Source organism: Lactuca virosa, chromosome 6 (genome assembly GCF_052849685.1).
Source record: "Lactuca virosa cultivar CGN04683 chromosome 6, Lactuca_virosa_CGN04683_v6, whole genome shotgun sequence".
In the NCBI taxonomy this organism is placed as follows: Eukaryota; Viridiplantae; Streptophyta; class Magnoliopsida; order Asterales; family Asteraceae; genus Lactuca; species Lactuca virosa.
Window position 1 is genome coordinate 270,863,321 of NC_136431.1, and position 72,089 is coordinate 270,935,409.

A 72,089-nucleotide genomic window follows, 5' to 3' on the forward strand; every position below is an offset into this window, starting at 1 on the left:
ACCCCAATTGTATGTATTGTCCACGGTACCATTATTTACCAAATTTTCAATAGCTTCACTTTCATTGCACAAATTTTCGATTAAAATATTTAAGCGTACAATTTCACTCTGAGCTAAATCTCTCTGGTTCAAAGCTATCTCTAATTGTGTTTCACTCAACATTCTTGCATCTTTCTCTAACTCTAGGTCCTTTTCTAACATAGCCATTTTGAGTCTTTTGTTGTCCAGTCGTCCTCTCACATGGAACATCTCTTGGGATGCAATGTTCTTCTCATCTAAGGCTTTGTTATAGTCTGTAAGGACGGGAGCACAAGTGTCATTAAGATCATCTATGTAGGGTTGACAGTCATGCATGCTATAGTTTAGAGTTTGGATCATGCGTTTTACCTATTCGACGATGCTTAGAGTTCCATCCTTTGCCATGTAGCAGTAGTTCATTTCCAGCTTTGTAGACTCATCATCATCCGTAGTTGCCAGCATGCAGATTTTCCCTTTTCCTTTGACATTGCTGATGGCTTCATCTTCGTCTCCGGATGACCAAACTTGATGGTCTCTTTTGACATGGGCCACATATGCCCTTGCCTTTTTCTTATCTTCCAACTCTTGAGCCATTCTAAGGTAGAATGCTCTGTCTTTTACTACATTGGCCTTACAATCTCTTGCAAAATGATTCTCTTTGTTGCATTTGTGACAAATCACAACATCAGTCTTGTCTTCAGAGGTAGTACCAGAGTCAGTGGTTTGAGTGGATTGCGGTGCTTCCTTCAGTTGATTATTTTGAGATTGCGGTGGTGGATGAGAACTTTTGGGATATCGAGGATGGTTATTCTGGTGACTGAAGTTACGGTTGAATGGAGGTTTGTTGAACTGTTGATTCTTGCGGAAGGAAGGAGGTGGTAGACGGTTGAAATGTTGGCTAACCAGAGCAATAGCCTTCTGAAATTCTTCTTCATCGTCATACTCTGAGTCAGTTTCGTATGACTGCGGTGGAGTGTCATACGAGGGAGAGTAAGATTGATTATGTGGAGCTTATGCTATGAGAGCAAGTGGTCCTCCGAAGTCAGCATAGTCTTTGAGTACGGTGGATTCTTGTGCTTGCAGTTCACCATAGAGCTTGTAGAGTGACAAAGAATGAATCTTTCTATCGCCTTGGACTATCATCTTAGCCGTAGTCCAATGTCTTCCCAAACCATTAAGAAACTGAAGATTTGTTTCATGGTTACTGCGGATGGTGCCCGCATTGGATAACTTGGTGACTATCAGGTTGAATCTTTTGAAGGAGTCTTCCAAGCTTTCGCCAGTATAAGCTTTGAAGTTGTTGAACTCATTGAGTGCGGTAGTAAGCTTCTTGTCTTGTGCTTGTTTTGAGCCTTCGTACAAATTCTTGAGAACTTCCCATATCTCTTTTGCTGATTTGCAATTTATGATAATATCGAAGTTGTCAGGAGCAACTCCACAGGAGATTTCATAAAAAGCAACAGCATCATTTTCCATTTTATCGAGATCATCCTTGGTGGGACGGTTCATGACTGGTTGACCTCCTCCTAGTCTGGTTGTAGTACCGTCGGTTTGGACTGGTGTAAGGACTGGGACATGTGGTCCTTCTTCTACGGATCGCCATACATCTCTACCAAGTCTCCTTAAGTATCTTTCCATTCTTTGGGACCAGTGATGATATTCATTTGCTACCAGTATTGGGGCTCGATTAGAACCACCAACACTGTTGGAAACATTCAGAGATAACGATTGTGCCATATTTTTGGAGTTTTTTTGTTTTAAGAAACGAGCTTCAGTGGTATAGAAGGCCCTTTGAAAATCAGAGTTCGGTTTTCAAAAAAGCAACCACTATGGCTCTGATACCAATTGTTGAGAGAAAAACTTTGAGACACACTTGAACAAACGTTAGAACAAGTATATTGCGGAATAGTTAATCTCGAAGGATCTAAAAGCTCAACAATAATATAAGTTAAAGTTAGATAGTTAGAGAGTTAATTGCGGAAAAGTAAAGAAATGGAAATGACAACAATTGTTATATCAAGTATACACATAAGTTGTTTCATAACTAGGAATGCATTCAAGCCAAGTTAATAAGTGAGATCAAACTTAGTGATTAAGTCACAAGAGACTTGCTCATAAGAGAGATTGTAATCAGTTATATTCTAGTAAGATTTGAGAGTAAGAAGAGATGAGTAATTAGATAGAGAGATAGAAAAGATAAATTCAGAGATGTGTATTCAGAATAATAGATCGTTGTGAATACAAGAGAATGAGCTCTATTTATAGAGACTCAAGGAGTTACATTAGATTCAATCTCTATGAGTAGCCATGCAAGGCATACTGGACAATAGAGAGTATTACAGAAAGACAAATAAACTAAGTAAAGTAGAATGACTGCGGTTGGCTCTGATGACTTCGGATGCTGAAGAGGGAGCTTGACTGCGGTAGCTTGTTGGCTGCGGTAGCTGAAGTTCAAGAGGGTCACTTTTCATGATTCAACACATATTTTGTTTTGGGAACAAATTCTACAACCCTTTTAATCAAAGGATTACTCTGAAATTATTTTAAAAAGCATAAATTAAATCGGTCTTTTCTGGCCGTGATTTTGGGGATGTCACAGTTGGTATCAGAGCATTAGTTTAAGCGAACTAGGAATTTGTAGGATTTCTAGACTTAAATTTAGAATGCTAAGTGAAGATTGTGAGATGTGTGTCTGTTATATTTAAGACATGAGCACTAGTTTATTTTAGGAAAGATGCCTAAAATGCTTTTATGTGCTAAATTTTATATGTTTGCTATATATGATATTATTTGTTCGGATCTACGGTTTGTTGCCAACCGGATTTGAAAACCTTATGTGTTTAGGATTCTAAGCGTAGGATTACGGTATTAGAACTAGCATGTAAACGTTTTGGAATGATTTGGATAATTTAATTATCTATCGGGAATAAGGATCTAAATTCACCTTATTCGGTGTATAGATCAACAATGGCAAGAACAAGAAGCGGAGTTGGAAATGTGAACGAAAACAGGAATCAACCACCTGTAATCGAGCAAATACCTGTTGCGGCAGCAGCACCTGAGCCAATGACAATAGCTGATGTACAATTGATGATTCAGACGATGTTGGATCGTCAGATGGAAGAAACTAGACGTCTGCTTCAGCAGAATCGTGAAGAACCTTCGATGTCGATTGTACAGCCCGAATTAAGTGAAGGGCAGTCGGAAGGAGGAAACTTCAGTGGGATTATTGGTCAAGCCAACCCACCGTTGGTTAGATATAACAAACAGGATGGAGGAAACGACGGACATGGATGCAAGTATAAAGATTTCATGGCATCCAAACCACCATGTCTATTCGGAAGCCCGACGCCGGTAGAAGTTATAAACTAGATCTCCGAAATGGAGACAATGTTTGAAAGTTACGAATGCAGCAACAGGCAGAAGACCGCTCTTACGATCCCTTTGATAAAATCAGGAGTATTGAGTTGGCTGAAGCTATTAGCTGACTCGATGCCCAAGGGAGAAGCTAGCAAGATGTCCTGGGAAGACTTTGTGGAACAACTGAAACTGCAATACTGCTCAGAGCAGGACCTTCTGGAAATCAATAATGAGTTTCAGAATTTGAAGAAGGGAAAAATGAGCGTTTCTGAATATGCTGCAAGTTTCACAGAAAAGATGAAGCTTATCCCATACCTAGTTCCAACAGAACTCTCAAAGGTCAACAAGTTTGCCCGTGGATTACCAGCGGACTTTGGTCCAATGGTTAAGCAAGTAACCACATTGAAAGCCGCCATCTGGGCTGCTAAGAATGTTGAGACTCATATCAGGGAGAAGGGTCTGGAGAGGTCAGAGGTTGGTGAGAAGAGGAAGTTCGATCGACCTTCAGGGTCCTATAAGAAAAATAAATTCTCGAAATCCGGTTCGAGAGGAGGTAGAGGAGGCGAAGCGAAATGGTGCGACAAATGCAAGAAGAAGCATCATGGGAAATGTGACGGGGAAGTCACCTGCTTCAAATGTGGAAAGCCAGGGCACTATGAAAACGAATGCACCCTTACCAAGAAAGTCTGCTATGGGTGTGGTGAGGAGGGGCAAATCTCGAGGGATTGTCCGAAAAAGAAGGAGGCAGTCCAAAGAATGAGAGTCGGCTTCCTTAAGTCAGCAAAACCCAACATTCCACCAAGCCAAAGGCAAGAGCCTTTCAGATGACACTGGAAGCTGCTAAAGAAGAAGCTGATGTCGCTTCAGGTACCTTTCTCGTAAACGAATTGCCTGCCCAAATTTTGTTTGACTCAGGAGCCAACTACTCCTTTATTTCGCATGAATTTGGTAGAAAACTAGCATTGCCTGTTGATAGACTAGATAATGCTTTATTAGTCGAAGTTGCTAGTGGCAAGTTTATACCTGTTAGCCATCATATGAAAAACGTCTTAATTGATTTGAATGGGAATAAGTTCCACGAGGAATTATTGCCTATTGAGTTAAATGGTTTCGACATCGTGCTGGGAATGGATTGGCTTAGCGCCAATGATGCTGAAATACTGTGCAAGAAGAAGATTGTAATAGTAAACCCGCCAGGGAAAGAGTCATTTATGGTGTATGGGGACAAACGCAGAGTGAATTCTGGGATTATTTCTCTAATGAAAGCCAGAAAGTGTTTGGCCAAAGGATGTACATCATATTTGGCATTCGTGATTGATGCAAAGAAGGAGAAAAAGGAGATGCAGAGCATTCCTGTCGTGTGTGATTATCCGGAAGTATTTCCCGAGGATCTTCCTGGATTACCGCCTGATCGACAAGTAGAATTCCATATTGACTTGTTACCAGGAACGACGCCAATAGCAAAAGCACCTTACCGACTAGCGCCAACGGAGATGAAGGAGCTGATGATGCAACTTCAGGAGTTATTGGACAAAGGTTTCATTAGACCTAGTTCATCACCCTGGGGAGCTCCGGTGTTATTCGTAAAGAAAAAGGACGAGAGTATGAGGATGTGCATTGATTACAGAGAGCTGAATAAGGCAACGATAAATAATAGATATCCACTGCCAAGGATTGATGACATGTTCGATCAGCTACAAGGTTCAAGCTATTTCTCGAAGATCAATCTTAGGTCAGGATATCATCAGCTGAAGGTGAGAGATCAGGATATCGAGAAGACTGCATTCAGAACACGATATGGACACTACGAGTTTTTGGTTATGTCGTTTGGACTAACCAATGCTCCAACAACATTCATGGATTTAATGAACAGGGTTTGTAATCCGTTCCTTGATAAATCTGTGATATTGTTCATAGATGACATTCTGATTTATTCGAAAAGCCAAGAGGAGCATGGAAGACACTTGCGAGAAGTGTTGGAAGTCTTAAAGAAGGAGAAGTTGTATGCTAAGTTCTCCAAATGTGATTTTTGGATTTGAGAAGTCCAAATCTTAGGTCACATGGTCAACCAAGAAGGGATAATGGTTGATCCAGCAAAGATTAAAGCTGTGATGATGTGGGAACAACCGAAAAGTCCCACAGAGATCCGAAGCTTTTTGGGTTTAGTTGGATATTACCGAAGGTTTATCCAAGGCTTTTCTTCGATCGCTACTCCATTAACAGCTTTGACTCACAAAGGAGCTACTTATGCTTGGAGTGATAAGCACAAAGAAGCATTCGAGTTGCTAAAGAAGAAGCTATGTGAAGCACCGATTCTTTCTCTACCCGATGGAGTTGAAGACTTCGCTGTCTATAGCGATGCGTCTGGTGTTGGGTTGGGTTGTGTTTTGACCCAAAGAGAAAAGGTGATAGCATATGCGTCTCGACAACTGAAAGAGCATGAAAAGAACTACCCCACTCATGATTTGGAGTTGGCAGCGGTAGTATTTGCTCTAAAGATATGGAGGCATTACCTCTATGGCACGAGGTGCAAACTTTTCACTGATCATAAGAGTCTCCAATATCTCTTTAATCAGAAGGAATTAAATATGAGGCAACGACGCTGGCTGGAGTTACTCAAGGACTACGACTGTGAGATACTTTACCACCCCGGTAAAGCAAATGTTGTTGTTGATGCTCTCAGTCGGAAAGTCAATCTTGAAAGAAAAAGGCCAAGAGCGTTGAGAATAGAAATTGTCTCGAGAATTGTGGAGAGTATAAAGAAAGCTCAAGAAGAAGCTTCAGAAAAGAATGACCGAAAGGAGGAACGTTTGGGCAAAACGTTAATGTTCGGTACAAACAGTCACGGACTGAAGGTATTCCAAGATCGGATTTAGATACCTAAGTCAGGAGGAGTAAGAGATCTTCTGATGGAAGAAGCTCACAAAACCATGTACTCGATACAACCTGGTAGCACTAAAATGTATAGGGACCTAAAACCCTATTACTGGTGGCCGACGATGAAGCTCGATATTGCAAAGTATGTGGCCGAGTGTGTGACATGTGCTAGAGTTAAGGCACAACATCAGAAACCATATGGGAGTTTAGAACCTTTACCTGTACCGATGGGTAAGTGGGAAGACATTGCCATGGATTTTATCACTAAACTGCCCAGAACAAAGAATGGTCACGACATGATTTGGGTGGTCGTTGATCTCTTCACTAAGAGTGCGCACTTCATAGCAGCCAATGAGAAATGGTCTATGGATAAGCTTGCGAATTCTTACGTGAAGGAAATTGTAAGGCTTCACGGTGTGCCATTAACGATTGTATCAGATCGTGACAGTCGTTTCACCGCAAGGTTTTGGAGAAGTCTACAAGAGGAATTGGGTACCAAGTTGTGTTTGAGTACAGCTTACCATCCACAGACTGATGGGTAGAGCGAACGAACGATACAAACGCTTGAAGATATGTTGAGAGCATATACCCTAGAATTCCAAGGTAACTGGGATGAACATTTACCTTTGGTAGAATTTTCCTACAATAATAGTTTCCACTCGAGCATAAAGATGGCACCTTATCAAGCTTTGTACGGACAGAAGTGTCGTACGCCGTCTTGTTGGCTTGAGGCTAGGGAAAAGCAGTTTATGGGGCCTGAGATAGTCCATCAAACTGCTGAAAAGTTGAAAATAATTAGGGAGAGAATGTTAGCAGCTCAGGATCGTCAAAAGAGCTATGCTGACAGCAAGCGAAGACCGATGACTTTTGAAGTTGGAGATTCGGTTTTGCTTAAAGTCTCACCGTGGAAGGGACTTATAAGGTTTGGAAAAAGGGGAAAGTTAAGTCCAAGGTTTATTGGACCGTTTAAAGTTCTCCAGAAGATTGGGAACCAAGCTTACAAGCTCGAATTACCCGAAGAACTGAATGGAATTCATAACACTTTCCATGTGTGTTATTTGAGGAAGTTCACGTGAGGAGTTCCCGATATAATTCCAATTTCTGAGTTAAGAATTGATGAGAACAAAAGGTTAATTGAAGAACCAGAGGCAATCGTTGACCGAAAGACTAAGAAGTTACGACGTAAGATGGTCGAATTAGTGTTTGTCCGTTGGAAACATACGAATGGGCCAAATCTCACCTGGGAAACGGAGAGTGACATGATGAATCGCTATCCGCATTTGTTTGTTGATGTGTGATTCTGGGGACGGAATCATCCTAAGGGGGAGAGAATTGTAACGCCCGTGTTTCTAGTCTAGGCATTAATGATGATGTAATAGTCTAGGTTAACCTTTGTAACTCGTTTTGAAATAATAAGAATGTATTATTTGAGTATTATGTGTTTATTGCTTAATTGTGTGATTTAAATGGATTAAGGATAAAAATAAGCGTAATAATAAAATATTAGATAAGCTCGATATCTATGAAGGAAGTTGTAGTGGTCGTGACAAGGTTTCCGAATATATAAAGAATGTCGAAATCCGAGTTATAACAAAGAAGTTATGACCTATTGAAGTTTCGCGACAGAACCGGTATGACACTGCGTGACGTAAATTGTGAATTTACGATAGAGCGATATTTAACCTTAGTGATCTAAACAAAAGTGGTAGAATACGTTAAACAGAGAGCGTCCATAAAAAGAACGTCTAAATCTGACTTCGTATGAGGAAGTTATGATTTTTCGAAGTTTCGACTTAGCGGTATGCAGCCCAAAGTTCGAATATGAGATCGAGTGATTTCTAGCCGAAACAATCTAAACGAGAATCGAAGATATCGTCGATAGTAGTCCAACGGTAAAAAGACAGACGAAAACGGACGTCGGATGAAGGAGTTGTGAATTCCTAACGGAGTTTTCCTGTCCCGACCTACTAAAAATAATATAATAAAAGTTAAAATCAAAATTAACCGACGGAGTCTAAACGAGAGTTGTAGAGCATAATCTCACCTACGCGTGCATATAAAGAACGTCAAAAACGGAGCTCGTATGCAAAAGATATGAATTTCTGAAGTTCGGGGCACAAACCCCGACACTGTGTCAGAATTCACGACGTGAACATAGTGTTCACGACGTGAACTCAGAAGTGACGCCTTCCAGAGCAAGTGGACTGATGACGAACGCAATGACCTATGCCGGACTGAACTCACGATATGAATTTTGAGATTCACAACGTGAATCCAGAAAAATGGCCCTATAAATAGAAACCGAAGGGCGGCCGGCCATGGTTGCTAATTCCTTCACTCTCTCACTCCTGATACCATCTCCAGCTGTCTTGAAGTACCCCCGAAGCCCCGGTATCATCCCGACACTCGAAGCGAGTCCCGAACCACCGAAGATCCCGAGAAGAAAAGAGTTTTAAGCCGAAGCTCTGCCCGCGAGAAGCCCGGTGTGTGAAGATATCCCGGTTTCACCGAAGAATACTGCTTTAAGAGCCGTAGTGCTGTCCGATAATCTTCTTATCAAGTGAGTGTGTAGTTGCTTTCTTCTAACACATAGATATGAATTATTCTCTATAAAATACGTGCTATGTGTTTGTATATTATCTGTTATCTGGAATGAGTATTGAATGGATATATTATACAGGTTTTAAAGTTGTATAAGTATGTGTATATATATATATATATATATATATATATATATATATATATATATATATATATATATATATATATATATGTTATCTACAAAACTGTTGGGTATAACATGGGTAGATAGTTGATGTGTGATGAAATAAATTGATGAGAGGCCTCGATGTTGTTGTTGATCTAGTCATCTAGCGGAGTATGGATGACGACCACATACTCTTTCTAGACTGTCCAATGGAACGCTGGTAGGTTCATAACCTGTAGGTGTTGTGAACAATGTGTTCACCAGTGTACTCTATCCCCCTCATGGTTGCCTTTAGGACATCTATTGTTGAGGAAACCCCTTTGCAGTAATGTCCAACCCGATGAAAAATCCTGGACTAGGTCCCTTGTGTGGGGTCCGTTTTGTATATAGAGTATACTGTTTGGAAATCTCACTTTAAACACCTCACAAAATGTAGCCTAGACATCATTCCCGTAAGTTGATTAATCAGTATTTTGACTTGGAATCACTGATAAAACCTATTTATATATTCATAATAACGACAATGAATATAAATATAAGTTACACTTGAAGTATAATAAGTGCAACTTAACTTACAAGAATTTTAGCGAAAACCGGGAAGTTACTGTGACATCCCCAAATTCACGGCCAGAAAAGACCGATTTAATTTGTTTTTTAAAATAATTTCAGAGTAATCCTTTGATTATAAGGGTTGCAGAATTTGTTCCCAAAACAAAATATGATAAGATAAAATTTATCAAAGCATTTCTAAAAGAAATGTATTTTTTATAGATAACAAAACTCGGGATGTCATGTTCCGATACAGACCAAAAGCATAAACGGCACATTATAAGCCTTACAACAGCTATTTACAACTACAGGCCTATAAACAAAATAACTTGATGATTCCTCCATCCTATGCTCTCGCGCCACTACCTGTAATACAAATAAAACTTAGTGGGTCAAGCTTGGGAGTCTGGTGAGCATATAGGGTTTTCAACCCACAATAAATAATTATATTTAATTTCACCAACCAACAATAACCCGATTACCCATTCCCGTTATGCTCACTTTACGTCCTTAACACAACAACTATCCCTGCGATATGATCTTACCTGGTTATCCCTTACTTGATAGATCTTGATGTAGACATTGAGATTAATAAGGAATCTAGACTATCATTAGTCACTAGGAATATAAGACTAAGACTTAGTGATGTGTATACCTATGTCATATCAAAGGAAAAGCTCAGGTGTTTGGTGAACCGCTGCCAAAATCGCAAGTCATCTACTTGTAACAAGTGAGTGCATAATTACTTTCATCTTACACGTAGATATGAAGCATTTAGATAATTAAATGCTATATGTGCTTATTATCTGTGATTAAGATACTTTGTGTTAGATGAAACAATATGAGATGATTTTTATTTAACCGTATATGTATTTTCATACGTATAATATATTGGGTAGTGAAGGGGTGATGAGACATGAAAATTATGATGAGAGGCCTCGACTTTTAAAATACTATTGTACTACCGATGTAGTCATCTACTAAAGTATTGAGGATGGTCACAGACTATTCTAGACAAGTCTGGTGAAACATGGACATGCTTGCAACTTGTATGTGTTCATAAACTATACACATAAAAGTTTACAACCTGTACGTATTAATCAATCATACATGGACAAGTCTTCGACATGTAGATGTTAGATGGACCATACATGGGCAGATCTTCAACCTGTAGGTGATAAATGAACCAAATTCGGGCAGATCTACGACATGCATATATTGATGAAATATACATGTAGGTACTATATTCACCCCATGGTTGTCTTATATTGCTATGGAATCCTCAAAGCGGTATTGTCTACTAAGTGATCTTTAAGGAAAGGACTCAACTTTTGGAGTCAACGTTGTAGCTAGTGCAGAGCCGTCTCAGAAAATCGATGGTTGAGAGCCGGAAAAAACAGGGAGAACACATTGGGGGAAGTTGATATTCCTTAATCGTGAGACTGTATAAGGAGAGAGAGAGAGAGAGAGAGAGAGAGAGAGATAGATAATGAGTTTGAATGGAAATGAGTCCTTCGCATTAGAGATAAAAAGTGAATAGAGATTTGTGTATAGATGCGAAATAAGAGGCGGGAATGCTAGAAGAAGGTGTCAAAAGAGATGTATTACATCATTGTACTTTCATTTTCCTTTTCTTATTTAGACATTCTACATTGAAAACTTGGCCATTTATAACATTGTACTTTTAATTATTTTTTATTATCGTACAATGTAAGAACTACCCAAATTACCATTCGTGGGTCGTGCTTAGTATAACCTCTAGAAGTACCGAGTGTGTGTGTGTGTCTATATATATATATATATATATATATATATATATATATATATATATATATATATATGTGTGTGTGTGTGTGTGTGTGAATGTTCAAATGAGAATAATTATGAAACTGAAAACGCGAGAACACTTTTCAATCACATGTGAATAGGTTTCTTCTCGCGTTCTCGATTTCATAATTGTTCTCATTTGAAACTATATATATATATATATATATATATATATATATATATATATATATATGTTGGGATGCAAAGCCAATCCCACACCGGTCAAAAGAGAAACTATATGCTAGCATATAAGGCAAAGGATAATCCCTTCTATCACCAATTGATTTTAGAAAGTTGAACCTCATTGTTCTTCTATGTTGGCATGGTTGGGCTAGTAGCGATCCTAACAAGTGATATGAGAGCTACAGTCAAAACCCGTATGATGTGGTCGGCGCAGATGGCGCAATCTCCAGTAATTCCCGCTCCAACAAAGTTGATCCTGAAGCCTTGTATCGAAAGTCTTCATGATGGCCCAGGTTAGGTGAGCGTGTCCTGAGAGTATCGGCGGTATGAAAAAGGATTGGATCTAATGAACAGTCGTTGAAGGGGAGGCCAAGGGCGAAACTTGGGTTTAAGGGGAGGATTGTTCGGACGCAAACCCAATCGTACGTCGGTAAAAAGAGAAACTATATGCTAGCATATAAGGCAATGGGTAATCTATTCTATCACCAATTGGTTTTAGAAAATGGAACCTCGTTGTTCTTCTATTTGGCATGGTTGGTATAGTAGTGATCTTAATAACATATATATATATATATATATATATATATATATATATATATATATATATATATATATATATATATATATATATATATATATATATATAGAGGTAAGTTCAATTGCGAAAATAAAAAAGGTTGAGAATGGGGGAATCATTCTCAGCCACTCATTTAATCTAAGCATAAAAGATACGGTGGCAAACTTGTAAATATGATAATAACCTTCAATCTCAAATACGTAACATCGATTTCTTTGTTGAATACTCCGAATTTGAATTTCCCAGATTCGCAAACGAACTCAGTTGGAATCGGAATTTCTTTGTTGTTCATGAAATTGGAATTGAAGTTCTGGACTCGCAGTCACAGTCGACATTGAAGGACTCAGAATCGGTACTTACAGGTTCCTAATCAGATTTTCAGAAATCAAAATCAAAATGTGAAATCGATCAGACATAGGATGTCGCATCTGAAGTCGAAAGCTTTTGAAATTGGAACATATATTCTAATCAGAATAGTTCGCGTCTTGATTATTAGTATTACAAAGAAATCTGGAATCGGGATTTCAAGGTTTCAAAATTGAAATCGGATTTTTTTTTGGAATGAAATGAAAATCGGAATTGCATGCTTCAAAGTCGAAATCGGAAGTATATGATGATTTGGAATTGATAACTTGAATTGGAAGTATCATGTTTTTAACATTTTTAAAAAAGTTAACTTGTATGCACTCCAACTGTTTGATGAAATGCATAAACTAAATTACCACGTTATATTCACATATGAATATGTTTTCCGACCTGAATCAGTATATGATTATTAAAAAAAACAAATATGCAAGTCTGTATGTTATTCATATGTGAATAACGTATAAAAATTATATATATTTGTAAAAACACATTGTAATATTCATATGTGAATATACTGTGTAATATTCATAAGTGAATATATCATATTATATTCACAAGTGAATATACTATGTAAAATTCACATGTGATATACCATGTAATACTATGTAATATTCACATATGAAAATATCATATAATATTCATAAGTGAATATACCATCTAATATTCACAAGTGAATATACTATGTAATATTCACAATTGAATGCATCGTCTAATATTTAAATATGAATAGACTATGTTTATTATATGTTATATTAATATATGAATGATATTTAAATTATAAAAAATTAATCATATTTTTTATTCATAAGTGATAATGTTTTTTTTTCGAAAAAAAAAACATTGTTTTGAGGTCCTAAAAGCAAGTTTGTAATTCATATGTGAATAACATATAAGAATTATACCTGCATGTGAACATATGTAATATTCACAAATGAATATATATGTAATAATCAAATGTGAATATATATGTATTATTCACAAATGAATAAAACTGTCAATAAAACCGATGACTACAAAATATATAATATTAAAGATAAAAAAAGTATTTGATAAGAATATATATTTATTCACATACAACTAATCTTTTTAGGTTAATAAAATAATTATATAAGCATATATATTTTTATTAATGTTATATTCATTTGTGAATAAATGATAACTTTTTTTTTCGGAAAATTATAAAAATAGAAAAACGTCATTTTGAGGCCCTAAACAGTCCCGAATGGCCGAAAAACACCGTACGTCACGGCGAAGCTGTGAGTTTTGTAAATCGCACCATTTTACATCAAATATGCGAATTTCGTCCAATTCCGAGACTAAACTTCATTGCGGCAAATTGTTTTGATGATGTCACTAAATTTTCATACCTACTAGTGATGACATCATCATGACATGCTATTTATTCATATATGAATAAAGTTTAGAAATCATTACGACATATTTACTGATGATGTTACTAACTTCAATCACACTAGTAAAAACATCATTGTAATCTGTTATTTTTATTTATGTGAATAAACTATACATGTTGATTTATTTATTTTGTGAATACAACCTTTATATATAAAAATAAATAATACACTATAAGAATTGGTTTGTGAATAGTTTTTTTGTATATTGTAACAATATTATTTTACATGTAAAATCAACATTATACTAAGACAAACAACATTGTATTGGTTAATGAATATCATTTGCATTTGAATTTAACACGATCAAAATGAAGAATATATTAGATTGTATAACATTTACACGTGAATATAAAAACATATTGTTTTCGTCAATGATATCTTCTCAATTACGTCAACCAATCGTCAACCACAGGGATATGAACCAACAAATGTTATTCTTTTATTGAGTTATAACGATGCTTGAAAAACATATGAATACACATAAAAAATGTTAAAAATATACTTTTAGTTCATAATAATAGCGATTTATCACATTCTAATTATCATATGGTATATTCACACATGAATACAATCATATGTGAATATTATATGATATATGTTGTTTATATTGTATATTTACATGTGATATTACATGGTATATTCACAAATGAATATTACATAGTATATTCACATATGAATATTATATGGTAGATTCAAATGTGAATAGTATATGGTATATTTACTTGTGAATATTACACATTCTAGTCACATCTAAATATTGCATGGTATATTCATTCATGAATATTACACAGTATATTCACATATGAATAATATATAGTATATACACTTGTGAATATGATACAATATATTCATATCTAAATATTAAATGATGCATTCACTTGTGAATATTACATAATATTTTCACTTGTAAGTATTAGATGATATATTCACTTATGAATATTAGATGGTATATTCATATGTGAATACTACACAGTTTATTCACATATGAATATTACACAAGATATTAACATATGAATATTACAAGGTATATTCACAAATATATATAATTTTTATATGTTATTCACATATGAATAACATATAAAATTGTATATTTGTTTTGTGTTTTAATAATCATATACTGATTAAGGTGCGAAAACATATTCATATGTGAATATAACGTGGTAATTTAGTTTATGCATTTCATCAAACAGTTGGAGTGCATACAAGTAACTTTTTTTAAAAATGCTAAAAACATGATACTTTGACTACTTAAAACTTACAAAATACTAGATTGATAGAGAATTATATGAAATTTTTCAAAAAAAAAAAATGATTTGACGTTTTTCTAACCTTAATTTAGAAGTTTTGTTTGATGATCGATGTTGAATGAATGATATGAAGTGAAATTGTTGTTGATTATCGATGATGTTGATCTAATGACACTGGGAGTATAATTAATCGTAAATGCTGAAGATATGCTCGAATTCAAGCATAATTGAAGGTTGGATTGAAAGAACCAAAAACGATTTTTTTTGTCTAATATTGAATGATGTTGATGAACGTGTTTTTGACGAAGATGGATGATTGATTAACACTGGATGATGTTGATCGATGATTTAATTGAAGAAATCTAGATGATCGTTGAAGGTTGAAGAAGAAATTTGGATGATGAACGATCGAGTAGTAATGAATTTGAATTGTTATCAAATTATCCACAATTATGTATCTGTGATTGAATGATATCATATCATATTTACAATTTTGCCACCTTGTATTTTATGTTAAGATGCTAATTAAATGATTGGCTGAGAATGATTCCCCCATTCTCAACCTTTTTTTTTCTCAATTGAACCCTCCTCTATATATATATATATATATATATATATATATATATATATATATATATATATATATATATATATATATATATATATATATATATATATATATATATATATATATATATATCATGGTAAATCTTAACGACATAATGTACACATTTCTTTTAGTTTCTTGACAACATAATGATTTCCTCGACAAGGTTGTTCACGTTCAAGGTCGATGGACCATTGGGAGCGGTTGCCAGAAGAGCCTTTTCCTTCCACTCCATGGCTTTATTCCTCATCATGTGACCTCTGTCTCCCATCAACTCCTGTACAAGCTTACTAACTTCATCCCTTTTCACATCTTTCGCCATCTCCATCCCAACCTCCCATACCTTGCATATATACCTACAATTAGTCAGTTGGTCCCACAAATAAGGCCAACATATCATTGGTACACCAGCGGACAAGCTCTCGATGGTGGAACCCCAACCACCATGAGTCAAGAACCCTCCAACCGAAGGGTGGTCCAGCACCTTTTCCTGTGGACACCAGCTTGCTATAAAACCTCTCTTTTTAATAACCTCCTCAAACTCAGGAGGCAAAACTGCGGATTCTCCAACAACCAAATCCGATCTAATTATCCAAAGGAAATAATGGTTGCTATTAGCAAGTCCCCACCCAAATTCCATAAGATCTTGTAAAGACATTACTGTTGAACTCCCGTAGTTCACATAAATCACAGAGTTTAATTCCTTGGATTCGAGCCATTGCAAACACTCTGGTTCTTCTTTCCATAAGCTGTATCCATTGAAATTCGACAGTTTAGCTTGTCTTTCCTTTGCCGGAATCTGATTAAGAAGTAACTGAACTGGACCAACCGTGTAAACATGAGGAATCATGGACGAAAGAGCATCGACAAGACTAGTCTCCAATGTGTCAAACGTGTGAATAATATTGTATGAGACTTTGTGGGCATTTTGTGTAGCTTCCATAGAAAACGTAAACAGTTTGTCTGTAGGGTCTGTTGTCCGGATATTGGTCGGTAAATGCTTAAGCTGGATTTTTTTCATTCCCGGGATCCAATTAACAACGGTTTCTAAAAATCCATTTGTCAGGTAACTTTCATCTGTTTGCATGAATGACAGCTGTTATTACATGTTTTACATATACATGAGAAGGCCCATATATATCTCAAACACACATAGAAAAACAAACCTTTAAGTGGTGTAAGTCCTTTCTCCATGAGAGATTTGGTCTGGTAAAAACCCATGAAGCCACAAGCTGCAAGCGTCCAGTAGAGCATGACCGGGATTCCCAACTTTTGTGCAGCATCAATGGTGAAAACCGACATGAAGCCATCGGAGATGATAAGAGTTGGAGGAGTTGAGAGTTTGGTTGCAAGATCAAGAAAAGGAGTCAGGAAGTGGGTTTCAACACAATGAAGGAGATGTTCTACACCATCGTCATCTTCAGAACTGCGAGGAATGCTATCAGGAATGGTTGCAAATTGGAAACCATTTGATCCATCGAGGCTGTGGACACCACCAGACTTGAGCAAACGCTTGTGGATGAACTCTGTGTTAATGAAGGTTATTTGGAGTCCCTTGTGGTGAAGAAGCTGCGCTAGTTTGAGCATCGCCTTAACGTGGCTTTGTGCTGGTAGTGGGATAAAGATGACATGAGGCTTCTTCTCAGCTTTGGCCACTGTCTCCATTCTTCAATTCTGTGTCTGTTTTCAAAGTGATTGTGGTGTGTATGTATGGGCTTGTTAGTAGACAGCTAAAAATAGATCTACAAACAAATAACTAATACGATTGATATATTGATTGATGCTGACTGTCTCTCGTCTTTATATATTTAGGATGTAATGTTTGAGTTGTAGTTGCCAATTTGCCATGCCGGCTTTCTATTATAAATTGGCTATGATGACGAAGAAGAAACTAACATTTGATCTATGATCGCAAAAGCCAAAAGGTCGTTTTTGATGATGAAACATAAAATCTCGAAGATAGTTAAGTTTCAATTACTGGTGCGGTCCAAGTTTGGCCAGATATATATTCCAACTTCGATAAATTTCCAAGAATGATATAAAAAACTGAATTATTGTGTTTTACCCTAGAGTTTTTTATGTCACTGTTGGTACTACAAAAAAATGAAATGAAACGTGGTTAAATGGGCAATATACAAGAAAACTATATTTTAGTTGTTATTGCCGTGGTAAACTATAAATTGGAAATATTTTCTAAACCACACAAGTTTGACTATTTGAATATTTGACTATATTTCTATGCCGATTATTTGAGTAATGAAATTTTTTTATCAAAGTTGAATGGGTTTATTAAAATAAATTGATTCACAGAGGCAATGACTAGTCTATAGAAAAACCATATGGTTCCTACCTAAGTTTCACCATGTAGGTTCAAGACAAAACTAAGTTCATCGGACCGGTTCAACTAGAAACTTTTTGACTAAAATCAATTTAAACTTCGAGTAAAGCTAGTTGATGCTCAACAAACCTAATGATGTTTAATTATGAAAGATGCAACATCTAGTTATAATAGAAGACTCTTCACGATTTTTTTTATGAGTGAATGTGAGACTTCTACCAGTCACCAAATATGCTATAATTTGAATTTCTATCATCGTACCTTTTTTTCCTTCCTTTATTTTGCCAAATACTATAAGATTGGTCCTTTAATTTTTTTAAGATGGGTTCTAAATTTTTTGGTATGTAATTTCTAATAAACTTTATAAATTTAAGGCATCCATAATGCATTGAACTTCATAGAGTTCAATAGATTGACATATCATATTTTTACAATCCATATAACTCTATCATTTTTTCCTACAATGCATTGAACCCTATAAAGTTCAATAGAATATTACGAAAAATAATTAATATTATATATTTAAGAATTAAAAACTTTTCTTTTTTCCATTGAACAGTTTAATGGCCATTGAACTCCAAATCCATCGAATGCCAAAGTGACATCTCATAATGGTAGAGTTTCATCCATTGAATGAAACCTAGATTAGTCACCTCATTCAACCTTCCCATTAAACTCACCATTGTGGATGCTCTTAGATGGATCATAGAAGTCACCTTCGGCAAACATAGACTCGCCATTACACAGTTGTGTAAATTAACCAAAATATTAATTGTTTATATGCAATTTGTTTTGATTTACAATATTTCCTATCTTAACCACTTTGACCTCCACGAAACGTTTTTGAGCTTTAACTCTTTGGATCAATAGTTGTGAATTGAGATGTAAGTCTCTTTTAAAATGCAAATTGTCTATCCTATCACTTTATATTTTAGTATATGTTTAACATTTTAATTATAATAATAAGTGTCTTTTAAAAGTTTTCTTTCGTTTATTAATAATAATAAGTGGTTTTAAAACTAATGAACCATAACTATAAATAATAAAATCAAATTATAAAAATCATGGATATGTCATATTATTATGCAAGTCTCTTTTGAAATGCAAATTGTCTATCTTATCAGTTTATTATTTAGTGTATGTTTCACATTTTAATAGTAATATTAAGTGTTTCTTAAAAGTCTTTTTTAAATTATTAATAATAATAAGTGGTTTAAAACCAAAGAATAATAATTTTAAATGATAATAACATCAATTTATAAATTACATAACATTAACAACAAATAAATTGTATTTTAAATGAACATCATTATTGAAATTAGAAAATAATCGCATAAGTAAAAATTTTAATTAATCAATCATAACAATTATTAAAAAAAATATTAAATAGATAATTATATTTAATTTTATTAATGAGGAAGATGGGTTGATGTCAATGAATAATATTGTTCAAAATATTATGTCAAAGTTAATGTCAATAACATAACTATTTTAAACATATATTTTTCAACATTTTAACAATATATTTTTAACCTAGGCTGCGCAACACGTGAGAATTCGTCTAGTATATATATATATATATATATATATATATATATATATATATATATATATATATATATATATATAAGGAGTGGTTCAAATGAGAATCACAAAAGATTAAGAACCGTAAGAACCTCATTTTATAAGTAATATATGTACACAATATTTATTAAACATGTTAAAATCCTAATTTTTTTGTCCTTTTGGTACGAAATGGGGAAAATTGTAATTTTTATAGTCTAATATTTTCGTTCATACATTGATTCTTATTTTAACACAAAAATTATATAAAATACAAAATTTAATACAGTCCATTTATAGTTTAATACATTAAATTCACAATTTAAATACAATCATAATATCACTAATTCACTAATTTAGGGGAGTCAAACTCAAACTCTAACACAACCACCAAGTACCACACGTTAGCACCAACCATCTATGTCAACGTCGCAACAATCATTCCTTTCAAACCAAATATGTATATAAAATCATGCATTGTCAGCTTAAATACTATATTCACAGTTTAATAAACCTATTAATTCACTAATTTAGAGTTTAATTGAACAATTGTAAAAACCAATACATTCTTACATATTCACTCCACAAAAAAATACTCACAAGAAAATTAATACAAATATTCATATTTTAACATAAAATTCATAAAAAAAATCACAACTTAATACAATAAATTCACAGCTTAATACAGTCAATTTATAATTTATTACACAAAATTAACAGCTTAATATATCAGATTCACAGTTTAATACACAAAAAGTATACATTCACATTCATATTCTTTACTTAAAACTTACATTTATACCTTCAGATATGTGGGCTAGTGTTTCTTTCAAATTTTAATTTACATAATATTCACAATTTTTTATATATTGTATTCAAAAATAGAGAAAATAAAATCTACGTATAATGCTTTTTTCATCTCATATTTCAGAAGTAAACATAAAATTCGTAAAAAAAAAATTAAAGCTTAATATACTTAATTCACAGCTTAATACATTTAATTCACAATTTAATACACAAATTCACAGTGATAAAAATAGACAAATCAAACATTCCCAACATCTTCATTTCTTATCTCGTTTAAGGACTAAGAAACCGAAGGTTTTCACGATACTTACACCAGAAAACTCACTACAAAAAACCCTAATCTACTCTCAAGATTATCACTCACCCTAAACTATATCTATCCTACAACACATCTAACAGATGTATATACAAAGTAGAACAGAAATGTTGATTACAATAGATGAAAGAACGAGAGAGATATAGAAACAAAACCCAAACCAATTTTGATCTAAACGACTGAATGAATGATCTTGACAGTCTCTCTCTAACTTTATATCACAACTCACAAGAAATGAACCGGATCTGGGATTTACTTCATCCACAAAAGATCTGCGTGTTTTTATCTGCAAATTCCTTTTACAACCTTACACAATTCTATTTATCATAAGAAACCCTATGTTTTATTATTAAGAAAAATAATAAATATATGATTGTATTTAAAATATTTATTATTTTTAACATCCCCCCTCAATCAAAATATTTATTATTTTTCTTTACTAAAAACATCTATAAGACCCATTTTGTTTAACAAAAAATTGTGTTGTTTAATACTCAATGACTTAGTAAGAATATCAGCATTTTCATCAGAAGAATTTATTTTTATTAATTTTAGTATTCCATTTGAAAATTTTTCTCTAACAAAGTGAAGATCAATTTCAAAATGTTTTGTCATTTCATGAAAAGCAAGATTAAGTGCTAACTTAATTGTTGAGTCATTATCACAAAAAACTGATACATGAATAATATCTTTAACATCCAATTCAAATAAAATCTTTAAAATCCAAATTATTTCACAAGTGATAGAACCAAGAGCTCTATATTCAGATTCAGTAGATGACCTTGATACAGTAGACTGTTTCTTACTTTTCCACGAAACTAAAGAATTATTAAAATATGTCATATAACCTGTTATAGATTTTCTAGTAGTTAAGCACTTAGCCCAATATGCATCAACAAACCCGTTTAATTCAAAGCCATCAGATTTAGTCAAAGCAATACCCTTTCCAGGACTATTTTTCAAATACCTTAACAATCTAAAAGCAACTTTTAAATGAGATTTTCTTGGTTTGTGCATAAATTGGCTAAGAACTTGAACAACATAAGAAATATCAGGTCTTGTAACAGTAAGATATATCAATTTTCCAATAAGCTTTTGAAATTTTGTTTTATTATCCAATAATTCATCCCTTTTATCAAAATCCCCTGAACTTATTACAAAATTAGTTTCAAGAGGTGTATTTACAGGTTTGCACCCAAGCATTCCATATTCATGCAAAAGCTCAAGACAATACTTTCTTTGATTTAAACATAAACCATTCTCAATATTTACAACTTCTATCCCAAGAAAGTATTTAAGAATACCTAAATCCTTAATCAAAAATTGACTTTTCATAAAATCTTTGACCCTTTTGAGTTCTGATTCATGACTTCCAGTTAAGATAATATCATCAACATATACTAATAAAACAGTAATTGAACTTTCAAACTTCCTAACAAATAAAGAATAATCACTAACACTTTGTTGAAAACCAAACATAAACAAAGCAGCACAGAGTTTCTCATTCCATTTTCTAGGGGCTTGTTTAAGACCATATAAGGACTTAGTCAATTTGCAAACCCTAGAATCATTTTCAGAATAATAACCAGGTGGTAAACACATATAAACATCTTCTGAAAGGTCACTATAGAGAAATGCATTATTTATATCCAATTGAGATAATGGCCGGGAATTATTAACAGACAATGAAATAATAATCCGAACAGTTACAATTTTTGCAACTGGAGAAAAAGTTTCTTCAAAATCTATGCCCTCTCTTTGATTATATCCTTTTGTAACTAATCTTGCATTATACCTTTCAACTTCACCATTTGACTTATATTTAATTTTGAACACTGTGACATCCCCAAAATCACGGCCAGAAAAGACCGGTTTAATTTATGCTTTTAAAATGATTTCAGAGTAATCCTTTGATTAAAAGAGTTGCGGAATTTGTTCCCAAAACGAAATATGATAAAATAAGATTTACCAAAGCATTTCATAAAGAAATGTATTTTCATTATATAACAAAACTCGGGATGTCATGTTCCGATAAACAGACCAAAAGCATAAACATTTCAATACAGACCTTACAACAGTTATATAAAACAACAGGTCTATAATCCAAAAATAACTTGACAAGTCATCCAACTTATGCTCTGGCGCCACTACCTGTAATACAAAGAAAACTGAGTGGGTCAGGCTTGGGAGCCTGGTGAGCATATAGGGTTTTCAACCCACAATAAATAATTATATTTAATTCCACCAACCAACAATAACCCAATTACCCATTCCCGTTATTCTCACTTTACGTCCCTAAGACAACTAACATAAGGGACCTAGTCTAAGAATATTTCATCGGGGCGACAACACATGCTTCGGGGGTTCCTCAGCAATATAAGTCAAATAAGGCAACCATGAGGGGGATGGAGTACAACGAATGAACACCCAAGTTCATTAACACCTACAGGTGGCGAGCCTGCTAGCGTTCCACAGGACTGTCTAGAAAAGTCTGTGGTCGTCATCTAAACTCCGCTAGATGACTGAATCAAAAACAACATTGAGGCCTCTCATCTGTTTATCACACATCAATTATCTACCCATGTTCTACCCGACATATTAGTAGATAAAAATATATATTTTTATACATAGTTTAAAACCTGTATAGCATTCTCATTCAATACATATTACAAATAACAGATGAGACACATACACATAATACGTATTTCATAGAGAATAAATCATATCTATGAGATAGATAGAAGAAAGTGAATATACATTCACACATATAATCACCAAATATACACATAACACGTATTTCATATAAAATACTTCATAATTATGTGTTAGAAGAAAGTAACTACACACTCACTTGATCAGAAGATGATCGGACAGCACTACGGCTTGTAGAAGTAGTATTCTTCGGTAGATCTGGAAGATCTTCACACACCGGGCTTCTCGTAGGCAGAGCTTCGGCTCGGAAACTCTTTTCTTCTCGGGATCTTCGGGCTTCGGGACTCGCTTCGGGTCTCGTGATGAACACCGGGGCTTCGGGGGGTTAAAATAGGGCTTAGAGAGATTATCGGGAGTGGGAGAGTAAGAGATGAGCAACCAAACTCGGCTGACCCTTGGTTTCTATTTATAGGCTGAGATTTCAGGGTTCACGTCGTGAGTTTTAAGGTCTCACGTCGTGAGGCTTGATCGTCACTGCATGCGTCATCACAAGTGGGGTCTGACAGAGTGCAGGTGACGTTTTTCCTGAGTTCACGTCGTGAACACAGTGTTCACGTCGTGAGTTCTGACACAGGATCGGATTTCGTGCCCCGAACTTCAGAAATTCATATCTTTCGCATACGAGCTCCGTTTTCGACGTTCTTTATATGCACACGTAGGTGAGATTATGCTCTACAACTCTCGTTTAGACTCCGTCGGCTAATTTTGAATTTATTTTTATTATATTTTTATTATATTATTTTTAGTAGGCCGGGACAGGAAAACTCCGTTAGAAATTCATAACTTTTTCATCCGACGTCCGTTTTCGTCTGTCTTTTTACCGTTGGACTACTATCGACGAGATCTTCGATTCTCGTTTAGATTGTTTCGGCTATAAACCGCTCGATCTCAAATCGAGTAATCGGGCTGCATACCGCTAAGTCGAAACGTCGGAAAATCATAACTTCCTTATACGAAGTCAGATTTGGGCGTTCTTTTTATGCATGCTCTCGGTTTAACGAACTCTACAATTTCCATTTAGATCAGTAAGGCTAGATATCGCTCTATCTTAAATTCATATTTTACGTCATTCAGCGTCGTGCCGGTTCTGTCGCGAAACTTCGACAGGTCATAACTTCTTCGTTATAACTCGGATTTCGGCGTTCTTTATATATTCGGAATCCTTGTTTCAACCACTACAACTTTATGTAAAGATATCGGGTTTATCTCACACTTTAATTTTGACGCTTATTTTATTCTTAATTCAATTAAGCCACACAACTAAGCATAAAACACATAATACTCAAATATTTCATCATTAATACTTCAAAAGAGTTACAAAGGTTAACCTAGACTTATTACATCAACAATAATGCATAGCCTGGAAACGCGGGCGATACAAACACCCATTTACAACTAATTGGTTTTCGATTTTTAGGTAACTTAGTTATTTCCCAAGTGTGATTTCTATGCAATGCTTCCATTTCCTCATTCATCGCCTTAACCCAGTTTGGATCAGACAATGCTTCATTATAAGTTTTTGGTTCAATTGTTTTATTTAGATTAGAAATAAAACACTTAGTTTCTGAACAAAGACAAGAGTAATTAATAGTTCGTTCAATACCATATTTGTATTTCCCTTCAACCACATAATCAGAAAACTTAACTGGCATAAGTGACTCACGCCTAGATCTAGAAGCACCTATAGACTGCTCAATTGAAGGATAAAAATGTGACTGACTACTTTCCTCATACACACTTGAGGAAGAAGGAACTGAAGAACTAGTAGGAGGCACAATTGCCTCGCCACTACGGTTGATAGTCCCACTAGTACTGACATCATCCAGGTTGGTGGCTGCATCAGCACCATCCAACTGGGACTCAATTCTCAGTTCATCAAGATTGATAGAATCATTAAGATATTTATTAGTGTCAAAAACATCACAGGAAAACGGATCACTAGGGCCAAAACTACTTGATATTTTGTCAACAGAAGTTGATTTTAATTTGAACGGAAAGACAGACTCGTAAAATTTCACATCCCTGGATACAAAAGAAGAATTAGTATCCAAGCTAAGAAGCTTATAAGCCTTTTTATCAGAAGAATACCCTAATAAAACACACTTCTCAGCACATTCAGAAAACTTATCATTGATATTCAGTTTAACAGCAAAACATAAACAACCAAAGACTCTTAAATGATCAAAATTAGGAGTCCTTTTAAAAACAAGTTCATAGGGAGACAATCCATTTAAAACATATGAAGGCATTCTATTTATTAAAAAAACAGAAGTCAAAATAGCATCTCCCCAGTATTTAACAGGGACTCCAGATTGAAACAGAAGTGAACGAGCAACATTGAGGATATGCCTATGCTTTCTTTCCACAACTCCATTTTGTTGTGGAGTGTAAGCACAAGAGGTTTGGTGCATAACACCATTTTCAAAACAAAAATAATTCATTTGATTATTAACAAATTCTGTCCCATTATCAGTACGTATTAATTTGATTTTTACACTAAATTGGTTTTGAAGAATGTTAACGAAAGATTTAAAACATCCAAAAACTTCACTTTTTGATTTCAAGAGAAAAACCCAAGTGGCCCTAGTAAAGTCATTCACTATAATCAGAAAATACTTAAAACCTTCAACAGAAGCAAGTCTATAAGGTCCCCCAAACATCTAGGTGAATCAATTCACCAAGTCTAGTTGATTGGTGTTGACTATGTGGAAAAGACTCTCTTGTTTGTTTTGCCTTATGACAAACATCACAAGGTGGAAGAGATTCATTACCAAGTTTTAATTTTTCTTTTAAAGAACTCAAGGCTTGATCAGCTGGATGACCAAGTCTACTGTGCCAAGTAAGTTTAGAAACACAACACTTAGTTTTATTTGTAATAATAGAATTACCTGAGGGGATACAATCAAGGTAATACAGCCCCCCAGATTCTCTACCATTCTTCACCATCTCCTTTGATATTGAATCCTGAATTTTGCAATTATGTTTAGAAAAAACAATTTCACAACCACTATCTTTACATAGCTTATGTACAGACAAAAGATTAACACTAAAATCAGGAACATCAAAGACATCAAATAAAGTGAGATGTGAAGACAACTGGAGGTTTCCTATTTTGTTTATAGGAGTAGAAGATCCATTTGGATGCTTCACAAGAAGATTAAGACCAGACACACCCACTGCATCTCTAAGTTGAGACTCAGAGGATATCATATGTTGATTTTCCCCTGAGTCTACTATCCAACTTTGAGAGTTATCAGAACTAACAAAAGAATTACAACACTGAAAAATAGATGTACCTGCCATATTAGCAGTAGCAGTAACATCTTCACTAGTAGAGTTCTCATTGATGAGACGAAGGAATTTGTTGTACTGTTCACTAGTGAGGTAATGAGAATCACCATTATGAACACACTCAGAAGGTACATTAGTGATGCTGCTGTTAGATCCAACAGAAGAAGAATTCACAGAAAAAGTCTTATTTTGACTATTATTCTCGTTTCTAGGTTTAAAATCCTTTGGATATCCTATCAACTTATAACATCTATCAATAGAATGACCTTTAAGACCACAATTTTTACATTGTAGTCCCTGATTTCTAGATCTACCCTGACCCTGACCCTGTGCCTTTTTAAAGTCATTGACCTTACTATTAAAAACTGAAACCTGTGATTTCAAAGAACTAGAGGAACCAAGAGAACCATTCTTTTGAAGAGATTCTTCTCTAGAAAGAATAGAAAAAGCAGATTTGACATTTGGTAAAGGTTCCATTAAGAAAATATGACTCTTGACTTGATTATAAACATCATCAAGACCACTAAGAAATTGCATTAGTTTCATGAGTTTAGAGTGATCATTAAGCTTTATAGCAGCCTCACACACATATTCAGTTAAGCTAGTTAAACCATCAAAATCTTTCCACAAAGAATCAAGTTTATTATAATAATCTGATAGAGAGGAGCCATTTTATTTTAAAGTATTAATTTGTTGATGGATATTAAAGATTACAGAACCATCAGCTTTATTATAAGTTTCAAAAAGCTCATTCCAGATATCCTCAGCTTTATCAGAATACACATGACTAGCATATATAGTTTCAGATATTGATCCTAAGATCCAATTACACACAACAGCATTAATACGTTCTCATTTGGAAGCTTTAGATTATTCGGTTTTCCCAAGAGTAAGAGTACCATCTACAAACCCTAGTTTACTTCTAGCTTTTAAACCTCTTGTCATAGCACTACGCCACAGGCGATAGTTTTCATTTCCAGTAAGTTTAAACTATATCTATCCTACAACACATCTAACAGATGTATATACAAAGTAGAACAAAAATGTTGATTACAATAGATGAAAGAACGAGAGAGATATAAAAACAAAACCCTAACCAATTTTGATCTAAACGACTGAATGAATGATCTTGACAGTCTCTCTCTAACTTTATATCACAGCTCACATGAAATGAACCAGATTTGGGTTTTACTTGATCCACAAAAGATCCGCGTGTTTTTACCTGCAAATTCTTTTTACAACCTTACACAATTCTGTTTATCATAATAAACCCTGTGTTTTATTATTAAGAAAAATAATAAATATATGATTGTATTTAAAATATTTATTATTTTTAACACACAGTTTAATAGAATATATTTATAGGTTAAAAATTACATCTGATGATGTTTGGAGCGTTGGAGGTTGTATTAGATAGTAGTTCACACACTCATCACAATTCACAACTTAAAAAACCCAAATTCACATTATTTGAGAAAACACTAATATAATAAAAACACGTTTAAACTCACATTAAAACTTATAAAAAGTCATACATATACTGCTTAAAACTTATAAAAAATCATTTAATCACAACTAAAACTTATGAAAAATATCATGCATTCACAACTTAATACTTACAAAAAATCATGCATTCACAACTTAGTACTTAGAAAAAAATCATGCATTCATAGCTTAAAACTCTTTCTTGTTGAAACAGACAGATATGTATAAAATCTATGCATTAATAACTTAATAATTATAAAAAAAAACACGTATTCACAGCTTAAGAAACTAATCTAGACTTTCATTTACAAATTAATAAACCAGTTTAGAAACTTATTTCATATTATTCAAAGTTTAAAAACATACCTTGTTTTCAGTGACGCATTTCATCAAACACCTTCAATGCATCTTATGTCCAGATTTGATCTTGTTCCCTTGCTTCAGATCCATTAGCACTGATGGTAAGCAACAAAAATGGTGGTGCGACGTTAGTTGTGGTAGATGTGGAGTCACATCGACAGTGGTAGCATCAGATCTAAATGTCAGATCTGTTGGCGATGATTTCCGTCAGATCTATTGTTCCAGCGAAGCAAATTGGAGAATTTTTCTTGTATTCCATTAGATATGGACGTTAAAGATCTAGAAACGAACTACATATGGACTTCGGAGTAGAGTGTGACGTTTTTTTGGTGTTCTGATGAAGCACAGTAGCTAGTTTAGGCGGTGGTCGGTGGTGATAAGGTCGACTATCAGATCTAACCAAACCGCACGAGATCTGATATGTTTTGCTTTTTAGAGAGAGAAAGTGAAGTTGAAACAGCTTCTTGACTCCAGATCTGAGACGAGGTGGCGATTGATAGTGACGGAGGAAGGTGGTGGTTATCACCGCTCGCCGGAGCTCATAATCTGGAGGAGAAAATCGAAGATCTGAAGTCGAAAATAGTAGATCTGAAAATGAAAATCGTAGATCCGAAGAGGGGAATCATAGATCTGAAGCTGAAATTGTAGATCTAAAGAGGAAAATCGTAGATCTGAAGTTGAAATTGTAGATCTGGAGCCAACCGGAGCTTGTGGATCTGGTGGCGGTGGTTCGTCGACGGTTCACCGGCAGTAGGAGGCGACAATCAAGGGTAGTGGTTGGTGGCTAACTGGTGGTAATATTTGTGTGTTCTTCAAGTTTGTGATGAGAAAGAAGATAACCATATAAGAATGTATATAGTGTGTGTAGATCTCATATAACAAAAAATGAAAGTTGATTCTTATGTTATATTTTTATAGAGGTTCTTATTTGATCTTTTATATATATATATATATATATATATATATATATATATATATATATATATATATATATATATATATATATATATATATATATATATATATATATATATATATCCTATCTAAAAACAAGATGAAAGTAGATGCTTATGTTATATTTAATGGAGGTTGATCTTTTATATTTATATATATATATATATATATATATATATATATATATATATATATATATATATATATATATATATAAACAATGAGATGATACATCACAACCATGATTGGACCTGTCACATCCGATCCATTTCAAGATCCGACTTTAAATGACCCAAACCCGGCCAAGTGCTTGGGGGGCAAGTACGCAACGGTCAACTTTAAAATAGGGTTTCCAAATAAAAAACCCAATTGCGTTACTTCACTTTCTCTCTGTGCAGATTTCCTCTCGCTTACCGAAGGTATGCATCTCTCGTTTCATCTCTGAATCGATATGATAATAAAATCTGCGTATCTCCATCATGTTACTGTGTTTATATCTGGAGGTTGTTGGATCTGCTTTTGTTGTTACATAAAGATGCGTAACGTTTCTAGGGTTTCAACGAGTGAATGAATATTTGGAATAGGTTTAGTGTTTGAGTTCTCAGATGATTTTAGGTGTACTATTATTTGGCTTTCATTTTAGATAAAATGGTTCTGCGTGTTAATGAGCTATGTGATGTGAATAATTTATGTCTGAACTTTTCTGGAACTTGACGAGAGGAATCACTTAGCCATTTAGAGTATTTTTGTTTAAGTTGCTCTTCGTTTTTATCAATTTGTGGGGCTAATTACTCATCAGCATCTTGTCTCAAACTTATATTTACAATCTTCATCTTTAATATCTCCCCTACACCATGATTGATAGTATTCAGACCACAATATATATGTTGTCATTCGGATTGATTTTGTCTACAGAATGATATCTCTGACATATGTGAACACTGATTCCTATCAATATATCTCTTTTCTTGTGCACACTTATTGTATTACAATGGTTCTTTAGAATCTTTTAATCCATGAGATTATGCCCAAATTTAGGCTTTCTGTAGACTGCTAAATTTTTTGCCAATTGAGAGGATATTCGCTTCCATTAAAGTTTCTAGGGACATAGAACAGGCTAAAACAAAGATTCTTTCTTTGATTCCATCATACAAAGCTTTTGCTTCTATCAATATCTATTTTTTTTTCTAACAATAACATTACAATCTTTTTTCAGGTTCCAAGGTTCATTGTTCCATTCATCTTAATCCTTCTTGTTCCACCACACAACCACCATGTCCGGGAAAGAAGAAAAGGGCGGCACACAGGACGCCGCCGAGAGAATCAAGGCGGCAACACTCTCGGCCGCCAAGGGCCTCAGCCGATCACAGGCGGAACGTGCCGCCGCCGCCGCCGCCCGAAACGTGAACGCCTACGGGCAGAAAGAAGAAGGGCCAAGCAGATGGCAAGAAAGGAAAGAAGCAAAGAGACAAATGTATCTCATGAGTACTGAAAAACAAGTAAGACTTGGTGAAAGAAAAGACCTCAAAACCTCAACACCAACTGCTACTAATTGCCAAAAGTGTTTTCAACCGGGGCATTGGACTTATGAATGCAAAAACGAACGTGTTTACATTTCCCGACCTTCTAGAACACAACAATTGAAAAATCCCAAGTTGAGAATGCGGGCCCCAGTTTCGTATGATTTGGATAATCCGGAGGTTGGGAGAGAGGAGAAAGGGGATGGGAATGTTAAGAAGAAGAAGAGTAGGGGTGGAGATAAGAGTAAGAAAAGGAAGCATGGGTCGAGGTCGGAATCGGAATCGGAATCTGGGAGTGATAGTGAGGCTTCGGTGTTTAGTGAGTCGGAATCGGGTACAGGGTCGGGTTCTTCTGAAGGGAGCGATTCGAGTGATAGTTCGGATTCTGATTCCGGGGAAGATAGGAGGAGGAGAAGTAAGAAGGACAAGAAGAAGAAAGTGAAAGAGCCGAGGAAAAGGAAACACCGTCGGCATAGTAGTTCGGATTCGTCGGAGTCGGAATCAGAGTCGGAGTCGGAATCGGAATCTGATTCCGATGATAGTAGAAGTCGGAGGAAGGGCAAAAGGCATAGCAGAAAGCATTGAAAGCATTCAAGAGAGGTTTTCAAAGTCCAGCAAATTCAGGTTGATGAAGCGTTTAGATTCTGGATGGGGCTTAAAAGTAAAAACCATTGGTTTTCAGTATTTTGCTATATTGTTGATAGGAACAAGTGCATGCATGCATGGTTTGAAGTTTTTGTTCTTTAATTTGTATGATACAGTAATATACTTTTAGAATTATGAATGAGTTGTTGTTTAGTCACAACACTGTGTCTTAGTGGGAAACTTCACAAAAACCGTTTACTTTTGAGGAATAAGCATATTTGTATTTTTTTTGCCAATACAACCATTCAAGTTTAAGCAACTTCTCCAAATCAATGACAGTGAACACTTTCTTAATTATTAAGGATCAAATCATACATTTAACCAACCAAATAAGTCCATTTGATTTTTCACTCAAAATACTTTAAAATCCCAATAATCATGCTACATGATGCATCATCTTGAACAGTGAACACTAAGGTCATCTATAATCAATTTGATTCATAAGAGCTTAATTGATTTCCCCTTTAACCCTTAAAAACTTCATAGATTGTGGTATTGACAATTTTTTATTCAGTTTTATCTTATAACCTCTATAACTCATTTTACATTGTCCCACAATTGAAGCTTAACGGTTAAAATATGAAATCTCATACAAAAAGCTCAACTTCAAGCCTTATGATATACCCATAAATCAAAGGTACTCATTTTAAGAGTTTGGGTTTTACAATGTATTCATTATCGAAACAATATATTTTTTTTCATTTACTTTAGTTTTTTCTCGTTTATTACAGTGGTAGGGATAAGTATTATAGTCAGGAACATCGAGTGAACTAGAGAAAAGCATTTGTGGTTGATGATGAATTAGATGACTGTGATATTGATGAACAAACAAGTTCTCAACATTTAAAGGTTCTTTTTGATGCATTCCTTTATGATTTTTGCCATGTCCGTGTTTACAAGGAGAGACAGAATAATGATGAGGAAGCCTTTAAAGAAGAAAGCGTGTCTGGTAATTAAAGGGAAATGAAGGAGGATGTTGATGAAGAACTTAGCAAATATGGCGTTCATGACCTGTCTGTTCATTGGAAGACGATGAAACCACATCTTAGGGAAATATTTTCTAGTCTAGAGGAATTAAGGTTCTTCCTTACAAACTATGCTTTTAGCAATGTATATCTAATTAAGGTCACCAAATCCTTTGCTCAAAGGCTTCAAGCCAAATGTGGTTTTTGATAGGTTTTCTACGTCTAAATACATGATATTGCGCGACGGAAACAAACAAATATTCCTATGTGTTCATGCAACATGAGATTTTTTTTACCTTCGTTGATTCAAATTATTGGTTTTTTGGATTAGCTTTGATACCCGCATTTTTGATTGAAAAAGGTGGATAACATAGAAATAGGGGATGATCTAGCATTTTTTTTCCATTTCTTTATTTCTTTTTTTTTTATCGGATTTTTTTTTTTCATATGATTTAGTCATTTTTATGTTCCAAATAGATTATAATTTTTTTATGCACTTTATTTCATCATTTTGTTTTATTCTGATTGTATCTATGTACCCATTTTCTATTTGGGTTGCTAACTGAAGGGTAGAGTACTCGGCTAAAGAAAATATAGAAAAAACATACATCTTTTTGTAGTCAATAATGTCCTTTCTTGAGGGCTTGTTATTTCCACATTTTTTGGATGAAAAGACTCAAACCATAATCCCTATTTTGGTTCACACCCAAGTGCACCAAAGAGAAGAACAAAGAAAACTAGGAGAGAGGCTAGATCAAAACTTCAATCACCTCAAATAGAGAAGAGGGGAGGAGGACAAAATGTTCAAGCCTTGGAATGAGCAAAAGGGTTTGATCCCTAGCACCCTATTTCTAGGCTATAGTTGTTTAGCCCCAAAGCATCTCCAAACCCATGTGGGATTGCCTAAAATTCTTCCACATCCTTATCTTTTAGGGATTCTAGAATATTTCAATTAACTAACTTTTAATTTACCAATATTCAACTCCTTGAATTAACTAACTCTTAATTAATTCCAAAATAGTTTCTAATTAATTTATTAAGCCATGCGAAATTAATAAACTAATTTCTCCTAAATTCTTTTATGCTCAATTGGGTCATGAAGACAACCCCAAAAGATTTTGTTATTATTAGAAATGTCACCAATAGTTAATCATATTGGACACTCTTTCTGTTAACGTTACCACGAACAGCCAAGTTAAATGTAACGGAAAACATAACAGAGATGTTATTGTGCCAGAACCTTGGCCAAGACCCGGTCTCGGCCTAAGTGAACCAACACCAGGGCGACAGTTCACTTTCCTTCACGAGGAAAGAATATTCCCCGTGATCCTCTCATTCACTCACGACCAATTAGGACGTGACAAGAGGCTTAGGTGACGCCCAAAATTGACGTCACCAGGCGGTTAGTTAACGTGGGCGTGATCCTCCCAGTCAGAGGAGGCCACGTCTCATGCTCATTAGACGAGGTCCCCATGATCCGTTAGAAGCAGGTATAAAAGGATCGTTTCCGCCTCAAGGAAGGGATCCATCTTCTCTCTCATTGAATTTACCCTAATACTCTCTCGGAAAACTAACTTGATCGTCAGAGCGACGTCCCGGGAGAACACCCGTATGTCCTTTAACGATTCTTTTGTGTTGTGTTCTCAGGAAAAGCCTCCAGGACAGATCCATCATCCAACATCCAAACCCCTGTTGAACATGTCACAACATTTGGTGCCATCTGGATATATCCTCAGAGTGATACAACCAATTAACGACACTGGTTCTTCGCAAAACGACGATCTAAGCCCAACAGTACCTACGCCTGCAGTAGAAGATCTGTTTCAAATACCGTTGGCGATAACCAGAGGACACCACCGCGACTATAAGACACAGACTCCAATCCAGGTGCTCATGGCATAGATCTCACCGGTTACGGGGCCAGTACTCCAGAGCAGTTTCCGACAATTGTCATCGGACGGTTCATCACCTCAGACGGTGATATCACATCTCGATTTTCTGCATGACGGCATGGAAGTACTTACTATCTCTAATCCTCGTAAGAGAAACACATCTCATCAGGCGGAGGACGAGATAGAGGTACTCTCGAGAAATCTACTCAATATCAGTTTTTCAAGTAGAGATCCCAGACCACTGAACTGGGATCCGCAAGACCCACTCCTCATATTTGGATTCATTCGTAACACGAAAATCCATCCAATATACATCGACAATGGTAGTTGCTCTGATATACTCTATGAGCATTGTTTTAGGCAACTACCAGATGGGTGGAAGGAAGGGCTATGGCCCCCAACCGGAGGACCATTAGCGGGGTTCACCGGTCACAGTCTGTGGCCAATAGGCACTATTCGGCTGCCCTTAACGTTGGTCAGTCACGATGAGAGGGATCGAATCACAAGAACATTTGAATTCTCTGTGATCCGGTTTCCAGCAGAACTCAATATTTTGCTGGACGGTCGACAATCTCCTCACTACACCTCGTGCCATCGACGATCCATGGCATAGTTAAATTCATCAGACGCCAAGGATCAGTGACGATCCTCGCCACAAAGACCAGGGCACAACATTACCACCAGATCACAGCCGCTCCCGAATTGGTGCGAGCCCCAAAGAAGTCGAAGGAGGGAGGTTCAACCAAACAACATCAAATAAACATGGAATATCTAGAACAAGTCGTGCGAATTGGCGCTCACCTATCAGGCGAGACCAGGGCACGACTGGTAGCACTTTTGAAGCAATACTCCACCATTTTTGCCTGGAAACCAACAGACCTGATAGGCGTGGATCGACAGGTTATAGAGCACAACCTCAATATCGCGCCTGGAAGCAACCCTGTAAAGCAAAAGAAGAGGGGACAGGCGGCAGACCGGAACAGGGCTATAAACGCTGAAGTGGCCGACCTGGTGAATGCCCGGGAAGTAATGTTCCCATCATGGATAGCAAATCCTGTCATGGTAAAGAAATCCAACGGATCGTGGCGGATGTGCATTGATTACTCAGATCTCAATAACGCTTGTCCAAAGGATTGCTACCCTCTCCCGGAGATCGATCAGAAAGTCCAATCGCTTGACGGTTTTCAACTTAAATGCTTCCTCGACACGTACAAGGGTTATCATCAGGTACGGATAAAGCGAGAGGATGAGGCGAAAACTACCTTCCATACCGAGAGGGGTACCTTCTGCTACCAAAAAATGCCTTTCGAACTCAAAAACGCGGGCACTACATACCAAAGGCTAATGGATAAGATATTCGCCGACCAAATTGGTAGGAATATCGAGGTCTATGTCGACGACATCGTAGTTCAGATCTGCGATGAAGAAACATTGCTCCATGATGTGGAGGAAACCTTCCAAATGCTAGCTAAAGCGCAAACAAAGCTCAACCCAACTAAGTGCATTTTTGGAGTAGAGGAGGGGCAATTCCTTGGGTATCAAGTATCCAAGGAAGGAATTTTGCCCAATCCCACCAAAATAAAGGAGTTCCTTGAGTCGAAAACTCCCCACAATCTCAAGGGGTACAGGAAATCAACGGTAGGTTGACGGCACTGGGAAGGTTCATTGTCAAATCTGCAGAAAAGGCACTTCCTCTATACCAAACACTCAATGGATGCCTAGACAAAAAGCAGTTCAAATGGACAGAAAAAGAAGATGCGGCATTACAACAACTGAAAGATGCCTTACACCAACTACCGAACCTCGCCTGCCCGTTACCAGGGGAAACGCTGCATATGTACTTAGCAGCTTCTGAAGAACCTATCTCGTCTGTGTTGGAGATGGAGAGGGAAGGCAAGCAGATATCCATACATTTTGTTAGTAGAGCCCTACAAGGGAAGAGGTCAATTACCCGACCTTAGAGAAGTTGGTCCTAGCCCTGGTGTATGCTTCCAGATGGCTACGGAGATATTTTCAAGCCCACAAAGTGGATGTTCTCACTAGTTACCTGATAAAGCAAGTTCTACTGAGGCCGAAAAAGTCTGGACGCCTGGCCAAGTGGGCCATCGAACTAGGCGAATATGATATCCATTATCATCCCTGGACTAGCATCAAAGCCCAGGCCCTGGCAGACTTCCTGGTCGAAATCCTAGATACTATCAAGGGAGTGCCGACGACAATCTCCGTCGATCCACTCGATCCTGAAGCCGACAAGGAACTTTGGAAGTTGTACACCGATGGCACGGCAAACAAGGAAGGCTCAGGCACAGGCCTGATCCTTCAAAGCCCCAAAGGCGAAGAGATCACCTACGCACTGCGATTCGACTTCCAAGTATCCAACTACGAGGCAGAGTACAAGGCACTCCTGGCAGGTCTGAGGCTGGCCAAGGAGGTTGGCGCAAAGCAATTGGCAGCCCTCAGTGATTTGCTACTTATGACAAACCAGATAAACGGAACGTATGAGGCTAAAGACTCAAGGATGCAGAAATACGTAGACGCAGTCCGAAGTCTAACCGGCGCGTTCAAAAGCTTTTCCATAAAACAAATCTCTCAGGGAAAGAACGCAAGGGTGAATGCCTTTAGCAAGCTAGCCTCAACTTCCTATGATCACTTAACAAAGAAAGTGCTAGTCGAAGTGCTCCCGGAGAGAAGTATCGATAACTGAAAGGTTAATACGGTATCGACTACACTGGAATGGACCAAACTGTATGTCGATTACTCACGTCATGGCCTACTCCCGGATGAACCTGATGAGGCAAGAAAAGTCAAGATCAGGGCATTGCATTTTGTAATCAGAGACGACCATCTGTACCGGAGAGGGTATTTAAGACCATGGCTAAAATGTATCTATAAAACAGAGGGACAAACGTTCCTGGAGGAAAGCCATTCTAGGGATGCAACGACACATGAAGGCGCTCGAGCGCTCACGGGCAAAATACTCCGTCTAGGAGTATATTGGCCGGAAGTGTACAACGACGCTGCAGCCCTAACCAAGAAGTGAAAAGAATGACAGGCCTTCGCTCCTTTCCAAAATCAATCGGCCATGCCATTGGCAAGCATTACCAGCCCCTGGCCTTTCCATCAATGGGGAATCGACATAGTGGGACCTTTCCCACCGGCGCCAGGGGGTGTAAAATTTTTGCTAGTGGCCATAGACTATTTCACTAAATGGATAGAAGAAGAACCATTAGCCACCGTCACTGGCAAGCAAATGATAAAGTTCATGACCAAGAACATTTTGGCCCGTTTTGGCACTCTCATAATCCTCATAAGCGATAACGGCACACAATTTGAAGGAAGTCCCTTCAAAGAGTGGTGTGAAGACAAAAAAAATTCACCGCCGGTTCACGTCAGCGGCACACCCTCAGGCCAACAGACAAACTGAGATATCAAACAAAACCATAGTTAATTGTTTGAAGAAAAGTCTACTCAGATCAAAGTCCGCCTGGGTGGATAAGCTCCCGACAGTGTTGTGGTCATAGCGTACCACAACAAGGTCAAGCACGGGAGAAACGCCATTTAGTCTAACCTACGGGACGAAATCAGTCCTCCTATTAGAGATGGTGGCCGACTCCCTATGAACATAGAGTTTCGAGGAGGGAGCTCACGAAGAAGGATGGCGCCAGGCCCTGGACATGCTCGATGAAAAACGTGAGGCGGAACAGACGCGCCAAGCACTGTACAAGTCACGAACTGAGAACTATTACAACCGCCAAGTCCGGGTCAAGAACTTCAAAGTTGGAGAATGGGTGCTAAGAAAGAACGAGTCTAGCCATGCTGAACCATTAGGGAAACTCAGTGTCACGTGGGAAGGACCGTACAAAATCATGAAAGCCCACAAGAATGACGCTTATGTCCTAAAAGCTCAGGACGGGCGTGCCATTCCAAGAACCTAGAATGCGCAGAGCTTGCGACATTTTTACTCCTAAAACGAGTGTTAAAGGTAGATTCAATGCTAGCAAAGGCATTTCATACTAGTTTTGATATGTAAACGTAACCATCAAAAATTACATTACCATTTTTAGTTTTATAACGCTCCAACATTAAAACTAGAAAAAAGAGAGAAAGCAATTCAGATGCTTCTTATTTTCAAGCTTGAAAAATTAAACAAAAGAGGTTGTGTATGTACATTTACCATGTGACAACAAGGACTAATCATCCAACATCACACGAGCGAAGTCGTTACAAGGTGGCAGCCAGGGGGTTTCATCAAAAAGGCTCATAACCTTTCCCCCAAAACATGTTCATCAGTTACATTATAGCCAACATATGAAAGAACATGTGATATAAGTGTAGAAGAGTCATAACCTTCCACTAATGAGAAAAACAAAACTGGGTGAGCCTCAAGATGACGATCTTGGCTACACCTAGGGTCTTTCAGCAGCAAATTAGAACAAATTTCTCAAAGACCAGCTTTAGTAAAGCATAAAGAGTTCACCAACAAAAAAACTCAGCCAGGGGTATAAGCAGACCTTGTGTACATACCATGTGATGGCCAACATAAACCACACATGAAGCAGCCAAAGAAACGAATATGTGCGCTAACAACAAATATTCATACCCTCAAAAATAAAGTGAACATTGTCAAAGGTGTCGGACTCCCAGACTTTCAGACTGCCACTGAGGGCAGTAAAAACAAAAAAAAAGCAAGAAATAGAAAACAGTGTTCACAGGTGTTACATCAAAACAAATCAAATAAACATCGATACTTATGGGCAGAGTTGTTACCATCACGGGGTGAAGAGCTTGGGACAGGGCCAGACCCATCACTCTGAGCATCTTGACAAAGCTCACGGAGCCTGGCCATGTCCAGCTGCCCAGGCGAAGATAGCCAGCGAAAATCGATTTCAGTAAAAGTCGTCATGGCATCTTCCATCTCTTGGGTCTTAGTGGCCACGTCCACCGCAACCTCCGGATTGAACTCCCCGGTAGTCACCAGCTCTTTCGCAACTCTCTTCCCTTGCTCCACCCCTGTCGCCACACAAGCCGCCCGAACCTGAACCAAGTCTTGAAGAAATTGAGGGCTCTCGATCACCCTATCCATCACCCGACTGAGCCCGTCGCTAAGGATCCATGAAACATCCTTCTCCGGCGCCCCTTTTGCAGCATTCTCAGCAACCAGATCGACCTCCAGTTTTGCCGTCCGCTTGCTCAAACCGGCGTTGTCTAGACTCAGGGCCCCCATACGATCGTTCAGGCGCCTCAACTCTTCCTCCAGATTCACCACTTGATCCGCCAAGCCTGCCTTCTCGAGCAGCACTGCCTTTTGCTTGCCCTCCCAGCTGCGTTTGTCGGCTTCTAACTTCCCCACCTGGGCTTTTAGCTCTTCGCATTCAATGCTTTTCCTGTCAGAGTCAGACTGGAGGGTCTCCATATTGGAAATACGTTTAGCGGTCGCGACCAAGTAAGGTGACACTTGGGCGGCGGCATATCACAAGCCGTCGGCCATGTGCTCGTCTGACAGGACAGTTAGGGCCTCAGTGGTAGCAGGAGGAAAAGCGTGCTGACACCACTCGAGAGCGGTGGTGTCGTGATCGGAGACAAGGTCTTGGGAAGTTAGTCTCCAAGCTGGCTTATAGGCATCCGGATGAGAACCCACAAGAAGGGGGATGGTTACAGTTTCACCAGAAGAGGTTGAAGCGAGACCTCAAGGAAGCGAAGACCCAGTCGTGGGAACAGGGTTTTCTCGGTGCTTCCTTCTACCGTATGACAGGGCGGTTCAGTCGCCCTGGTTTGTGCCCCCTCCAGCAGTTTCGAAGGACTTTCATCGGGGGCACGATTGGAATCCTTGGTACCCCCAGTAAGAAACTCAGATTACGTTTCTTACGAAGAGGAGGCCCGCTGCTGGCTGTCTCGGTTCGACCACCAGAATAGGAGTCCAAGAAAGCAAAAAGCCTCTTGACCCGCCGAAGACTCCTCGGGGACCCGGAAGGTGTAGGATCCTTCTGAGAAACACCAGTGACAACTATGTCCTGCGGATATGGATCCTCACTGGCGCCGGTAACACTGGCAGAACCGACAGTTGCCTCGATTCCTCGGCCAGAAAATGGGGGTGGAAGAGCCTCCACCAGATCAACGTCAGGTCACTGAAGCTCACCGTCGAACAGACCCTAAAGAGCTTTCTCTAAACAAACAACCTCCTCCACACCTGGCAACAGAACAAAAAACAACGTCGGTTAACCAAAATGCCGATTTAAACATGACTTGCCAATTTTTTTAAAAAGGGGGGGAGATGAGCAAGAGAAATACCCTCTTTCTCAACGAAGAACTCAGGCACTTTCCCGCGAGCCCTCCAAGCGGCGCTTATTCCGTCGGCGGCCAAGAAGCAGTCAAGCCAATCTTCACCGCTGATGCTGATCTTCTCTAGGACATCAGCCAATTCCTTGTCAGCACCAAACAGTGTGGGAGCACGGTCGATATACACCTTATCCCTCGGGTAACTTAGCACCACGAGATTGTTGTTCACCCATAACAGCTTCTCCTGCCAGTTCTTCTTGGACTTCTTATCGTGGATAAGAGTAGGGACTCCCCGCCGGCAGGAAAGGGTTCAAGTCCCCGACTGAGTAGAGGCATTGAAGAAGTGCTTGAAATCCGGAACAGTTGGCAGGCGGCCTAGGGCACGACAGAGGAGTTCGAAACCCACTATCTTGTTTATAGCGATAGGGGTCAGCTCTCTCACGGAAAAACCATATTCCCGAATGATTAGGTTGAAGAAATCAGTGGTAGGCAAGCGCAGACCTGCCTCGAACAAGGCGATTGGGATGCCGACTTTGCCTTCAGGAGGATTGTAAAGCGATGCATCGGGTAGGGAATTTGCACTCCGTGTTCGGGAACGAACCCGAATCAGAACTCAAAAGATTCCCATTCTTCGGTGGTAAGATCTCTCCCCAAAGCGCGAGTGGTAGCCATGAAAAAATATGAAGAAAGGGTTGAAAGGGTTTTTCTTAAGAACAAGAAGTCGAAGAGAGAAAAGTAGAAGGTAAAGAGGAAACGCTAGGAGGAACAGAGCCTTAAATGCCACAAAAGGGGCAACGAACCGTTTTCATGATGAAACCACCGAACAACGGTGATTTCGCCCTGCCAAGTGCATAAGCTATCAATAGCAGCCCGCCACGTGTCTGTGGGTAGACCAGAACAACTCTGCAACGTCACAAATGTAGAAGCCTACTGGTCTAAGGGACTTGTTAACGTTACCACGAACGACCACGTTGAATGTAACGAAAAACATAACAGAGATGTTACTGTGCCAGAACCTTGGCCAAGACCTGGTCTCGGCCTAAGTGAGCCAGCACCAGGGCGACAGTTCACTTTCCTCCACGAGGAAAGAATATTCCCCATGATCCTCTCATTCACCCACGACCAATTAGGACGTGACAAGAGGCTTAGGTGACGCCTATAACTGATGTCACCAGGCGGTTAGTTAACGTGGGCGTGATCCTCCCAGTCAGAGGAGGTCACGTCTCATGCTCATTGGACGAGGTCCCCACGATCCGTTAGAAGCAGGCATAAAAGGATCTTTTCTTCCTCAAGGAAGGGATCCATCTTCTCTCTCACTGAATTTACCCTAATCCTCTCTCTCAGAAAACTAACTTGATCGTCGGAGCGACGTCTCATGAGAACACCCGGACGTCCTTTAACGATTCTTTTGTGTTGTGTTCTCAGGAAAAGCCTCCAGGACAGATCCATCATCCAACATCCAAACCCCTGTTGAACATGTCACAACACTTTCCAATAGTCTCCACTTGGATAAGTCATTAACTATATGTAGTCCACTACTTCTTCAATAATCAACAAAGAGAATTCCATGCAATGCAATTGCCGAACTCTGATCTAATCAAGATTCAACCCTTAGATAAGTGATCAACTATTCCTTTGTTCTACAAGATATATGTATGAACCTAGGACATGGATAAGAGTCAGTCTCAAAGTTCAAGATTATGTTTCCTAATAAATATTTGTGACGACTACATCTGATTACTAAATTAAACACATCAATTTCAGTCACGGCTCGGCCAAGCACTTTAGATGTTAACACCAAATCATCGAGGCGCCTATAGATATCGTTTTTCCTGTTAAGGCAAAAGAAAAAAAAAAATTTGACTACATAGTTTTCTTCTACTCACCATGTCACACATGGATATACCCTTTATTACCTCCATTTATGTGACAACCGTCAAATTTTGGTCAAGTCAAAGTCAAACAAAGTCAACAAGTCAAACCGGTCAACTCCAATAACCCTTGTATGTTAGGGTTTACGTTATGTAATCACTATACAATTCGCTATTTTAATGAGAAATCATCATTTGGAAAGTTCATGTGTTTGATTTTCCTTAGCCTTAACAGTGCTAAACAACGAACCAAAACGATAAAACATTATTGCACACTCATCGGGAGTGTGTACGACACTAAAACACGGTTTAACGGGGTTTACGAACCTTGCGTTATGAAGCCGGACACTCAAATTAATCACAAACGAAACCTCTCTAAATCGTTTTCACTCTATCTCTTTCTATTTGAAATCTCTCCCAAATCTCTCTTAAAAGTTCCCATAACTTTTTGGAATCATTCGGGTCATCCCGACCCTTAACCGGGTCAAAAACCACTTGAAACGGGGTAAAAACGGGTAAAATAGCCTTAAGGACCCAAAACGGAAACTTCAGGACCGAAGCCTCTCATCCGAGGCCTCGGATCCGAGGCCTCGGATCCGAAGCCTCTCATCAGGACCGAAGATGAAGCCTCTCAGGAGACCAAATCCGAAGCCATCAGACAGCAGCCTCGCATGTGAGGGTCCGAAGTCTCGGCCCCCATCCGAGAGGTCTCGCAGACGGCCCCTTTTTTACCGGTTTTTCGACTACGACTTCGTTTTCACTCCGTTTTTCGTTATTTTAACGTGGGATTTTCACCCAAAACTTTATTTTATAAACTAAGGCCCCAAAATATATAAATCTCCAGGGTTTTTATAAAAATATATTAAAAGAATTAGTGGTTGAACTAATTATTGAGGGAATATTTGCTTTTCCTTAATTTATGGCAAAAGCAAACCACCACCACCTCACTCTATGATTAGCCACTCTTTCCCACTACCCATTGTCACCTTAGTGGACCTTTACACCCAATCTCCAGCTCTTCCCACGTTCTAAGAGCTGGAGAATTGGTCATCTCTCCTCATTCTCATTAACTTCTTTCATTCTACACTTAGCAACCAAAGAACACTCTCCAAAATTCTCTCATCTTTTCTCTCAACTTCAAGAACTTCAAGGCTTTCTCCAGGGATTTCTTTCTTCAATTAGTAAGTATCTTCATCATTCATATAATTATTACACTCCATTCTACTCAAATCATTGATATCTTACACAAATTCCATCTTATTCGGTGTTAGATTCTCGAATCATCAAGACATCTTCTTAGTGTTCTTGGGTTGAACACTTCCTCTCTCTTACTTTCATCTACTGAAACCACATAGGGTGAGTTCATACCCCTACATTTACATGTTTTTCTTAAGTTTTAAGGGGGGAATACAAGTAAAATCATCAAGAACACAATTAAACTTTTTTCTATCAGATTACATCAGAAAAGATGAACTTCGATCACGGACTGTTTTGGTCAACTTAAATATTTTAGTTTTCAAAACGGTTCCAGGTGCAAGTAGTTCAAACTCTTAGCTTTAAAATGGCTACTTGCACATCTCCATATGATTTTTCTACAATTTATGGTGATTTTTACAAAACTGTCTATCATTTCAGAGGCAAACCCGGACCAGTCTGTGATTATGAACATTTTCACCTCTGTTAGAGATCACTAAAAATCATGATAAAATTTACGAACAAACTAGACTCATATTCCAAACTCTCAGAATTTGCAGATTTGGATTTAGAGCTTTGATGATTTTTCTATAAATTTTCTAAGAACAGTAACAGAAACTGTATACAACAAAAAGTTGCTGTCAATTTCATTTCACCTTGTAACATGTTGAGCAAGGTGTATATCTTTATGTGATTATATGTTATTGCAATATATGACATTTTATCTTAATATTTAGACACACATCAGTTTACAAATGGATTTGGACATATAAAATATAAAGAATAACAAGTGATTATAATCAAAGTACAACCGATACATTCAAACATTTAATAAACTATTTTGAATATAGTTTGCATACATTACTACGTACTACCCTTGGTTGATAAACTATAATAGGTATAGTTTATGATACATTACATAACACATACATTTAAAAAGGGTACATTTATACAAATGATATTTTCATTAAGCAAGGTACGGCCATACGGTACCAAGTTTTCATAACACGTAATTCCGTTAATGACTTTATGAAACATTACATAACACATACATTTAAAAAGGGTACATTTATACAAAGGATATTTTCATTAAGCAAGGTACGGCCATACGGTACCAAGTTTTCATTACACTACACGTAAATTCGTTAATGACTTCTGTGAGACATTCGATTCAATTTACAAATAAGTCATGTATTATAACCAGAGTCTCCTCGAGGGAGAGCGTGATACTTGTGTATAGATCTATATTGGGTTTGACAAACCCACACCTAAACTGCATTCAACAGTTAGACCGATAGGTCTGGGGTGACAAATGTCATAACATTTCCGACGCCTGAAGAACGTCGTTTCAGGCCAACTAGGTCATAGCATGGTTATAATAACTCACATGTGGTATTAACAAACATAGAATTTACGGGGATTTCACTAAAATCAAACGAGTTTATGTCGATTTAAACTTGCATTGTTTTACTATAAGGAACGAACACTACTTGTACATTTCGGTCTTTGGGTTTTAAGACTACATTTACACATTAAGGAAAATATTGGATTTTCTGGAACGAACACTACTTTTACAAGAAAAGGCTTTAATAAACTCACATAAAGTATTAATGAATATTGGAATTTACGGGAACTTCATTAAAATTAAACGAGTTTATGTCGATTTAAACTTACATTATTTATTATAAGTAAGAAAAGTTACTTATACATTTCGGTCTTTGGATTTAAGAGTACATATACATTTTAAGGAAAATATTGGATTTTCTAAAACAAATAATACTTTTATAAACAAAAGGCTTTTAATAATACTAAACAAAAGCTTATGAACTCACCAACCTTTGTGTTGACACTTTTTCAAACAACTTGTATTCTCAGGAAATCATTAAACAGGTAACCAAGTGCTTTTGAGGATGGGACGCTAAGGCGTCTACTATTTCATATTTTGTCAACATATTGTAATTGATTCGTAAACATGTAATTCATACAATGATGTAACTTTTTCAATTATATATATGTTGGTTGTGTTTGCTTGAATTACTATTAAAATTGTTGTTATGATACTATACATGAAGTCCTCCACCCCGGACGTTTCCGCCATCCTTGGTTTGGGGGTGTGACAATTTACGGATAGCGTTGGAGCATACCAATGGATTAAAGATTCGTAAAGCAAAAAAGCCTCATGTATCTCGGTTTGAAGCATAAGAGATATTATCATCTTAGAAATACTTGTGACATTATGCATGAAGCGATATCTAAGTGCGAGTTGTTCCAATACTTAAATCTCCATTAAGTACTAATAGTGTACCCGGGACGGTACAACAAGCAGTTACTGACTTAGGTACAAAAAGCAATCACTGACCCGGGATTGGCCGAACTCAACGGCAAGAGTTACACGGAGTAAGGCGAAAGTAGAACGGCGTGGGTGTGGGGTGTGGTAAAACTTTTGTGAAAAACTATAAATTTTTTTTGTTCTGAACCCCAAACTCGGCATGTATGAGCTGTCCACTCGTCCTGTTTGGGCGATTTTTTGCGATTTTGCCTAGGAACCCGTTTCAACACGGCGAGTTTGGGCTCCCCAACTCGGCGTGTTGAACTTTTAATTATCAAAAATATATATGTTTTTAAACTCAGTGAAAGAGGGGTTTTAACCCTAAAAAGGAAAAATCGATCGTTTTTACCAGCCACACCCAAAACCCACCGAGTTCTTTCTCAAGAACGACTGTTTTTCTACTCCTTACGGTTCTACTCGATTTTCTCCAGCAAAGTTAAGATTTTTAGTCCCTCAACATGTTAAAGTTAAGATTTTTATGAGTTTGGTGTTTAATTTGAATGAAAAACCCGATATTTGAACTTGGCATAAGTTCTAGGGTTTCGATTTTGGTCAAATTAGGTTGTTTAAACTGGTCTTTATTATGATTAAATGCATGTTATAGTACCCTAAACAAACTGTTGAAGTTGTTTGAAGTTGGATTGGTCATATGGGTTCGATTCTGAACTGTTTGCTTGAAATGTTCATCGAACACGCCGAGTTGTTCATACAACTCGGCAAGTTTATTTTTCAAAGTGCCCAGATTTGCTTAAAATAATATTTTTAACTTCCTTTGGTATTGGTTTGCCTCCTATGTTGTTTGTTGTGCAGAAAAAATGAGGAGAGGTGGAAGAGGACAACAAGTTCCTAGGGACCAAGGGGATTTTCCTTGGTACAACTTCCTACAAGTTGTCTCTCAAAGAACTTTGCCAGAATGGAGAAGCAAATTACAGAAGTTGAAAAAAAGGAGTTCTATATTGCTAACGAAGTGGAATGGACATGGTTAGAGCTGGTTGGGTTAGTTGAAGCCATGAACCCATATTTGACAAAGGTTTTTATGAATGATGGGGCGAGGGTCACATGTACTGCCTGGAGGAGGTTGTTTCAAATACAGGAGCTGGTTTACAAAGAACTATGTCTGGAGTTTTATGCCACGATTCAATTTAAGGGGGGGGGGGGGTTGATGATCCTTTTGATACGCACAACTTGACTTTCTGTTTGAGAGGAGCATATAGGGAATGTAACATTGTTGAATTAGCATGGAGGATGGGTCTCTACAATAGGTCGGAGGCTATGACGGAAGCTTTTGGTACATTTCTGGAACATTGTCATAGGGAGTTTCCAGATGGGGTTAATGGAGCAAATTGGTGGACAACGATTACAAACGGGGTGTATATTCCATCGGCGGCACAAAAGGGTAGTATCTGGTCACCGGTCCACCGATTCATTGCATGCTCCATAAATATGAAGAAAGACGATGACAAGGTTCTAAAACTTGATTTAATTTTCTTTTGGAGCATCATCACGCCCAACACTTTTTGTAATATACCATACTGCTTGGCGAAATATGTCACACCCCCAAACCGGAACGGCGGAAACGTTCGGGGGTGGTTGACGTTATGCGTAGTATCACAACAGTTGTATCATAGTAAATGAAGTAAACACAACCATTACATTATAATACGAATATTTACATTGTTTGAAAAAAAAACATGGTTTATACATAACAGTATATAGCAAAAGTAAAAGACGTGACTCCAAAATGCTCCGTCTTCTCCAAAAGTTGGCAAGAGTACGTGTCTATTGTTGCCCTGAGAATACAAGCAGTTTTAAAATATCAGCATAAAGCTGGTAAGTTCATAAGCGTTTAGTTCTAGTGAAAGAAATGTTTCTTTGATTCCTTGAAAAGTGTTTCCCAAGAAAATCCTATATTTTCTTATGAAAGTTATTTGATTATCCATTCATTATTTGTTTAACAGCCGGTTTAAGTAAGGTTGAGTTATCCCAGGAAAATCCTATATTTTCCTTAAAAGTTGATAGTTGGTTAACTGCTCTGTAATGAGGTGTACAAGTAATCTACCATACTTGTATCGTTAGATGTAGTTTTCTTGAAAAACCTTGTTTTGCTCTCTATGAGGTGTATTAGCCTTATTACATAAATAAAACTAATAAATAGGTAGTGAACTAGATCCTAAGGGTATTATCAATTCCCTCTAGTAATCAAATCGGTTATTACTTTGAGGTTAGTTCACTTGTTTCATTATTACAAAGTAAATCTCTGTTATCTAGGTTGCGAGTTTTATAACCATACATTAAACTGGATATGGCACGTAACGGGGCCAATATCTTTTTATGACTTTGTCACCCGTAGACCTAACGGTCCCACTGTAGCTAGCAGCGAGGTGTGGGATAGTCAGTCCCGTATAGATCTATACACAATAGTCACGCTCTCCCTACAAGATATTCTGGTTACAAGGGTTAGTCCTACACTCACGAATCCGGTGGAGTGTTACCAAGGACGTGTCTCCAACTTAAAATAACAAACTTACAAGTAATAATATAGAAAATCTTGTTTATGTTTTGCATGAATCCTTTGTAAAATATCACATTTTATGATAAGATTCACAAGTTTCCTTGCTTTAGTTCTGAAAACTGTTTCTACGAGTTGATTTCTTAATCGTTTGATAGAACGGTTTTCTGTGTTAAAAGCATACTGAACGTATAATTATTTTTTTTACAAAATAAGATAACTTGAGCACAAGTTTCCTTGTACTTTTGCTTGTATTCCCCCCCCCCCTTGAAAACATGAAAAACTCGGAAAAAGCGTAGGGGTATGAACTCACAGTTTAACGTAGGATCCGAAGGTATGGATGCTGAGTGTCGACTGATGTTTCGTACTCAAGTGGATCCTAATAACATATAGTAACACATACATATGTTAGAATTAGGGTGTTTCATGACTAGACGTGACGGGGAAACCACCCTAAAGACTTGGAAATGCTTGTCGGGACCTTATATGATCAAACAAGGGAGGTGTACGACCAAAAGAGTGTGTGTACGGCCAGGGTGTACGGTCAGCATGTGTGTACGGTTGCACACAGGAGTGTGCGGCCGTACAGAGGACGTGTGCGGTCGTACATGGGAGTGTGCGGCCGTACATAGGGGTGTGCGGCCGTACACTCTTCATTCATGCTCAAAATGTCGATTTTCGGGTGTTTCAAGGCCAATACCAAGTCCAACTAGCAAATGAATGCCAAACTCTTCACCTTGGAGAGTGTTTAAGGTGTGTACGGCCACCTTATGAAGGTGTACGGCCGTACACCTTCAAGTGATGAAGAACACGAAGAACACGATGAATTTTAGGCTTAGATCAAGGTGTCTTACCACTACAACAAGCTGAATAATGGAGTGATTCACGTTCTTGAGGCCTTTAGAGTGTTCTTGGATGAAGTTTTTAGAGAGAAAAAGTAGAGTGAGAAAGTAGAGTGCAGCCAAATGAAAGGAATGAATGAAGAGGGTCACCTTATATATAAGGGTGAGTGTGCGGCTGGAGGGTGGGTGTGTGGCCGCACACCCAGGTGTACGGCCGTACACTCCTCCCGAGAGGGTGTATGGCCCGGTTTTGTCTCTATACGACTTGTTGACTCATTTCTAATCTCATTCCCGGCTGTACTCAAGCTTAGAACACTTAAACTAACTCTTAAACGGCGTTAAAGGTGATAAAATCGAGTTTAATATTGATATAACGATCAATTGTACAGGATAAAAGTTCCGGGTTGTCACAAAATATTTGGCGGAGAGAGGGGTGAAGGATTGGAAGGCATCACGAATTTATGGGGGCATTTTTGTTACAAAGTTGGCAAGGTCATACGGGATATTTGAGGACGGGGCCGGAAGTTTTCTAACAATGATGCACACGCGCCCATTTACCACACTTCTTTACAAGAGGGCGAGGATTGTGGAAGACAACGAAGGGGGTAATTTTTCTATCCCCCGTGATGATGAAGTTTTGGTACCGGAGGAACCGGGAAGAAGAGTTCCGCCTCAACTCGCACCCGTACATGAGGAGCCACCGGTGATATCCGTTGAAGATGAAATGCCTATGGACCCATACAACTTGTCCATGAGGCAATTTCAAGACAATTTGGCCCGTGGGGTGAATCACACCAATATGAAATTGGAATTTATGATCAGCCAAATCTCTTATAATTAAAATGGAAATTATTTATTTCTAGGAAATAATAATTTTCATTAGTAAGTAACATAATATATCATATGGTATGATTTATAAGTCATGCACAAACTTTTGGACTAGTTGAATCCTTTTGTCTTTTTCCCTAAAGACAAAGTTTATATTTTATAAACTTTAAGTTTATAAAATTTAAACTTAATCATCCCTTTTTAAACACCTTGGCCGAATGTTGGTGATAAAGGAGGAGCATGGTTTTTCACTTAATTTATTCAAAAGAAATCATGCTTTAGAAGCATGCTTGGACATGCATATGACATGGGGACATGTTTGTCTAAAGTTGAAGAACCTAAAGGTTAAAGACTTCACTTTAAGAAACTATATAATGAGGCTTTCATTCTTAAAAGATTTGCCCCATTCCTCTTGCTAATGGCCGAGAGCATTCTTCCCTCTCCTCTTATCTTCTCTTGCTTTGAACACTTGAAGATTTGATGGTTGCATTTTTCTCTCTTTGAACCATACTTGGGTTTGGTTCAAAACTTAAGAGTTTTACACAAAGATACATCAAGTTGAGTCATTGTTGGTGTCTCAAATGTTCAACATTCTTCATCAACTTCCAAGCCTCCCAAGAGGACCCAAAGAACTACAAAGGTTGTTATTTCTTCACCTCTTCTTTGGTTGATGTTTTAATCTTTCTATAACTTGCAAGAAGATCCTTGGTGGGTATAAAATGTTTATGTTATTTAAAAATTAAAGTCTTCCGTTGCCATATTTTTCTAGTTTATTATTATATTTTTAAAATAAAACCCAACAATTGGTATCAGAACCACCTTGCAAGTTTGGTTAGATTTTTTGATTTTTGGAAATCTTAGTTTTTTGGAGAATATTGATAATTTGTTTTCGTATAAAAATAAGTTCATACATATTTTCTATGACAACTTTTTTATTTTATGTGACAAAAGTTTCATGCATCTTTTGTCATTTAAAGTTGTCTTAGAAAAACAAAGGTTGTTTGATGTGTATATTGATGTATATGATGTGCATAAACTAGCGAATGACCAATGTGTTGTTATATTGTTGTGTTGGTTATTTTTGTTATAAAATGGTTGTAATAATTTATTTATTCATATAGTATGTAATAATTAAATAGATTAGCTTTTCTTGGTTATTTTTGTAAAGTAATAGATTAGTTTTTAGAAATAATTTATTTGTACAAAAACGTAACAAGAAATCAAGTTGGAACCATTTTTTGAAGACAAAAGAGCAATTTTCAAGTCTAAAAGGTGTGCAGGATTTTCAGTAATATTTTCTGAAAAGTGTCGCTAATGTTGTTTACAAAGGGCTGTTAGACTTTTAGCGATATTTGCTGAATTTTAGCATTCAAGAAGTTTTTCCTATCTTTTGCAAGCAATGGGTGTTACTCAAGTGGGAGCTTATACAACAACATTACAAGAAGTTTTTTGGTCCCTTTAAATGTCCCTTTAGAAATGGACTTGACATTTTTGTGTTGGCTCACAAAATGTCATTAGTTGACTATGTTTATGCACATATCTTTTTATGCATGTTTGTGTTGTTTATTTTATGCATTATTTTGTGTGGTTGATAAAATTAGTTTTTCAAATCCAAAAATAATTTTGGACAAAATAAACATCACATGGAGTTTGGGTTTTCAAAATTAGACATAAGATGTAACAAGTTATTAGTTTTAAAATAAAACCCGTTTTTATAAAATCGTTAATAACGGGAAATTTTGAAATACTCAATTATAAGTTTAAAATGGTGATTTTACTCCAAATATATAAGTAATAAAATTAAGTTTTATTAAAGATATAAAAGGTTCAAATGCACTCAAACTTATACCGGTTATTAAAATTGAATTGCGTCAAATTATATAAAAACTAGTTTTTTATATAGAACCTTTAAAAGTAATTTTCTTTTGAAAATTGATACCATGTTTTATTATATTCATGTAATAACCATGATATCATATGTTTTTAAACTAGAATTATAAAACATATAAAGACCCTTATTTTACAAACCTCAAATCTATGCAATCCTTTTGAAAAACACTCGCACATCTCTTGTATGCACTAGTGGGATAAAGGATACATAACCGCTTAGTGTTGTCTTTTGATGGTCGAGGTGTCTTTGCGATTTCTATAACCAAGTTATAGGCCGATTACACAAGTTTTTCAAGTTAGATGATTTGATCGGAAATCTTTTGTGATAAAGGATACCTAAGCGATAGAGTTCTGATGCATAGATGGGATCAAACATGTCTAATTAAATTTGTTATTAGAGATCCCATAAATCTAGGAATTATATAGCAAGATATAATTCATAACCGATATCTACCGAGTTGAATTCAAATGGATGGGATAAAGGATACCTAACCATTTATTTGTTTTGCAACTTGGATCCTAGACTTTGATAATTAATGTTTTTGGAAACTAAAAGGGTATTAATTATTAAAGATTAAATATTGAAAAATACTAAATGAATTTTGTTGAAATTTTTTAGTTAAGTAATCTATTCTCATTATCATGAATTGTCATTTTCTTTAATGACTTAATGAAACAATAACATTCACTAGATACAACTTCAATGAACGGGTTCATGTCTTAAGAGACAATCTCGTAAGAGATATGAAATTGTATACACTTAAAGATCATAGTCCTAAATTATTTGCTTTGAGCAATGAACCTCAACATGATACCTAGTAAAGGAATCACCGTGATGCTAAAGATGCTTCTAACATCAAGCTAGGAATAGTTATTTATGACTTCTAGGAAGTCTTGGATAATTTAAACATATATTTGATGATATAACAGGTCAAGAAATATTCCAATAAATACATTGATATTTTATTTAAAGCTAGTTTAAACATTGGAATAATGCAAGGCTAAAAGAATCACCTTGTGTGATCCAGGAGGCCCATGTTTTATGGACTGGACACCTTTAAGCCCATGAAATCTATTAAAGCCGACATAGATGAATCTTGTTTCTTTTGTAAAGAAACTGGACACTGGAAGTGGATTTACTCCTCTTATTTGGAAAGAAAGTCTGGAAGAGATTAGTACTTCTTGTATCTACTAGATAGAACTCATACTTTTCATATAACACTTAGGTACTTGGTACTTAAATGTTAATCTAATATTTGTAAATGGCTTGCAAATATTTGTAGAGCATAATCAAGTTGGAACTACACTCTCGGAGTTTAGTTTATTATTTATGCTTAGAACATAAATTACTTGTAATGTAAAACAATATTTGTTTTGGAACAAAATATGTTTTAATTTAGCATGTCTAAATTTATGTCTCAGTTATTTTATTCAAATGTTTGATCACTTACTTAATCGTTTGTCATAACGATAATATTCATATTCTGAAATTATTAACTTCTATTTATGAGACTAGATCCCTTAATAGAATTATGAAGTAAATATCAACATCAAGTTCTATATACAAGCCCTTTTGACTTAAACTTGTTTTAAATCAAACTTATCTTTGACATTGTTATCTTTATTATATAAATGACATTCACATATTCCAACTTCAAGAAAGGGATCTTTGAAGTCCAATAATGTAGTTTATTTGACATATGTGAACCTTATTTATATGTAAATGATTCCTAATGATATTTTCACTAAGGTGTAGAGAAAATAATTAAGGAACTATACACTTAGTGTATGACTTCCTTTCTAATGAATGCCTGAGATTAAGCACAAGATACCAAATCAACTTTATTAAGAACTATAGTAGTTTTAATTATATTTTACGTGGTAAAGCATAATTGCGAAATCTTTGTTGAAGATTTCAAAAGTTGAGATACAAACCAGTAAGAACCATCTAAGGCCTTAATGATAATAAATGATGAATTAAATCTTACTTGGTATGATTTACTTTCTAATCGGTAGAAATATCCTCCTTTAATCTTTTTTTGGGATAATACTTTAATCACTATTAATTGTATCTAGAATACAAATAACAACTAATTAGTAGATTAAACACTTTATAAGATTTAGTATGGAAGGGCTCCATCTTCATCTTACTAAATGCTTTATGGATTTAAATCCTATGTTGGACTAAAGCTTCTAAACCCAAAATCTACTAAACACATATTTGTATAATACTTTAAATGTGGCTTAGATTATTATATACAAACCCGCCAAGAATAAGTCCTCTTATTCTTGTAAAAGCTAAGTTATTAGAAAGCAAGCTTCTAATAACAAAAGCGAGTGGGAGGTACATGGACCTTGAAGCAGCTCAAGAACCATAAACTTATGTAGTAATAGTTGGCACTAGTTTTAACAAGAATTGTTAAAATTGAATAATAGATATTCACAAACACAAATTGTTCGCATTAATGATAGAATTCATCTATGACTTGAGAAATGTGGAATCTCTCATTGATGATATTTTATTGATGGTTTATGGAAAATCCATCAAATACCAAGATGCTATATCAGATCTCGAATCTGATAAATGACTTAGATTCATGAACATTAGATGTAACCATGTATAAGAATCAAGTATGGGCTTGATTAAAATTTCTCCCTATAGCAAGGCTAGAAGGAGTAAATGATTCTTCTAGAAAGAATATACGTGGATAACCATACACATTTAAAGCAAGAATTATAGTAAAAGGATTTTCTCATACTCATGTCATTGAATATGGTCTTCATCATACTTATGACATTGAATATGATCAAACCTTTTTCACAAGTAGCTATGATTAGATCAACAAGGGTATTATTTACTATAAATTCATATTCTTAATATGAGATATAACAAATAGATTTCAAGAAAGACCGCTTTTCTTAATAGATATCTACTAGAAGATATCTATATAGCTTCGTTTGGAGGTTTTCTTAATCCATGTTATCCTAAATAAAATGTGTAGAGCTTGAGATCCACTTATGGACATAAAGCAAACATCTCAATGTTACAATCATCATTTCATATAAAACCACAAGGTATGTTTTTATATCAAAATGAATAGAACATGTGTGTTTACTAAGAACTAGTGGGAGCATAGTGAAATTCCTAATCTTATATGAGTGAGACATACTTAATCATTTGAAATCACATTCGGACTAAGCAAGGTCGTTTTCACCTTGACTCGGAAAGTGTTTCTAAAATAAAAGACTTAGGAAGGAGAAGATACATTCTTGGAATGTAAAATCTATAAGAGATAGATAAAATGAATGTTAAAAGGTTTCATGTCCTTATACATATATTGGAAATATCTTGAAAGGGATCAATACACAAGATTCTTTTGGAGAATTCTTGGCATTGTCATATGGCACCATTTTGAGCTAGCCTCAAAAGTACATAGCTTATAGGTTTGAACTAGATGAAATGTAACATCCCGACTCCCAGGTATAATATTTAATTTATTTCATTCTTTTTGGCAGGACAACTCGACGAGTTGGTAGTACCAACTCGCCGAGTAGAGAGTGTAATTGCCACGGGATTTTAGAGTCTACTCGACGAGTCAGAGGACCCCGACTCGACGAGTAGGAGCTGAGTGTGAAAACCTAATTTTCAGGGTTTGTGTCCTATTTAAAGGACCTTAAGCTTTCATTTCCGCCTCCCTTATCACCCTTCTACTCTGTGAGGAACCCTCATCGAGTGTATTCATTTGTATGTGAGAGAGAGAGAGAAGCTAACTTTGAGTGTTCTAGTGCACATTTGGAAGGGTAGTGAAGAGCATCAAGGCTTGGAACAAGAAGAGGCTTTTGGATTAAGATTTTTTATGTGCTAGCTTCAGTTTGGAGGTAAAAAGCTACCACCTTGATCACTTCTTTGATAGATCTCTTTCTAGGGAGTTTTAGGGCTTTTCCCACCTTATCTTATGGTTCTTGAGTTGTTGGAACTTTCCATGGAGTTGAGACTCCCGATCTTGACAAAATGAGGTCCCATGAGCCCAAGGATCCAAGCTTTATCAAGATTTGGGCAATTTTCCATGCATGAAAACCTTTATGGAGCTTGTTTTTGAATTTTGAGCCCTAGATGCCATGCATGAACGTAAAGCTTGCAACTTTACGTGATGATTCAGCCTTAGAAGGCTAGATCCAGAGTATGAGACCTTATTTCTGCCTGAAATCGTCTGAATGAGAAAATGGACTGAAGGGACTCGACGAGTTGGTGATCCGACTCGGCGAGTCGGTTAGGGTTTTCCCTGATGAGTCTGGACGCGTTGTAACTCGAAGAGTTGACGAGACAACTCGATGAGTTAAGTTGGATTTTCACGACACTTCTGAGGAAACAAGGGAACTCGACGAGTCGCATAGATACACTCGACGAGTTGGGTCAACATGGACTGTTGACTCGAGTGTTGACTTCTGTTGACTTTAGGGCTTGGTCAAGACATGAATTATGGAGACCATGGAAGGGTAAAACGGTCTTTTACCCATTCCAAGAGTTCGAGAGAGGGATTAGCTTAATTTATTTAGAGTTGTGGTTATAAGTGTTAATTAGAGATGATTATGACATGTAGGCAGTTATTAGACCGGTCGAGGGGTACGAGGCTTACTTGCTTACTTACGAGGCGAGTCTTCTCACTATACTTACCTGAGTGGTAACACTGAGTGACCAGAGGGTCTTATTTGAGTTATCGACCGGACGGTCCTATGTTCTTATATTGAGTTATGTGATATTATGCTTTTTGTCTTTGTGATATGTGTTATATTATTCTGTGTTTTACTAAGATAGGACCGGAGGGTCCAAACTGAGTTGTGAGACCGGAGGTTATTCACTGAGATATAGGACTGGAGGGTCCAATCTAAGCTGTGAGACCGGAGGGTCCTCATTGAGACACATGACCGGAGAGTCTACACCGAGCCGTGAGACCGGAGGGTCCTCACCGAGACGCATGAGACCGGAGGGTCCATGCCGAGTTATAGCCATGAGAGGCTTATTATTTGTGTATATGGTATTTTGGGGAACTCACTAAGTTTTGTGCTTACCGTGTTGTGTGTTATGCGTTTCAGGTGCTTCTCAGGATCGCGGGAAGGCGCCGGCTTGATTGTACACACATGTTTGAGACTATGTCGAGGATTCTGGGATATTATCAGTTGTTTTGATAAAACGTGTTTTTGACATTTGATACATTGTGTTTTTGAGAAAATGTGGTATTTTTTATGTGATTTAAAAATGAAAATTTTGTTTGAAAATTTAGAGTGTTACATGAAATGATTTATATTCTATTTACTTGGCAAATGAATTCATCATTCACGCCATATTATGCATGGGACATGGTATTTGATCATGTTGTAAGCATGTCATAGGATACTAATTGAATACATGGTTAAGTCACTGGATGACTAAGAGAGCATTCTAAAAGTACTTGAGAAGAACTAAGAGAATGTATATTAGACAATCAGTTTAGAAAGGATCTTTATGGAAAGAGCTACACAAGATGTTAATTTCTAAACAGATATAAATAATTATGAATTATAATTGGATTTTGACTTTATTATGGAATGAAAGGTAAGTCTTGTTGGAATGAGGTCCAAGCAAAACATAATGACACAATCTACTACAAAAAAAGAACACACTACTTTAGAAGTTGAATTCAAATATGATTGGATGAATGGGATCACTGAAAAACTGTGTTGATTTCTTCCATTCAAGGATCACATAGAAATCATTGTGACTTCGAGAGTATACTTAATCAAGCTAAGAGACTTTGTATCACAAAAGAACACCAATCATATTGTGACATCCCCAAAATCTCGGCCAGAAAAGACCGGTTTTATTTATGCTTTTAAAAATATTTTCAGAGTAAATCTTTTTCTTTTATTCAAAAGAGTTGCGGAATTTGTCCCAAAACAAAATATGATAAAATAAAGCATTTTATCAAAGATGCATAATCATTTTATAACAATATTCGGGATGTCATGTTCCGATAAACAGACCAAAAGCATAAACAAATATTACAAGCAATTCAACAGTTGAATTCATATAAAGGCTCATAAACAAAACAACTTGATGATTCATCCATCTTATGCCCTTGCGCCACTTCCTGTAATACAAATAAACTGAGTGGGTCAGGCTTGGGAGCCTGGTGAGCATATAGGGTTTTCAACCCGCAATAAATAATTATATTTAATTTTTACCGACCAACAATAACCCGATTACCCATTCCCGTTATCCTCACTTTACGTCCCTAAAATAACATCTATCTAAAGGGACCTAATCTAGGAAAGTTCATCGGGACGGACATTACTGCTAAGGGGTTTCCTCAACAATAGATGTCCTAAAGGCAACCATGTAGGGGAGTAGAGTACACCGGTGAACACGTCGTTCACAACACCTACAGGTTATGAGCCTGCTAGTGTTCCACTGGACTGCCTAGAAGAGTCCGTGGTCGTCATCCATACTCCGCTAGATGACTAGATCAACAACAACATCGAGGCCTCTCATCTGTTTATCACACATCAACTATCTACCCATGTTCTACCCAACATATTAGTAGATAAAAATATATATTTTTATGCATAGTTTTAAAACCTGTAAAGCATGTTCATTTAATATATATTCCACATAACAGATAAGGCACACACATATAACACATATTTCATAGATAATATATTATATATATGAGATAGAAGAAAGTGAATATACATTCACACATATAACAACCAAATATACACATCACACATATTTTATAATAAATACTTCATAATATGCGTTAGAAGAAAGTAACTACACACTCACTTGTTCAGAAGATAACCGGACAGCACTACGACTTGTAGAAGTAGTATTCCTCGGTAGTCCTGGAAGATCTTCACAAAAAAACGAGCTTCTCACGAGCAGAGCTTCGGCTCGAGAGTTGCACTTCTCGGGATCCTCGGGGCTTCAAAACTTGCTTCGGGGCTCGGGAATAATATCGGGGCTTCGGGATATTATTGGCACGCACCAAGGCAAAAATCTAGAGAGAAAGAATGAAGAATGGCAAGGAAATATGGCTGATCTCGGTCTCTATTTATAGGGGCTGGAAACCCCGATTACGCTGAGCGTAACTTCAAGTACGCTGGGCGTACTCAGTACGCTGGGCGTAATCTCAAAGTACGCTGGGCGTACACGACGTCACTGCATACGTCACCTAGCAGTACTCGATTAGTTGCCGGCTCCTTTTCCTTTTCTCCGGTGTAAAGTAGATTCCTCCGGTCGAACGAATAATAAATAAATAGATAATTAAAAATAAATATTAATTATTTTAAAAACTTTGGAAATTCATATCTTCTTCATATGAACTCCGTTTTCGACGTTCTTTATATCCACGTGTAGGCGGGAACGTAGTCTACAACTTTCGTTTAGACTCCGTCGGCTAATTTTGAATTTATTTTAACAGTTATATTTTTAACAGGCCGGGACAGGATTAGTCCGTTAAAAATTCATAACTTCTTCATCCGACGTCCGTTTTCGTCTGTCTTTTTACCGTTGCATTACTATTAACGAGATCTTCAATTCTCGTTTAGGTTGTGTCGGCTAAAAACCGCTCGATCTCAAATCGAGTATTTGGGCTGTATACCGCTAAGCTGAAACTTAGAAAAATCATAACTTCCTCATATGAAGTCAGATTTGGGCATTCTTTTTATGCACGCTTTCGGTTTAACGAACTCTACGACTTTCGTTTAGATCGCTAAGGCTAAAACTCGCTTTATCGTAAATTCATTATTTACGCTTCCCGGTATCGTGTCGGTTCCGTCGTGAAATTTCGTCGGGTCATAACTTCTTCGTTATAACTCGGATTTTGGCATTCTTTATATATTCGGAAACCTCGTCACGACCACTACCACATCCTTCATAGATATCGGGTTTATCTAACATTTCATTTTGACGCTTATTTTTATTCTTTATTAATTATACATTTATAATTAAATAATAAGCACATAAATTCACATAATTCACAAAATACTCAAATATTTCATCTTTATTACATCAAAAGAGTTACAATAGTTGACCTAGACTATTACATCGTCTAAAAATGCTTAGCCCCGAAACCCGGGCGTTACAATTCTCTCCCCCTTAGGATGATTCCGTCCCGGAATCATGCGTCAGCAAACAGATGCGGATAGCGACTCATCATGTCATCCTCTGTTTCCCAAGTGAGATTCGGCCCATTCGAATGTTTCCATCGGACTAGCACTAAGTCGACCATCTTGCGTCGTAACTTCTTAATCTTACGGTCAACAATTGCCTCGGGCTCTTCGATTAGCCTCTTATTCTCATCCATTCTTAACTCCGAGATCGGAATTATGTCGGGAACTTCTCCCGTGAATTTCCTCAGATAACATACATGGAAGGTGTTATGAATACCATCGAGTTCTTCGGGCAATTCCAGCTTGTAAGCTTGGTTCCCAATCTTCTGAAGAACTTTGAACGGTCCAATAAACCTTGGACTCAGCTTTCCTCGTTTCCCGAATCGTATAAGTCCTTTCCACGGTGAGACTTTAAGCAAAACGGAATCCCCAACTTCGAAGGTTATCGGTCGTCTTCTCTTGTCAGCATAGCTCTTCTGACGATCCTGAGCTGCTAACATCCTTTCCCTGATCACCTTCAGCTTCTCAGCAGTCTCATGGACTATCTCGGGGCCCATAAACTGCTTTTCGCCAGCCTCAAGCCAACAAGAAGGCGTACGACACTTTTGTCCATACAAAGCTTGATAAGGTGCCATCTTGATGCTCGAGTGGAAACTGTTGTTGTAGGAAAATTCTACCAAAGGTAAGTGCTCATCCCAGTTACCTTGGAACTCGAGGGTACATGCTCTCAACATATCTTCAAGCGTTTGAATCGTTCTTTCACTCTGACCATCAGTCTGCGGATGGTAAGCTTTACTCAGACATAACTTCGTACCCAATTCCTCTTGTAGACTTCTCCAAAACCTTGACGTGAAACGACTATCACGATCCGATACAATTGTTAGAGGAACACCGTGAAGTCTCACAATTTCCTTCACGTAAGCATTTGCAAGCTTATCCATAGACCACCTTTCATTGGCAGCTATGAAGTGTGCACTCTTTGTGAAACGATCCACGACCACCCAAATCATGTCGTGACCGTTCTTCGTCCTGGGTAGTTTAGTCACAAAATCCATGGTGATGTCTTCCCATTTACCCATGGGTACAGGTAAGGGTTCTAAACTCCCATATGGTTTCTGATGTTGTGCCTTAACTCTTGCACAAGTTACACACTCGGCCACATATTTCGCAACGTCGAGATTCATCGTCGGCCACCAGTAGTAGGGTTTTAGGTCCCTATACATTTTAGTGCTACCGGGATGAATCGAGTACATGGTCTTGTGAGCTTCTTCCATCAGAAGATCTCTTATTCCTCCAGTCTTAGGTACCCAAATCCGATCTTGGAATACCTTTAGTCCTTGACTGTTTGTACCAAACAGTAATGTTTTTCCCAAACGTTCTTCTTTTCGGTCACTCTTCTCTGAGGCTTCTTCTTGAGCTTCCCTGATACTTTCCACAATGGTCGAGACAACTTCTATTCTCAACGCTCTTGGCCTTTTTCTTTCAAGGTTGACTTTTCGACTGAGAGCATCAGCGACAACGTTTGCTTTGCCGGGGTGGTAAAGTATCTCACAGTCATAGTCCTTGAGTAATTCTAGCCAACGTCGTTGCCTCATGTTCAATTCTTTCTGATTAAAGAGATATTGGAGACTCTTATGATCGGTGAAAAGTTTGCACTTCGTGCCATAGAGGTAATGCCTCCATATTTTTAGAGCGAAAACTACCGCCGCCAACTCCAAGTCATGAGTCGGGTAGTTCTTTTCATGTTCCTTCAACTGTCGAGACGCATATGCGATCACCTTTTCTCTTTGGGTCAAAACACAACCCAACCCAACACCAGACGCATCACTATAAACAGCGAAGTCTTCAACTCCATTGGGTAGAGAAAGTATCGGTGCCTCGCATAGTTTCTTCTTTAGCTTCTCGAATGCTTCTTTATGCTTATCACTCCAAGCATAGGTAGCTCCTTTGTGGGTTAACGCTGTTAATGGACTAGCGATTGAAGAAAATGCTTGGATAAACCTTCGGTAATATCCGGCTAATCCCAAAAAGCTTCGGATCTCCGTGGGACTTTTTGGTTGTTCCCACTTCATTACCGCTTCAATCTTTGCTGGATCGACCATTATCCCTTCTTGGTTGACCACGTGATCCAAGAATTGGACTTCTCGAATCCAAAAATCACATTTGGAGAATTTAGCATACAGCTTCTCCTTCTTCAAGACTTCTAACACTTCCCGCAAGTGTCTACCATGCTCTTCTTGGCTTTTCGAGTAGATGAGAATGTCATCTATGAACACTATCACGGATTTATCGAGGAATGGTTTACAAACCCTGTTCATCAGATCCATGAATGCTGCTAGTCTAAACGACATAACCAAGAACTCGTAGTGTCCATATCTCGTTCTGAACGCAGTCTTCTCAATATCCTGATCTCTCACCTTCAGTTGATGATATCCTGACCTAAGATCGATCTTTGAGAAATAACTTGAACCTTGCAGTTGATCGAACATGTCATCAATCCTTGGCAACGGATATCTATTCTTTATTGTTGCCTTGTTCAGCTCTCTGTAATCAATACACATTCTCATACTTCCATCTTTCTTTTTCACGAATAACACCGGAGCTCCCCAGGGTGATGAACTAGGTCTAATGAAACCTTTGTCCAATAACTCTTGAAGTTGCATCATCAGTTCCTTCATCTCCGTCGGTGCTAATCGGTAAGGTGCTTTTGCTATTGGTGTCGTTCCTGGTAACAAGTCAATACGGAATTCTACTTGTCGATCAGGCGGTAATCCGGGAAGATCTTCGGGAAATACTTCCGGATAATCACACACGACAGGAATGCTCTATATCACCTTCTTTTCCTTCTTAGCATCGATCACGAATGCTAAATATGATGTACATCCCTTGGTCAAACATTTTCTGGCTTTCATTAGAGAAATGATTCCAGAATTTACCCTGCGTTTGTCCCCATACACCATAAACGACTCTTTCCCAGGCGGGTTTACTTTTACAATCTTCTTTTTGCACAGTATTTCCGCATCATTGGTGCTAAGCCAATCCATTCTCAACACGATGTCGAAACCGTTAAGTTCGATAGGCAATAATTCCTCGTGAAACTTATTCCCGTTCAAATCAATTAAGATGTTTTTCATATGATGGTTAACAGGTACAAACTTGCCACTAGCAACTTCGACTAATAAGGCATTATCTAGTCTATCGACAGGCAAAGCTAGCTTTCTACCAAATTCATGCGAAATAAAGGAGTAGTTGGCTCCAGAATCAAATAAAATTTGGGCAGACAATTTGTTTACGAGAAAGGTACCTGAAGCGACATCAGCTTCTTCCTTAGCAGCTTCCAGTGTCATCTGGAAGGCTCTAGCCTTCGGCTTTGGTGGAATGTTGGGTCTTCCTGCTTCCTTCTTCTTTGGGCAGTCCCTCGAAATGTGCCCCTCCTCGTTGCACTCATAACAGACCTTCTTAGTGAATGTGCATTCATTGGCATAGTGCCCAGGCTTCCCACATTTGAAACAAGTGACCCCTCCGTCGCACTTCCCAGAGTGCTTCTTCTTGCACTTGTCACACCACTTCACTTCGCCTCCTCCACCTCCTTTCGAACTAGACTTTGAGAATTTACCCTTTTTGCTGGACCCTGAGGGTCCGTCAAACTTCCTCTTCTCACCAACCTCTGGCCTTTCCAGACCTTTCTCCCTGATCTGGGTCTCAACATTTCTGGCAGCCCAGATGGCGGCTTTCAACGTGGTTGCTTGCTTAACCATTGGACCATAGTCCGCTGGTAGTCCAAAGGCAAACTTATTGACCTTTGAGAGTTCTGTTGGAACTAGGTATGGGATAAGCTTCATTTTCTCCGTGAAACTTGCAGCGTATTCAGCAACGCTCATCTTTCCCTTCTTCAAATTCTGAAACTCGTTATTGATTTCCAGTAGGTCCTGCTCTGAGCAGTATTGCAGTTTCAGTTGTTCCACAAAATTTTCCCAAGACATTTTACTCGCTTCTCCCTTGGGCATAGAGTCAGCTAACAGCTTCCACCAACTCAACACGACAGATTTCAACAACGGGATAGCAAGAGCGGTCTTCTGCCTGTTGCTGCATTCACAACTTTCAAACATTGTCTCCATTTCGGAGATCCAATCCATAATTTGCACCGGCATCGGGCTTCCAGATAGACTCGGTGGCTTGGATGCCATGAAATCTTTGTATTTGCATCCACGTCCGTCATTTCCTCCATCCTGGTGGTTTTGCCTAACTATTAGTGGGTTGGCTTGACCAACAGTACCACTGAAGTTTCCACCTTCCGATGGCCCTCCATTCACTTCGGGCTCTTCAACTTGGATTGAAAGTTCTTCACGATTTTGTCGAAGCAGACGTCTAGTTTCTTCCATCTGATTATCCAACATCGCCCGAATCATCAATTGTACACCAGCCATCGTTACTGGCTCAGGTGCTGCAGCTACAACAGGTATTTGCTCAATTACAGGTGGTCGATTCCTGTTTTCGTTTGCGTTTCCAGCTCCACTGCGGGTTCTTGCCATTTTGATCTATACCCCGAATAAGGTGAATTTAGATCTTTATTCAGGATAGACGTTTAAATCATCCTTATCTCTCCGAAACGTTTACATGTTAGTTCTAATATCGTAGTCGTACGTTTAGAATCCTAAACACATAAGGTTTCCAGATCCGGTCGGCAACAGACCATAGATCCGAACAAATAACAACATATAAGGCATAAATCATTTAGCACATAAAAGCATTTTAGGCACAATTCCTAAAATAAGCTAGTGTTCACACCTCACAATCATCGCTTAGCATTCTAAGTTTAAGTCTAGAAATCCTACAAATTCCATGTTCGCTTAAACTAATGCTCTGATACCAACTGTGACATCCCCAAAATCTCGGCCAGAAAAGACCGGTTTTATTTATGCTTTTAAAAATATTTTCAGAGTAAATCTTTTTCTTTTATTCAAAAGAGTTGCAGAATTTGTCCCAAAACAAAATATGATAAAATAAAGCATTTTATCAAAGATGCATAATCATTTTATAACAATATTCGGGATGTCATGTTCCGATGAACAGACCAAAAGCATAAACAAATATTACAAGCAATTCAACAGTTGAATTCATATAAAGGCTCATAAACAAAACAACTTGATGATTCATCCATCTTATGCCCTTGCGCCACTTCCTGTAATACAAATAAACTGAGTGGGTCAGGCTTGGGAGCCTGGTGAGCATATAGGGTTTTCAACCCGCAATAAATAATTATATTTAATTTTTACCGACCAACAATAACCCGATTACCCATTCCCGTTATCCTCACTTTACGTCCCTAAAATAACATCTATCTAAAGGGACCTAATCTAGGAAAGTTCATCGGGACGGACATTACTGCTAAGGGGTTTCCTCAACAATAGATGTCCTAAAGGCAACCATGTGGGGGAGTAGAGTACACCGGTGAACACGTCGTTCACAACACCTACAGGTTATGAGCCTGCTAGTGTTCCACTGGACTGCCTAGAAGAGTCCGTGGTCGTCATCCATACTCCGCTAGATGACTAGATCAACAACAACATCGAGGCATCTCATCTGTTTATCACACATCAACTATCTACCCATGTTCTACCCAACATATTAGTAGATAAAAATATATATTTTTATGCATAGTTTTAAAACCTGTAAAGCATGTTCATTTAATATATATTCCACATAACAGATAAGGCACACACATATAACACATATTTCATAGATAATATATTATATATATGAGATAGAAGAAAGTGAATATACATTCACACATATAACAACCAAATATACACATCACACATATTTTATAATAAATACTTCATAATATGCGTTAGAAGAAAGTAACTACACACTCACTTGTTCAGAAGATAACCGGACAGCACAACGACTTGTAGAAGTAGTATTCCTCGGTAGTCCTGGAAGATCTTCACAAAAAAACGAGCTTCTCGCGAGCAGGGCTTCGGCTCGAGAGTTGCACTTCTCGGGATCCTCGGGGCTTCAAAACTTGCTTCGGGGCTCGGGAATAATATCGGGGCTTCGGGATACTATTGGCACGCACCAAGGCAAAAATCTAGAGAGAAAGAATGAAGAATGGCAAGGAAATATGGCTGATCTCGGTCTCTATTTATAGGGGCTGGAAACCCCGATTACGCTGGGCGTAACTTCAAGTACGCTGGGCGTACTCAGTACGCTGGGCGTAATCTCAAAGTACGCTGGGCGTACACGACGTCACTGCATACGTCACCTAGCAGTACTCGATTAGTTGCTGGCTCCTTTTCCTTTTCTCCGGTGTAAAGTAGATTCCTCCGGTCGAACGAATAATAAATAAATAGATAATTAAAAATAAATATTAATTATTTTAAAAACTTTGGAAATTCATATCTTCTTCATATGAACTCCGTTTTCGACGTTCTTTATATCCACGTGTAGGCGGGAACGTAGTCTACAACTTTCGTTTAGACTCCGTCGGCTACTTTTGAATTTATTTTAACAGTTATATTTTTAACAGGCCGGGACAGGATTAGTCCGTTAAAAATTCATAACTTCTTCATCCGACGTCCGTTTTCGTCTGTCTTTTTACCGTTGCATTACTATTAACGAGATCTTCAATTCTCGTTTAGGTTGTGTCGGCTAAAAACCGCTCGATCTCAAATCGAGTATTTGGGCTGTATACCGCTAAGCTGAAACTTAGAAAAATCATAACTTCCTCATATGAAGTCAGATTTGGGCATTCTTTTTATGCACGCTTTCGGTTTAACGAACTCTACGACTTTCGTTTAGATCGCTAAGGCTAAAACTCGCTTTATCGTAAATTCATTATTTACGCTTCCCGGTATCGTGTCGGTTCCGTCGTGAAACTTCGTCGGGTCATAACTTCTTCGTTATAACTCGGATTTTGGCATTCTTTATATATTCGGAAACCTCGTCACGACCACTACCACATCCTTCATAGATATCGGGTTTATCTAACATTTCATTTTGACGCTTATTTTTATTCTTTATTAATTATACATTTATAATTAAATAATAAGCGCATAAATTCACATAATTCACAAAATACTCAAATATTTCATCTGTATTACATCAAAAGAGTTACAATAGTTGACCTAGACTATTACATCGTCTAAAAATGCTTAGCCCCGAAACCCGGGCGTTACACATATTCTCCAATATATTTAACTATACTTAGAGTAAAGTTAAGTGTGGAGATGATAGTATTCACAGAATTCACACAAATTAAATTTTGACAGATCTATTGATAAAGTCATTCTTTTGAGCTAAGTATGAATGGTCACACTTCAGCTATAAAACTTTGTTATTCTAGAAATGGGTTTTTGATTTGGATTTAATATTTGGATATTGGAACATTATAACAACAACTATTATATAATGTTATGATATATTGGGATATAGTCATCACATTAATACTTGTGTTCTATATTAACATGTTTAATCCATGAATAATATTATTATTCTAAAAGTTCATAGTCGGTTATAATTGTGGGAGCAATTATGAAGTAAGACTAATATGAATTGGATTGGTTGACTTTCACTAGATGAAAGTAGGCAAGTGGTTGTAACCAAGTCTCATAGGTACTTGTCAGAGAACTAGTATTGAACTTACCCACATCAAGATCATCCCATGGATCGTTATCATGAATGATACTTGATTAAAAGGTACTATATTTGTATCATTAACACCTGAGATACATAGTAGGACTTAATTGTAAGGAGTACTATGCTTTGATAATGGTCAAATGTTGTTCCTTAACCAGGCAGTTATAAAAGCCTTTTTCAGGTATGGTCTGAACTATACAAGAGGCTTCTGTAGCAAAGGGATAACTGATAAACTTACATTATACACCAATTGTAGCTTTGAGCTTTTGGGGAATTGGGCGTTGATAGAATGGCACAAACAATCGTATGGTCTTAGGGGCAGTGAAATGTTTCTAGACGTTCACCACTGTCTATATTAGTCTAATATGAGTCTTGCGCAAGTGGGAGATTGAAAGGACTAGTATGTTCAATAGTCATATTAAAGTGATATTGCTAAATAACATATGATACTAACGGGTCACACTAACACCAACTTGATACAATTGATTATTTATTAGAAATTGATTTTAATAAATATTCAATAAAACTCTTATAATTAAAATGGAAATTATTTATTTCTAGGAAATAATAATTTTCATTAACAAGTAACATAATATATCATATGGTATGATTTATAAGTCATGCACAAACTTTTGGACTAGTTGAATCCTTTTGTCTTTTTCCCTCAAGACAAAGTTTATATTTTATAAACTTTAAGTTTATAAAATTTAAACTTAATCGTCTCTTTTTCAACACCTTGGCCGAAAGTTGGTGATAAAGGAGGAGCATGGGCTTTCACTTAATTTATTCAAAAGAAATCATGCTTTAGAAGCATGCTTGGACATGCTTATGACATGGGGACATGTTTGTCTAAAGTTGAACGACCTAATGGTTAAAGACTTCACTTTAAGACACTATATAATGAGGCTTTCATTCTTGAAAGCTTTGCTCCATTCTTCTTGCTAATGGTCGAGAGCATTCTTCCCTCTCCTTCTATCTTATCTTGCTTTGAACACTTGAAGATTTGATGCTTGCATTTTGCTCTCTTTGTATCATACTTGGATTTGGTTCAAAACTTAAGAGATTTACACAAAGAACTAGCATTCTACATCAAGTTGAGTCATTGTTGGTGTCTCAAAGGTTCAACATTCTTCATCAACTTCCAAGCCTCCCAAGAGGACCCAAAGAACTACAAAGGTTGTTATTTCTTCACCTCTTCTTTGGTTGGTGTTTTAATCTTTCTATAACTTGCAAGAAGATCCTTGGTGGGTATAAAGTGTTTATGTTATTTCAAAATTAAAGTCTTCCGTTGCCATAATTTTCTAGTTTATGAAACTATTTTTGAACTAAAACCCAACACAAATGAACATGCAACGCCCCGATTCTCATCCTCCATATCTGTACATTCCAAGTTGGGAGGATATTTGGCGAGAGAGGCAAGGAGGAGCCGCAGGAAGTGGAGCTAGAGGAGGAGAAGAAGATGATTAATTATACTTTTCATTTTATTTGTGTTTAAGTGTTTGAGACAATTTTTATTTGTTTTGTGTGTTTTTATTTGTTTTGGTTTGTTTGTCTTTAAAAATTTCTAGTAAGTAGGATAATTTAGGAACTTTAAATTTAATAGTTGTTTTTCCTTTTTATTATGTAGTTTTCTTGGTTTTGATCTTGCAGAAGTTAGGTTGAGAATAGAACGAATAATTAAAGCGTGAGAGGATAAAGTGAGGGGTCGATTCGTTAACGAGAAGATTAGAAGACTTTGAGCGATATTTTTAGTCTGGTCATTTTTGATTGCTAAAGAGAGTCAAGTCACTGTAGAATATAAAGAGGTGTATTACATTAATATCCTCCTTGATCAAGAAATCGGACCTGAAGCAGAAAGGAGTAAAAATCACATCTGAACCTTCAACTCGTCGAGGTCAAAAACCAAACTCGGCGAGTTCCAGAGAAAAATCGCGATTTCAAGTTCAACACGACGAGTTTTCCAATTACAACTCGACGTGTTTCTAATCAATCAATTTTTTTCGAGTCAACGATTTGATTCCCTTCGAGGAGGGCTGTAACGACCCAATTTTCACGCCCAAAAATTTCATTTAAAATAAGCGGTTTGCAAAACATTTGTAGTAAAACATCATCCGATCATATCATTTCATAAAAACATATCTCGTGTCTGAAAACCAAAGCATGAAAATAATAATGTCAGAGTACAATCCCAGAACATCTCATAATGCGGAAAACCAATGTGTGTGTGTGTATGATGTGCCGCTACCGCGCCAGCTCCTTCCCCTTCGCTGAAGAGGTACCTGAAAACAAAACTGTAAACTGTAAGCACAAAGCTTAGTGAGTTCCCCCATCGTCCACATACCATACAATCATATAGCATACATACTGCCAGACATTTCTAGGGTGCCTGACCTACCCGGTACGGCCATTCTGGGGTGCCGACCTACCCGTACGGCCATTCTGGGGTGCCGACCTACCCATGCGGCCATTATGGGGTGCTGTCCTACCCATGTCAAGCCATTCTGGGGTGTTGACCTACCCGTGTCGAGCCATTTTGGGGTGCTGACTACCCTTCGGTCCTAACAACCGAACCTCGGGGACTATTTCACCCCCCTACTACTACTATCGCATATATCATAACATAATCTACTGTCAGACATATCTGGGGTGTCCGACCTACCTTTCGGTCCTGACAACCGAATCTCGGGGACTATTCCCCCTCCTACTACCCCTATCTCATATAACATATCATGCTAGCAGCTAAACATATCATAACATACTGTTAGGCATATCTGGGGTGCCTAACCTACCCTTCGGTCCTAACAACCGAACTCTATTACTATCACATATCATATCACGCTAGCATATAACATATCAGGTAGTAGTAACACAGATGAATATCACAAAGACAAACATCTATCATACGATCCCTACTGGTGGGCCGGCATTGTGGCCGTAGACCCACCGCTACTGGAAGGTAACTCACCTCGTAGTAGCTGCTGATCTGTGCGGGAACTCTCTATCTGCTGCTGCTGCTCCAGAAATCCTCCGGCTATAAATCCCACAAAACACACAATCAGAGTCTGATATCTACTCTTTGGGTAAAATGACCATTTTACCCCTGATCAAGTCAAGTCAAAGTCAAAGTCAACTTCCAGTTGACCTGACTCGCCGAGTTGGCTAGCCAACTCGCCGAGTCCCTAACCTTCCATTTGTCCTTATCCACGTCTCTACTCGTCGAGTTGGGCCGTCAACTCGACGAGCTCTTCTCTCATATGAACGTCACACGAAAACTCATCCGACTCGCCGAGTTGATGAACAACTCGTCGAGTCCACCTTCATCTGATGAACAAGATCTGTCCTCGACTCGCCGAGTTGATGAACAACTCGTCGAGTTCTAAGAAGATTGCCTTGGACTCGCCGAGTCCAAGAACGGACTCGCCGAGTCCAGTCTTGACCAATTCCATACAGTTGATTTAAATGGGATCTAGCACACCAAAACCATAGATCTGGCCTCCTAATGTCCACTATATACGTAAAGTTCCAAACTTGATGCACATGCATGGGGTTTTTAGCTCAAAAATCCACATAAAGTGTCCTACAATGTGCATGGGGCTCTCATGGCCCTAAAGTTGGCACCTTTATGCCATGAAATCCCTCTTAAGGCCCAGATCTGAAGTCAAAACCCACTCCACACTTCCAATACCAAAACATGACTTAGCAATCCAAAGAAATCCCAAGTTAAAGATGAATAACACATAAATGAGTCAAGACAGGGGCATTATACCTTGAAGCTGCTGAAAATGAAGTAAAATCTCTGGATCTACTGTCCCCAACTCAGGTTCCAAGCTCCTTTCTTCCTTCCAAGCTTTACAACCACACAAGAACACCAAAAATGGCCTCAACAATGCACAAACGGCTAGGGTTTCAATGAGAAGTGTTTTGGGAGCATAAGGGACAATATGGCCGTCATATCATTGCTTAAATAGGGTGCAAACCCTCGA

At 37.4% G+C, this 72,089-nt stretch overlaps 2 protein-coding genes across 2 annotated transcripts; one reads left to right on the forward strand and one right to left on the reverse strand.

Annotated features, from left to right (window-relative positions):
* Positions 1-15,860: 15,860 nt before the first annotated feature.
* Positions 15,861-17,481, reverse strand: LOC145120266 (UDP-glycosyltransferase 85C2-like). Its single transcript, XM_079056083.1, has 2 exons — positions 16,897-17,481; positions 15,861-16,807 (listed from the first exon to the last, which is right to left on the reverse strand). Exons 1-2 carry the CDS (start codon positions 17,393-17,395, stop codon positions 15,861-15,863), a joined length of 1,446 nt encoding a protein of 481 aa, XP_078912209.1. The 5' UTR covers positions 17,396-17,481.
* Positions 17,482-29,876: 12,395 nt separating this feature from the next.
* On the forward strand, positions 29,877-31,881 carry LOC145120997 (zinc knuckle (CCHC-type) family protein). Its single transcript, XM_079056779.1, has 2 exons — positions 29,877-29,975; positions 30,773-31,881. The coding sequence occupies exon 2, from the start codon at positions 30,831-30,833 to the stop codon at positions 31,659-31,661; it is 831 nt and encodes a 276-aa protein (XP_078912905.1). The 5' UTR covers positions 29,877-29,975; positions 30,773-30,830; the 3' UTR covers positions 31,662-31,881.
* The last annotated feature ends 40,208 nt before the right edge of the window (positions 31,882-72,089 follow it).

What these genes read in the sequence shown, in the direction of transcription:
- LOC145120266 (XM_079056083.1), bottom strand. Translation starts at nt 17,395, where the DNA reads ATGGAGACAGTGGCCAAAGCTGAGAAGAAGCCTCATGTCATCTTTATC. An exon ending in AGGACTTACACCACTTAAAG is followed by an intron (nt 16,808 to 16,896) that starts GTTTGTTTTTCT and finishes TCATGCAAACAG; the next exon opens with ATGAAAGTTACCTGACAAAT.
- LOC145120997 (XM_079056779.1), top strand. Translation starts at nt 30,831, where the DNA reads ATGTCCGGGAAAGAAGAAAAGGGCGGCACACAGGACGCCGCCGAGAGA.